The sequence below is a fragment of the Symsagittifera roscoffensis genome, unplaced genomic scaffold, assembly GCF_963678635.1.
Source record: "Symsagittifera roscoffensis unplaced genomic scaffold, txSymRosc1.1 SCAFFOLD_67, whole genome shotgun sequence".
Lineage (NCBI taxonomy): Eukaryota > Metazoa > Xenacoelomorpha > Acoela > Convolutidae > Symsagittifera > Symsagittifera roscoffensis.
Window position 1 is genome coordinate 79,969 of NW_026971550.1, and position 72,089 is coordinate 152,057.

A 72,089-nucleotide genomic window follows, 5' to 3' on the forward strand; every position below is an offset into this window, starting at 1 on the left:
ATTTGGGACCTTTTTTCTTGATGTATGTTTTATTGATGTTGAATCCCCTGTCCACATTTTATTTCAGTGAGCGACGATTGCTTAAAGATGAACGCGAACAATATTTTGGATTCAGTTTTATCAGATTTGCAAATATCAGATCGAATAATTCAGTCACAAATTTTCAGAGTTTAACGCTTCAGAAACCCTGATTTCTCCTCCCTATTTATTGAAAAAAGCGATAATGAGTTTTTAAAATATTACAATAATAACTATGATATATATTTAGAATTAAGCTCACATGTCATAATTGACTAACAAAAAATGACAGACGCAAAAAAAAACATTTAATTTGACATTGAAAAATCTACTCACACCAGCTTTAAAGTTTTTTCTCCAATGCATTAGTATCATTCACTTTGATTACTCAATTTTAGTCTTCTACAGTGTTGTCAATGTTCCGAAAGTTCTCTAGAAAAAAGTTGATTTGGGTTGTGAACAGAAACAAACCTCGGCATTAGAAAATAAGAAAATTATCACCAGCAGGAAAAAAACCGCAGTGGAACCAAATTGTTGAATTTACTTAATTGCACGCTAACCAAAGGGAAACAAAAAAACTTTCGGTAACGACACCCAGCTAGTGACATGAAAACTGAAAATAAATGAGAGAACATCTCAGATCAATTTGAAAAACCATAGTTCAACAGTTTTTCTTCATATACCAGTTTTCCTTCTTTCTTAACAAAAAGAATTTAACAAGAAATCGACTTTTTGTGAAACGAAGCTACTAGAAACAATTCGAAATGTCAGCGAAGTAATTTTTCTTGGCAATGAAATCATAGTTTAAATCACTAAACGCAAAAGAGAACTAATCAGCGCACAGATGTGATTTTCAAGTTTAAAAGAGGAAAATTAGAAGATAACAAAACGTTGAACATGGTGCTAAAATGTTGTTGGGTTTCCTCATAACGACATTTTTGTAACAGATTTCGAAGAAAACGGAATATTTATATTCTGTGTGGTTTTTTACTCAGTCAATTTTTGCTGATCGAAATAATAGTTTTTAACAACAATTTTTTATACCCCATTGAAGATATCGACTTTCTTCAAAATGTTCAAATTCAAAATGATATTTCACCACCAATTTTTTTTGTAAACTTTTGGGTATTTGAAAATTGCCAAATTGGCCATGTTTTGAACTAAATTATGTGCGCTTTAAGTGTTAATGCATAACGCTCAGGGCTTAACGCGAATTATTTATGCGTGAGGAATTATCCCGTAAAATAAATCGTCACAATTTGAAATGAGGCTAGCTAATCAGCCGTAATAATTTTGTACGACTCACAACTTCAAATTTTGATATTGTCCAAAATATATAGGTTTTCAATATTTTTTCCCAAAAAACTATTCGATATGAATGAAGGGATAGTCGGGACATTCAGGGCTTTGCCCTGATATACGAGCAGTCTTGTTATTGTTTTAGTTTGTTTTAGATAGATTTGAGTCTGCATTTAAAGCAAAAAAACTAACAAGATATCTCGTATCAGGTCGAGGCCTTGAATGATCCGACTGTCCATAAACTGGTCTCGAATAGTTTTTGGTTAATGAAATATTGACAAACTCGTGTATGGTATTAATAAGACCAGTTAGCCTGCCTCAATATATATTGGAATGGTTTTTCGGATAATTCGCTACGCGCAAATAATGCGCGTTCAGCTTTTGGCGTAGTTTAATCACAGCGCTTGTCACGTTAGTATGTCCACAGCAACAATTAAGTCTGGGTAGTCTAGTGGTTGGCGCGCTCTCTCTGAGAAGATCCATGGTTCGATCCCATAGAGCATAAAAGTATAAGAAGACTGCTCGTATCAGGGCGAGGCTCTGAATGTTCCGACTGCCATTTAAGGTCTAAGGAGCAGAAAAAAAATGAAAAGTTAAGTCAAAAAATAAAATAATTTTTTTTTCGATATTGATAGTTTTGCGAAAATCATCCCCTCACACGCCATATAAAGTACAAAAAGATTGTTTTCGCTCGTACCAACAAATCAATTATGACAATAAAGCTTTCTTCAACCAATATGGAACAATTTCTCAGAAGAATTAAATTCCTTACGCGTTGATAGCGCGATATATTTGGCGCATTAATTGTCCAAAATTGGCCAAAATGGCAATCTTTAAACCCCCATAACTTTTCAAAAAAAATCATAGAATAAATATCTTTTCAAATTTAAGCTCAGGACAACAATACCTTTCGAATGATATTTTAAAAATTCAGCCAAAATGGCTAGTTAAAAAGTCGAATACTGTCAGAAGAAAAAAAAAAACCCACCCCAAGCACAAATATTCCGTTACTTACGTTACAAAAGTCAGAAGAACAATGCTAAAATGGAGAACTACAAATCCTAATATGTCTGTGACCATGCCGGATTACTTGTTTTTTTGTCAAACAAATCAGTCATCTGAGTTAGGACCGAGTTGGTTAACTCATAGAGTAATTTCGGATAGGGTACACCGTCTGCTCGTCACGCTATCTTATTTTCGGCCGGATAGATTCGTGCAACTTCTTAGTCTAATACCGATCCTAATCTTACTCTTATACTATCTAGTCTCAGGTTGTTTAACTAGTCTCTGCTAGGCTCAATAGATCTAGGGTATACTGGTTTATTGCGGCTGCTGAAGTGCTCGGGAGAGTCCAACTAATTTCTAAGTTAAATTCAAATCTCTCTGGTGCTGAAATTACAAGTAACTTCAGCACTTACAAATAAGTGGGTTGTTAGTTAGATGGATCATGATTGGTTAATATTAAATACTTTACATTGGTAAAATATCTAAATTATCCAATCATAAAATGTAGTTTAGATCAGGTTCCACCCATCCGGGTTTTACAGAGTTTTTTAGAATAGTTCTTCTGCAATTCGAAGGATGGATGATGGAAGTTGGTGTTTGGCGAACATCTTATTTCTTCTGTTTCCTTTTTGTTAAAGAAGTTCCAAGAAGCTGGAGTTAGAGACATAAGACGTTGTGTCTTCTAGTGACAACGACTAAGTCTTTGCAACAAACTCAAATCTGATTTCAGAATGGTTTGCTATGTCAGGTTTTTCTGTTCTGCGTGGAGATTGTGCGTGGAGGGGATGCCTGGTTACTCGGATCTGTACGTATACTTGAACATCGAGTTGGTCATTGGTCTAGTTCAATGAAGTCCTTTTCTGCGAAGTCAAGTCGTACTCTAAATCCTTTGAGTTGTGATTGTGAGTGGCATATCGATTGTGGTTGGTCATTCCCTCTCGAGTGTAGTGGGGTCGTTTTGTCTTTAGATGTTCGTCCTTGGTGTTGTATTCTGATCTATGTATTGCATAATGTAATTTACATTTTATAAAACATTTATTAGTTTAATATTTTTTAATTATGATTTTAGTTAGTTGTTTTCACAAAAGCTTTTTGTTTTAGTTCGGTTATTTTGAAGAGTTACTCACACTTGAGTAGCTCTTATTAAAAATAGAGGTGTGGTCACAAAGCGTGGATGTAGCGCGGTGGGTTAGGCCGGCTATAGAGCATGCTCAGGACGTCCTTCCTGGTGGGTTAGGCCAGGAGTGGGAGTATGATTTCATGCGGTTTTTGTGAGGGGTCCTGTTATGTGACAACGTTTTATGTTGGGTTTATTGTGGTTTTTCTTATGTCTTGTTGGTTATGTCCTTTTTCCAAAAATCAAATTGTTCGTGGTATGGGTTTGTCTTTCGACTTTTTTGTGTTTTATTATTTCTTTCTTAGACTTTATAATAGTCTTCAAAAGAATAAATTATCCAGTTTTAAACTGGGTTAATCCGGTTTGGGTACCGTTGGTTTCCTTTTCTTAGTCATGCTGTTATTCTATGATTTGTGGTATTTAGTAAGCTGCGTTGGTTAGTTTTGTTTAGTATATGATTCCTTTCCAACCGGGTTAAAGGAAGGTTTGAAACATGTTATTATATGTTAGAGTTGTTGAGTGTGAAAACTTGAAACTGAAATTCATTATTTTAAACAATTCTTCGTGGGCGAGCTGTGCGAGTGTGGATAGAATTTCTGTGCGAATGATTGAAAATATCAAAAGGTTAGTACTGCAATTGCATTTTATTAATTTACTGCATAGAATTTGGAAATTTACTGCTAGTTATGGGGGAATTTTAAGTTACAAATTTTCATTATAATTAGATTTACTGCTTGTGGGGAAAATTTTAGAAATGAATTTACTGCATTGGTATTAAATTTATAAGTTTATAAGTGTAAGAGATTAATAGAATTTTTGAAATTTGTTTGATGAAATTTGCGATTTTTATTTGTCTTTTGTGGTTTTTGTAGGTGATTGTCGGATGAAGGCTAAAAATCTAAAAAAAACATGGATAAAGTATGGTGAGTTTTTTAATATTTCAATTAGTTAGTTATATTCATTTAATTCATACTTACCTGTTAGTCGTCGGGGAAAAAACCGTGGGGGAAGATGTCGTGAATTAGTTCTGAAGTTGTTAGTAGTTTAGCTAAGATGCGGATGATATTTTTAGTCTGAAGCAGTGGCCAAAGCAATTGGAGTGCCTTGATAGTGGTTAGTTCTTCAGTGCCAACTGCAAACTCATAAGGTGTGTTTTGGATTAGATTATATAATTTGTGATTGAATTTAGTGTTGTGGATGAATTCTAAAATTGGGATTTCTATAGGTTGTACAAACTCGTGCGGGATAAGGAAGGGTCGGGATTCTTCGGCGTTGAAGGTCTTGGTGATGGGACAGAAGATGTACATTTGGGTTATGGGGTCATAATTACGAAGAATACCATGAAGGTTAGTATCTTTAATGCAATATGTGAAATTTAGGAAAAATGGTGAAGTGTATTTGGAATTAATGAATTGAAAACGATGGTGTGGTTGTCTAGAGGGTGTGTGTAGGTCAAAGTGATTTTGGATGAAGCGATAATAACTATATGTGTGGGTTTGTTTAGTGCGCAACATAATATCGTGTGAGCAGTGTAAATCTCTTTCGTGTGGTGCAAGGAAATTAAAGGTTAGTGAAAATATTTGGAAGCGTTCTTTAAAACTTTCGTATGCTTGTGTGTCTGTTAGTGCTTCTGAAATAATGTGATCAAACTTTCGGTCGAAGATGTTTAGTGTAAATATATATGGTGTCTTGATGAAAAATTTCTCGGTAATTTGTGGATTAGCGAAGCGATCGTCGTCTAAGAATTGATCTTGGTTAGCTCTGATGATGTTGTGATCATAGTATTCGAGTGTATATTCGTTAGCTCTAGGTGCAGTGTGTGTTTTTAGTGATTTTTTATATCCAACGTAAGTAAATTGTCTAGGTGTTAGTGGTGTAGTGAGTCGATATAGCATGTCCGTATTTCGCTCTATATCGATGTGAGTGTTAGATAAAGGTAAGCAAAGAGGATTAGTAAAATGATAATATGAGGTCCAAGAGAGAGTGGGCATTAAAACGTATTCATCTACAAAGTTGCGTGTTTCGTTAGTGTCGTGGGGGGTGTTTAAGGTGTATTGTGGGAATGAGGGTAAGCTGATGGCTAAAAATTCTTTTGTGTTAGTATGCTTGGGGTGGTTGATGTATTCACGGGCTGTTCCTGGTTTTGCTGGGAAAGGATGGTTGGGGAACTTTCTTTTAAAAGTGCGGTAAGCTCTATTAGTGTTGAGTGAAGATTCAGTTGATGTGGATGATGGTGCTAATGATTCAGTATAATTTGAAGAGGGTGTAGGGGTAGGGGGGTTGGATGAATTTATTGTGGAGGAGATTTGGTTTATGGTTGGGGTATTAAGGTGGTAGGGTTGTTGTTGAAGGGTAATAAAATTATCTAGCTCTGGGGAGATTCGGGGGGTGTCTGGAGAATGAGATGATTGGTCAGAATGGTATGAGGAGTAGGTTGGGGTAACTTGGGAAGCATAAGAGGGTGTGGGAGTGATTGGGTCAGGGTTATTGGATAATATGGGTTGAAAAGGGGGTTGAGAAAAATTAGAAGAGTTATGAAAATTATTGGATGGGGATGGTTCTGAGTCGGCAAATTCATCGGGGGTTTCAATATTCGGGTTATTGAGTTGTGAGATGGAATATAAAACTGAGATGTGTGAATTAGTGTCGGAATTCATGCCTGATGTTACATTACTAGATGGAAAATCGGGTGGCGGAAAAGCAAAAAGTGGTATTATTGGGATTGGAGAGGTAAGATTGGTTGGGTGGGAATTTGATCGGTGTAGTGATCCAAGTTGGCGGCTCATCGTGGGCTAAAAAAATGATTATTTTGAGACTGAAAAGCGGTGGTATGGGGTTGTTCAATAATTTGTTCATAAGTATTATCATCTTGTGACTGGTGTGTCATTATATGTTGAATGGGACTTTGTGATGTGGTGAGTCGAAAATTTGGATTATGTGTGATGGCTAAATTTCGAAAATTTCGTGGGACTAGGGATAGTGGATGGTTATTTGGTAGGGGTGGTAATTGTGGTGCCGTTGGCGTTATGTCTACATTGTTATGTTCTTCGTCGTATGTATTTTGTCGTGTTGCTATTTTTGTGTTATATTCCTTTATTTGTGCGTCTAAAAGAATTTTGTTTATAGATGTAGAAAAGATTCCAAAAAATCCTGCAAAGAGTATGCGTGCTACACTTGCTTGTCGATTGACTTGTGTGTGTATAGCACATGTGTTGTAGATTCCTTTTAAAAGTGAGAAAAGAAATCCAATAAAGTTAAACATTGCGTATAAAATAGTCAATTTTTCTAAGATGTAGTAGGGCCATCCTAGAAAATCGAGGATCTCATTTTTGAGTGTAACAAAGCTAAAAATGTTAATTGGTGATATATCTTGGGGACGGTATTTTTCACCGTTTAGATATATATAATCTTTAATGTCTTTAAAATATCCGCTATAGTCTTGCGTGTAGATATCGGCAAATCCTGCGGTTTCTGCAAGTTTGCGTAAATTTTGGTCTATTGATTGTCTTTGTATAGTGTCCATTTGTGTTAATAATTCTTGGAATTGTTGTGTTCTAATGTGATGTTGAATATCTGATTTTGAATAGATTCCTTTTGATTGTAAGTCTATATTTGGGTTTCGAGCAATAGCGCGAATGCTTTCTGGTGAAAATTTTTTGAGTGATTGCATTAATGTGGGATATGGAGTGAGAAGATAATATTTATTTTCATCAGGGTTTAGTTGTACTACATTGTGGCTGTTTTCTGATCCACATGGGACTGCGGTATCCCAGAAATAGGTTCTTCGTGAAAGTGTATCCACGAAATGTACTTTATTCTTATAAAAGATAGGGATTCTTTTATAACATCTTTTATCTTCAAAAACGTATAGTGGTGATATTTTTTTAGTACAAGTATAAAACCATAAGATGTTTCCTTCATAGTCTAAAAAATTTGATCTATTTCCAGATAATAAGTATCCTGCATAGGGTATTTTTAATACTGCTAGTGCAAGTGATTGTAATATTTGTGTTCGTTCTAATTCGCATAGTTGGTGTAGTGTTTCTAATTCGGAGAGTGACATTTCTTGAAAAATTCGGCTAATTGTATAATCTAGTTTCATATCTAAATGAATATCATAGTGGATATTACCGAAATATGTAGTATTCATTAGTGATAATTCTTGTAAGCGTGTGCTTCTGGTGTCATGGGGTTTTAGATGTCCACCAGGTTGTCCGTTGCTTTTTTCAAAATTAACTGGTATATAGGATGTTCCTTCGTTTAGAGGATGACCTGTGGCATATGGGTCGATTTTTACTTTTCCAGTGGTCATGTCGAATCCTTTTTCGTATTCAACTAATATCTCGGAGTATTGTGTTTTGTGAAGTGGGTTTCTATATTTACATGCAAGTTCTGTTTCTTGATATATTTGAAAACGTGTCAATTTATTTTCTATATTGTCTATGTTTCTAAAATTAGAACTTAGTTTTCGTGATGGATGGACTTGTTCATATGGAATTGATTGTATAAAATATTTTTCGTGAAATTTTATCATACGAGCGTGTATTTTTGCTACTTGAAATGTTGTACATGTATCTTCGAGGAACCAAACAATGGTTGCTTGTGTTCTCGTTGTAGGGTCGCAATAACCTTGATCATTTTTACAAGGTAATCGGATTCCTTGATAGATCATTGTATTATCTGATAAATCTCGTGTTAGTTGTATTTTTTCGAGTTGTATTTTCCAATCGAAAAACATTATTTCTTGGTATCCTTTATTTTTTGTGTCTGCTTTGCAGTTTGATGGGTCATTTATACCAATGTGTGGTATCCAATGTTTATCGTGTAGGTCATAGGTTAATCGTCCGTGTGCGCCGTTATACGGGTATTTTTCGTCTAGTTTTATATGTCCTTGGTGTCTTTCAAGTTGTGATTGATGTACAGAGTCTGGAAAAACTTGAAAATTAACTAACTTTCTTTGGGAGTTTTTATTTCGTGTGATGTTTAGTCTAAGTAATTCATTTTTACAATCGTCGGGATTGAGATGTAAAAGACGTTCTATATTACTTTGATAGAATGATTCATGGTCAAGTCGGTTTTTGTTTCCGTTCGAGACTTGTGAACAATGTACTTTCTTTTCGGAAAATGTTGCTGTGAATTTATAACCTGTAACTGTTGTTGCTCGGGCTTTTGAATAGAGTGTTGCTATTACATCTGTGGTTTCTATAGCTTGTGGTTCTGTTTCACATTGTGATACTTGATTTATTGCATATTTATGTAGTGTTAATGTTCATTTTCTTCACAATCGTAATGTGTTACTAATAAATCTTGTGGTCCTGTACGAGGGGAAGGGTTTATGTTTTGATTTGAGATTACTAGAAAAAGGAGTTGGAGAAAAATTAATAATTTTAGAATATACATGTGTATGATAATCCTGAGTATGGATTATAAAATGTAATGTAGCCAATTGTGTTTTTGGTATATCTGTCGTATTTGTATATTACTTCAGTAGTTATAAACGGTGGTGGTAGTGATTGAGCTGTTATGTTAGGTGGATTTAATGGGTAGGGATGTTGGGTAATATTATTTAACTTAACTGTGATTTCAAACTTTAATTGTAAACTGTTTTGTTGGAGTATTTGAATATTGTGATCACGGATATCGTTGTGAATATCTTGGCGATATTGTAATCTATTAAGTGCCCAGTTATGAAGGCGGTTACTTTCTTGATGTTGTCCAAATAATGGTGGAGGTGCTGTAAATGTATTCCAATCTAGTCTTAAAGGAATATTTATTGATGATTGTTCTCGATATCTGGCGTCGAGATTATTTGGAAAATTTAAGTTAAAAGGTGGTGGTGAAATCTTGCTTATTGATGGTGTTGATGGTAGTGATAATGTTTCTGGTAGTGATGAGGATGTTGTTGTATCCGTAGAAATATCTATGGGGTCATTGACTAAATTTGGTTCACCTTGTGTAAATGAATGTGTAGTCCAATATGGAAATCGTGATGTTTGGTTTGTAGGGTTGAAAGGATTTTCACGTATTTGCTCAGATGTTGGTGTTGAACCTAAGTAATCTGATGGTAGGCTTGAGGTGCTACGTTGTGAAAGAAGCGTAGGGGTTTCTGGTAATATACCAATGGGGTTTTCTGGAGTGTTTTGTGATGGGGATTGAGGTATATCAAAATGAACTCGGGGAGTTTGAAAATTTCTGTTTCGTCGAGGATGTATAATTTGTCTATTTATTTCGACTGTATTTTGGTTTTGACTAGAATTTCTTATTCTATTTAGTTCTTGTGGTAGTGTTGGGTATAGGTTATATGTTGGTTCGCTTAAAGGTGCTTGTCGTTGAACTGGTTCTAGTGGTTCTGATAAACGAGCATGTCGTTCTTCAAAAGTGTATGGATTGTCTTGAAAAGAAATTCGTGTAGATGTTTGAGGATTTTGAGTAATTGAAGGTGGTGTTTGGTTATCTTGGGATGATGTCGGTGAAGACTGACTTTGTGACTGTTGGGTAGCAATTTTTGATAGTTTTTTGAAATATTACTTTAGTGAGAAATTTTGTGTTTATTATAATATTCTTCCAAAAAAAGAATTAGAAGGATTGTTGCTAGGGCAAATGTGAGGATTGCTTTCTTTATACATTTACATATTGTCAAAATGAGGGATGATAAGAATGCTATGAAAATTACAAACAATAAAAAAATATCGGTTCTACTGAAAATTGTTCGTATCATTTAGACAAGTTATATGACTCGTACCTGTGGATGTAATCAAGGGTTTTGGAAAGTTGGAGGAATAGTTCGAGTATAGTGTAGAAAATTAAAAAAATGTTACAAAAAATGATTAGGGTTATTAGAAAAGATTCAAGTATATCAAAAAGAAATATTATAAAGGTTTCAAGTATTGTAAAAAAATGTTTAAGATTTATGAGTATTTGAGTAACTGACTGAGAGAAGAGCATTTAAGAAATGATCTCTTGGTCGAATATTTTTTGCTGTTTGAGGCGATTTTCTAGTGTGGTCGGATTATTTATTAGTTTTTTGACAAGTGGGTTGAGTTTTGTAAAAAATTGTTGGGGGCAATTTTCATGGTGACTGGGAGGTCGTCTTTTTCTTTATTTTTGTTTGTCAAATGATCCGGGGTATGGTGAGATTTTTATACTTTAGGCTAATTAAAATGTTCATTTTGTTACTTTAGGCTAAGTTAACAAATTTGCTTTGGGGGTATTCGTGGTCTGAGTTGGGGAAATATTGTTGATCTTTGGGTTATTAGATAAGGGAGGGGTACGGTATTATGGTGATATTTATTTTAGTTGTCAAGTTGGAGTGGTTTGCTTATTTTTGACCTGGAGGTCGTAAAGTTATAGTTATAGATGTGCCTGGAGTTCTATATGATTCGTCTAATTGGTCTTAGTTTGAGTTAGAGAAAGTGACGGATTGGATGAATCCTATTGGTCTATTTTGAACTAGAATTATTACGTACTTGTCAGCATGTTATTTTGAAAAATGTAAATGAAAAATGTTTCGGAGGTTTCAAGATTGTGAAGCAAATGTTAAAACTACTTTTGAAATTCCACTTTCTTTAAAATTTTAGATTGGGGGATGAATATTTTATAGTTTTTTCGTGGTTGATTTCGGAGTCTTGTTGTTTTTCTATTTTCTGATTTGTCGATTTGTTCTTGGGGTATTATTTGTTCGGTCATTTTTCTATTTTTTCTTTGTTTTGGAGATTCTTTATGGTTTTGTGTATTGTTTTTGGTGGCGGTTGGTTTTGTGTTTTGATTTTTGGTGGGGTTATCATTTTGTTCTGTGTTTTTCAGATGTGGTTCATTTTGAATGATTTTTAATCCTGTGAAAGAATATAATTGAGTTAATTCGCGGAGTGCGTATTCTTTTGGGTAATAAGGTAGTAGGTTGTTTCGATGTTGAACGATTTCTTTTTTGTTTGAGTCGGTAATTTTATATGTGACATCAGTGGGTTTTGCAATTATTTGGTATGGTCCTTTTCGAAGGGGTTGTAATTTTTTAGAAATTCCCTTTTGAGTATTAAAATTAGGTATTAAAACAAATGTTCCAATTTTTAATTCGGAGGCTGGTGTAAAACGTGAATTGATTTGTTCATTAATATTTTGTCTTTGTAATAACTTTTTGGTTATTTTTTGATAAATTTCATTGTGTTTTTTATCTCTATTTAGAATCCATTCGGTGTGTGTATCGGAGGCTAGTTTAAGAATTTGTGGGTGATGAAAATGATCTTCATCGTGTGTATGTAAAGGTAGGTTATAACAAAATGAGTCTTTATTTGGTTGACAATAACCTTGTGCGTTTTTATGAGAATTTGCTGTAAACATTATTGGTTTGCGTGGCTTTTGGTTAAAAACCATTTCGTATGGTGACATTCCTAAAGTTGTCGTTATTTGTGAATTATATGCTAAGGGAAATAATTTTACATCTGCTGACCATTCGGTATATTTTGTATCATTTCCGTTGATGATACATCTAAGATATTCTTGTAATGAACGGTTCATACCTTCGACTAAGCCGTTTGTCCAAGGTGCATGAGATGTACGTGGTTTGTGTTTAATGTTATATAAATGACATAGTGTGATAATTTCATTATTTATGAATTCTGTACCGTTGTCTGTAACTAAAATTTCTGGTAGTCCGAATTTTGCTATCCAGTGTTCATAGAGTGTTGTGTAAGCGTAATAAGCGTTACAATGTGGTACTGGGTTAAGTGCTACATAATGTGTAAATGCGTTAACAATTACCATAATGTAGGAGTTTCCTTCTGATGAGGGTGAAATTGGTCCTTTAGTATCAAATGAGATACGATGATTAAAGTACAAACTTTGTCCTTTAAAATCTTGTTTTTGTGCTATTTGTTTTTGATTTGGGTAAGGTTTATTTAGTTGACATACTATACAGTCATTGCATAGTACTTTTATCCAAATTGGTGCATTTGGGAAATAAAAGTTTTGTATAAAATTTGAATATGTTTTTTCTGATCCAGAGTGTCCTTTAATATTTTGTGTATGTGAAATATTAAAAGCTATAAGAATCATACTTAAAGGGAGACATGGAACTGTAGATTCATTCAGGTTATACTCTAAAAGGTCTGTATTTTCGTTAATTGTTGTGTTGTTAAATTTGCGAAAGTATCGGAGGAGTGTTTTGTTTCCTAGAATGGTTGAATCTGCTTTGATAGGTTTAGTTTTATATTTGTGCCATGATTTCAGTTGTCGAATTACTGGGTCAAGGTTTTGATATTGTTTCAGTGTTGAAATTGTAATTATTTCTGTTGGGGGGAGAAAAATGTTTTCGATTTCTAATTTAGATAAGGGTATTGTATCAAGTGGGTCGTGGAGGTCAAAAACTTGATTTATTGTGTATTTTGAATCATTTGTTTGTGGTCCTGATAAATTTATTTTATCAGTTAAATCTTCTTTTTCAATTAGTGGAAAATGGTCTTTCTTAGGCGGGTGTTGTTTTGTTCGTTTTTGTTGGGTGTTATTTTTTATCCATTGAGAATATGGGATTGGTTTGAAAGTTGATGTTCCAAGTAGATCAACTTCATAATGATTATTTTGACAATCTAAATAAAGTGGGAAATGTTGTAAATTATTTATTTGTGATTGTTCAATATCAGTTTTTACTGCATATTTGCATTCCAATCGGGGTGATGTTTCGTTTTCTGCAAGGTAGAATTTTATGTTTTTGGGTATTTCAACTGTTGTTTTTCGTGTAAGTAATTCAGGTGGTGTATTTCGACTTAAGGTGTCTGGTAATGCAAGATTTTTTCCTGCAGTCCAAACTATATGTAAGTTTGGAAATTTCATTAGAATTAGTTGAAATCTGTAAACTCGGTGGTTTGGGTTAGATTTTTGTGTAAAGAGAAAGATGATTGGTTTATGGTCTGTGAATAGAACTGTTGGATGTTTTGATCCAAGTATCAGAAATTCATATTCTGTCAGTGTATATATTATGGCTGTACATTCTCTCATTAGAGTTGAGAGTCGTAGCTCTGCTTGAGTGAATAATCGAGAATTTGCTGATATGAGGTTCATTTTATTTGTACCATTATGTGATTGTAATAGTGCTGCACCGATGCCAAAGTTCGAAGCATCGCACATTGCATAAAATGGTTGATTTGAATCTGGAATTGTGTTTGGAATTTGTTCAGTTAAAAGTTTCTTTACTTCTTCAAATCGTGTTTGATGTTCTGTGTTCCATTCAAAATTATTTTGTTGTCTAAGGATGTTATAAAATGGTCGTAGATATAATTGCATTTTATAAACATATTTACTTAAAAAGTTTAACATTCCAAGAAATTCTTGGATTTTCTTTTTATTTGTTGGTGGTTGAAGTTTTTGAATAGCGTCAATGCGTGATTTCAATGGAGTGATTGTTTTTCTTTCTATATTATGTCCTAAGAATTTAACTCTTGTCAAAAAGAAGTGTGATTTATCGGGGGCGGCCTTCAGATTTTCGTTCTGAAGTATTTGGTGATATTTTTCTAAAACATTGAACATCTCGTCTTTTGTTTGTGATTGCATAAAAACATCGTCTAAATAGGTGATTGCGTTTTTCTTGAGTATCAGTGGTCTAAAAATTTTGCTCATAAAAGCTGAAAATGCTGCTGGTCCTATGGATATTCCATAGAATAAGCGGTTGAATTCATATTGTTGGTTTCCGATAACAAATTGTGTTAAACGTCGTGATTGTTCATCTAGTGGCATTTGATTGTATGCACTATTCATATCGGCGGTTGTAAAGTATTTGCCGTTTATTTTTGTTAAAATAACTTGTATTGGTTCAATGGGCCAATTACATTTTGATTCATCTATGAGTGAATTGAGGTATCTAGCGTCGAGAACGATTTTTAATGATTCTCCTTTAGCTAGAATGATAACGGGGTTGATAAATGTGTTGCCTTTTGGTTGTTCTTCTTTATTAACTGGTGATATAATGTTGTATTGTTCTAAAATATCGAGTAATCTGTTCACTTTATCATGTAAGTGAATTGGTACTTTACTTGCTCTCTGTTTTTTGAAAACTGCGTCTGGTTTTAACGGGAGATGTAGTGATGAACTGATTTTTCCAACATCGAATTTTGATGTTGCATAGACTGATGAATATTCAATTAGCTGTTTGGCTAACTTTTCGAATTCGTCTTGTGTTATTTGTGAATGTTGGAAATTAAACATTGTTAAAAATTTCTGTTGGTCCTCTGTGTAGTTACTTATGTTGAATGTAGGTTTGAAATATGGAGTTTTTGTGAAATAATCCGTATTTCTGTTTTCGTTACTTATTATATTATTTATAGATAATTCTTCATTAAGAATTGTAGATTGGCAAATATCTAGTAATTGGAGTATATTATTTACGCGATAGGCTTTTTCGTGTATTGGTGATATTGTAGCGTTGGTTTCACAATATCCTAAAAGTCCTAAAGGTAATGTTACTTGGTAAGGTGTGTTGTTATAGACATGTAAGGAAATGATATCGGAATTCGAATTTTTCAAATATTTTATGGATGAGATTGTGATTTTGAAAAATTTGTGAATAGGTTTGAATTCAAATTCTGACATATAAAATTTTTGTTTGTTTTGTTCTTTATCATATTGGTGAACTTGTTTGATTGAAAAATTATAGATATTTCCTGATAGTGGTTTTAGGTGTTTTCTTTGTTGGTTAAATATCGGGTAGAATTTTGAAAAGAATGGTGGTTGTTTATTTAATCTTTGAAAAAATGTTAAGGATGTTTCTTTTGTTTTTGTATATTTATCTTTGATTAATATTTTACTATTTAGTATGTTAATTGTTGGTATATACTTCGAAATAAATGGTATTCCAATGATATTATATTTAATGTCAGTGATATGGAATATTTGTTTAAATGGCTTATTTAAAATTTTGCTTTGTTCCATTGTTCTGGTGGGGAGGAGAAATAATTGGATTTTTCCGTAGTTTATCAATGTTGATCCTTGTGCTGTTGCTAGTTTGCTGGAGGTTTCAAGAGGTGTTAGCTTTGGGTGTAAGGTTTTTATTTCATTCCATGTGGGGATGTTTATTATGTTTGATTCTGCTCCTGAATCAATTAAAAAATCTATTTCAAGGTCTGGTGGTTGAAATTCTTTATTTCTTGGGCTTTCTAAGAGAAATGGAATTGTCCAAATTTTTTCTTTGGGTTGTTCTTTTTGTATATTTTGATAAATGTGGTTTGTATTCAAGCATTTTGTTTTGGTATTTTTATTGGTTTGATTTGTAGTGTTAATCTCATTTGTTTCTTGTGTCGTTGGTGTGGAATTTATGGGTGTAGTGTAATAATTTTGAAGAAATTCTGATTGATTTTCATATATGTGTGATGGAAAAGGTTGTTCATATATGACAGATTCATAGTCATTTTCGACTTTTATCATATTGATAGAAAGAGTGTTTTCAGTATCACTTTCTGAATCTGATGATGTACAGTTTATTTGATTGAGTTGTAACGTATCAGTTACTGTGTCATCAATACCTGGAGGGTCTGATGTTGTTTCTGGATTTGACTGTACTTGATTGATTTGTCTTTGATGTTTAGGTGTACTACTTCTGTGGCGATTATTAGAATTATTATAGTTATTATTATTCCGGTGTGGTGATTGGGAATAATTTCTATAACGATTATTATAACTTGAGTGTCGATTTTGTGAATTATTTCGTGATCTGTTTTGGTAATTATTGTTTGGTCTGTTATAGTTCGATCTATTATATGAGTTATTCCTTGATTGATTGTTCGGGTAATTCTGGTTTCGGTTGTTTGAATAACTTCTATTTCGATTATAGGAGTAGTTTCTATTCCTATTGTATGATGAATTTCGTGATTGGTTGTTTGGATAGTAGTTATTTCTTGATTGGGAATTAGATCTAGAAACAAATCGTTGTGTATTTGAATTTGATCTGGAGTAGTTACTTCTACTATTTGGTCTATTGTAGTGATTTTGTGATGAATTTTGTGTATTTCTTCGTTCTGGCGATCTTCCTCTATAACTTGAGTTATATGGTGATTGATTTCTTGTATAATTTGTATTGTTCGGGAGTGGTTTTCCTGAACTGTTGTTGCTGTGGACTGTTTTGTTCGGTAGATTTTGATCTTTTTTCATGTATTGATAGAATGATTTATTTGGTTCTTTATATTTTTGAGGTTTATTTTGATTGTCTTGCTGTTTTTGTCTACATTCAGAAATACTATGTCCGTATCGTCGGCAATAATTACACCATTTTTTGAAAGATGGTTTGCCTTTAAAGTTCGGGTTCTTTTCGTAAATATTGAGTATTTCAGTGATTTTTTCAACGAGGTCTGTCTCTGATTCCTGTATATTATTAATATTAGTGGGAGTCGTTTCAATTCTGTTAACGTATTGTAATTTCAGATTTTCCGTTTCTTCTAGTTTCATCGTGATTTCTGCTTGTTCTAATTTGTCTACTAGTTTTCGAAAATCTAAATCGGGTTCTCGAATTGAAGAAGGATGGGATGCTCTCTTTTTTATTGCTATTTTCCTTAATTGTGGTGTTAAGGTCATCATTAAGATTTCTGTCATCTTTGTGTTTTTATAGTCATGTGTATTTAATGAATATGCTTTTCGAACTAGTGTTTCGATTCGTACTGCTATTTGCTTGATGGTTTCGTTTGGTAATCTGCGAATTTCATTACATAAAACTCTTTGTTGTTGTTTGTTTCTTTCGGAGTCAAACATTTTTGAAAATTCTTGTGTAAACCTTTTCCAGTTTGATTTTATTTCTAGAGGTAGTACTGAAAACCATTTTTGGGCTGCGCCATCTAAGGTTGTTTGTATTAACGCTGTGCGTCGATGTATCCAATTTTGATGTAGTGGCGTATTAATTGGTTCAGGTCCAATATTTAAAATCAGGTTTGCTGTTACTGCATTTAAATAATCTTCTACAGAATATTCAGGGTCTGTTCCTGTGAAAACCATTAAAGGTTTGTTTGATGTTATTGATGATCCACCCATAAGGTATGGATTCATTGTCATTTGTAATGATTCTGCTGCATTTGGCATTTGAGAAAAATTTGAAAGTTGGTTTCTTGTTATTTCATGTTGTTGGAGATAATATGGGAGTGGTATTTCATTTTGCATTTGTGATGCTTGATACGAGTGTGCAGTCATTGGATTTTGTTGTTGAATTGGTTGAAAAGATTGTGTATTAATTAGATTTTGTTGTTGAATTGGTTGTTGATGTTGTGCATCTATTGGTTGTGGAGAAAAATTTCTATGATTTGTACGTGTTCTCTGTATTCCTTGTCTACGATATTCTTGAGTATTTTGTGCAAATATATCTGGTTGTAAGAAATCATCATCTGAGGATAAATAATCCATTTGATAAGATGTTTGTTTTTTATTTTTATTTTGCTGAAAAAATGGGTAATTTTCACTGTGATCCTGTGGAGGATTTGTTTGGAAATTTATTGAATTTGGTTGGGTCATTGGGTTATCCCAATTTCGAGATCTTGTATATTGGTTAAAATTTCTTTGTGGTTGGTTATATGTTTTTGAGGGATGTGTATAATTATAATTATGGTCTGTAAAGTTGTTTCTAGTGAATGTTTTGCGTGTTTTTGATGGTATTGTCATGGGTCTGTATGTTTGGTAATCCATATGTGAATATTTAGGGGCAACCGAAGGTTTAACGGTTGATTGTAAGGTTACCTGTGTTTGTGAAGGATTTGTATTTCTTGGTGTTGTTAAATTTGGGCGTATTGGTGAAATACTTTGTTGTGTAGTTGTTGTGTGTACAATTTCTTCATTTATGAAGTGTGATGGTGTCTGGATATCTTGTTGAGTAAGATTCCTAGTTCCATTGAGGTTTTCATTGTGTATAACTGTAGAGTTTAAACTATTATTTTGTGTATCGGGCAAAAATGTATTATAGTTTAATGGTGTTGCATCAATGGTTAATGGTATTACTTTTACATAATCTCTTATGTAAGATATCGTACTTATTGCTTGACTTGAGATTGATTGTGGGAAGCTTATAAATGCGGGATGAGACCATTCGGGGTCCCAAACATAATCTGATTGTTCTGTGATAGCGGTATCATCGTTCGAGTTTTGGGGTCTAAAATTTTTTCTTGCTTGTGCAATTAAATCAATATTGTGTGTGAAATAATCTATTATGAACCATGCCAAAGTTTTTTGTAGATCGTGTTTTGTATGTTGTGAAACGTCGTCTTTCGTGAAATTTTCTTTAATGATGTTTAAATAACTAGAGAGTAGTGTGATTTCATGTCGTACTCTTAAATGTTTAGATGTTTCTGTCGGTGAGACATTTGTTATTGGGATTTCGTTTTCTAATATCGAAATATAACTATATATTTTTGCGAAAACTTCATTGGTGAATATGGAGTTTGCTCTTTGTGAGTTATGATATTGGATGCTTTTTATATATTCTGAAAAAACTTTTGAAAATTCTAAATCAAGATCGTCTGTTTGAATTGTATATTTTCTATTATTATGGTTTGGTGAGGTGAATTCTATGGAGTAGATTCCATACTGTTGTGTTATGTTGTATATATCTTTTAAGTAGTGGTCTATGATTTGTCTTTTGATTTTTACATCTGGGAACTCTGTTTTACATGGACTAATTCCGGGTTCAAATAAATTTAATAGTAAATTTTTGCAAAATATGTGCTGTCCTCTATCAGTGGTTGCATCTACTATAAAAGGAAAGATTTCATCATCATCTGGACTTTCTTCACCTGGGGTGTGCGTTGAGCTCATTTTTTCGTTCGATGACTGTTAATATGTAATTATTAATGTGTCGAATTGGTTGATTCCAATTGTATAAATGTACTGGTTTGTGTTTATACTGCTTTTTTATTCTTCTTTTTCCTCTTTTTGATGAATTTGAAGTTGTTTCTGAGTCAGAAAAATATAATTGATCGTGAAGTGGGTAATTTTTATCTATTGATTCTTTTAGTTTGTAAAGTTCGTCTAAACTGTTGGTTTCTGATTCTGAAAATGCGTTTCGATTTTTTGAAAATCTTTTTCGTGTTATTTGTCTTTGTTTCGTTATTATTTTTCTTTTTAGTGTTTGTCGTTTTGTTCGAATGTATCCAACTGTTTGTGTATGAGGTGTGATTACAAGGTCGTATTTTTTGTTATCTATTTCACAATTGTGTAAAACGATTGTTTGTTTATTTCCTAGGTTTTTAAATGACATAAGGTTTAGGATGACGGATGCAAAAGGTTGTTAAATGGTTTCTATTTTCTTAAACTGTTAGTTCTTACGATTTTTTGGTTAGCTTAACCTGGGTCTATTTGTTCAGGGTTGGAGAGAAAAGTATATCGATTCCGAAGAATGATTTTTTACTTTCTCGTGGCTAGTATAAGTTAAGGTGTTAACTTACTTAATCTTACTTAGGGGTAGTGATTGTGTTCAAGGGTTGGAGAATAGTAAATCGATCCACAAGGTTCAGGTATAATTAGAATGCGAGTAGCGAGTAGCGGAGGCTGGTGTAAAACGTGAATTGATTTGTTCATTAATATTTTGTCTTTGTAATAACTTTTTTGTTATTTTTTGATAAATTTCATTGTGTTTTTTATCTCTATTTAGAATCCATTCGGTGTGTGTACCGGAGGCTAGTTTAAGAATTTGTGGGTGATGAAAATGATCTTCATCGTGTGTATGTAAAGGTAGGTTATAACAAAATGAGTCTTTATTTGGTTGACAATAACCTTGTGCGTTTTTATGAGAATTTGCTGTAAACATTATTGGTTTGCGTGGCTTTTGGTTAAAAACCATTTCGTATGGTGACATTCCTAAAGTTGTCGTTATTTGTGAATTATATGCTAAGGGAAATAATTTTACATCTGCTGACCATTCGGTATATTTTGTATCATTTCCGTTGATGATACATCTAAGATATTCTTGTAATGAACGGTTCATACCTTCGACTAAGCCGTTTGTCCAAGGTGCATGAGATGTACGTGGTTTGTGTTTAATGTTATATAAATGACATAGTGTGATAATTTCATTATTTATGAATTCTGTACCGTTGTCTGTAACTAAAATTTCTGGTAGTCCGAATTTTGCTATCCAGTGTTCATAGAGTGTTGTGTAAGCGTAATAAGCGTTACAATGTGGTACTGGGTTAAGTGCTACATAATGTGTAAATGCGTTAACAATTACCATAATGTAGGAGTTTCCTTCTGATGAGGGTGAAATTGGTCCTTTAGTATCAAATGAGATACGATGATTAAAGTACAAACTTTGTCCTTTAAAATCTTGTTTTTGTGCTATTTGTTTTTGATTTGGGTAAGGTTTATTTAGTTGACATACTATACAGTCATTGCATAGTACTTTTATCCAAATTGGTGCATTTGGGAAATAAAAGTTTTGTATAAAATTTGAATATGTTTTTTCTGATCCAGAGTGTCCTTTAATATTTTGTGTATGTGAAATATTAAAAGCTATAAGAATCATACTTAAAGGGAGACATGGAACTGTAGATTCATTCAGGTTATACTCTAAAAGGTCTGTATTTTCGTTAATTGTTGTGTTGTTAAATTTGCGAAAGTATCGGAGGAGTGTTTTGTTTCCTAGAATGGTTGAATCTGCTTTGATAGGTTTAGTTTTATATTTGTGCCATGATTTCAGTTGTCGAATTACTGGGTCAAGGTTTTGATATTGTTTCAGTGTTGAAATTGTAATTATTTCTGTTGGGGGGAGAAAAATGTTTTCGATTTCTAATTTAGATAAGGGTATTGTATCAAGTGGGTCGTGGAGGTCAAAAACTTGATTTATTGTGTATTTTGAATCATTTGTTTGTGGTCCTGATAAATTTATTTTATCAGTTAAATCTTCTTTTTCAATTAGTGGAAAATGGTCTTTCTTAGGCGGGTGTTGTTTTGTTCGTTTTTGTTGGGTGTTATTTTTTATCCATTGAGAATATGGGATTGGTTTGAAAGTTGATGTTCCAAGTAGATCAACTTCATAATGATTATTTTGACAATCTAAATAAAGTGGAAAATGTTGTAAATTATTTATTTGTGATTGTTCAATATCAGTTTTTACTGCATATTTGCATTCCAATCGGGGTGATGTTTCGTTTTCTGCAAGGTAGAATTTTATGTTTTTGGGTATTTCAACTGTTGTTTTTCGTGTAAGTAATTCAGGTGGTGTATTTCGACTTAAGGTGTCTGGTAATGCAAGATTTTTTCCTGCAGTCCAAACTATATGTAAGTTTGGAAATTTCATTAGAATTAGTTGAAATCTGTAAACTCGGTGGTTTGGGTTAGATTTTTGTGTAAAGAGAAAGATGATTGGTTTATGGTCTGTGAATAGAACTGTTGGATGTTTTGATCCAAGTATCAGAAATTCATATTCTGTCAGTGTATATATTATGGCTGTACATTCTCTCATTAGAGTTGAGAGTCGTAGCTCTGCTTGAGTGAATAATCGAGAATTTGCTGATATGAGGTTCATTTTATTTGTACCATTATGTGATTGTAATAGTGCTGCACCGATGCCAAAGTTCGAAGCATCGCACATTGCATAAAATGGTTGATTTGAATCTGGAATTGTGTTTGGAATTTGTTCAGTTAAAAGTTTCTTTACTTCTTCAAATCGTGTTTGATGTTCTGTGTTCCATTCAAAATTATTTTGTTGTCTAAGGATGTTATAAAATGGTCGTAGATATAATTGCATTTTATAAACATATTTACTTAAAAAGTTTAACATTCCAAGAAATTCTTGGATTTTCTTTTTATTTGTTGGTGGTTGAAGTTTTTGAATAGCGTCAATGCGTGATTTCAATGGAGTGATTGTTTTTCTTTCTATATTATGTCCTAAGAATTTAACTCTTGTCAAAAAGAAGTGTGATTTATCGGGGGCGGCCTTCAGATTTTCGTTCTGAAGTATTTGGTGATATTTTTCTAAAACATTGAACATCTCGTCTTTTGTTTGTGATTGCATAAAAACATCGTCTAAATAGGTGATTGCGTTTTTCTTGAGTATCAGTGGTCTAAAAATTTTGCTCATAAAAGCTGAAAATGCTGCTGGTCCTATGGATATTCCATAGAATAAGCGGTTGAATTCATATTGTTGGTTTCCGATAACAAATTGTGTTAAACGTCGTGATTGTTCATCTAGTGGCATTTGATTGTATGCACTATTCATATCGGCGGTTGTAAAGTATTTGCCGTTTATTTTTGTTAAAATAACTTGTATTGGTTCAATGGGCCAATTACATTTTGATTCATCTATGAGTGAATTGAGGTATCTAGCGTCGAGAACGATTTTTAATGATTCTCCTTTAGCTAGAATGATAACGGGGTTGATAAATGTGTTGCCTTTTGGTTGTTCTTCTTTATTAACTGGTGATATAATGTTGTATTGTTCTAAAATATCGAGTAATCTGTTCACTTTATCATGTAAGTGAATTGGTACTTTACTTGCTCTCTGTTTTTTGAAAACTGCGTCTGGTTTTAACGGGAGATGTAGTGATGAACTGATTTTTCCAACATCGAATTTTGATGTTGCATAGACTGATGAATATTCAATTAGCTGTTTGGCTAACTTTTCGAATTCGTCTTGTGTTATTTGTGAATGTTGGAAATTAAACATTGTTAAAAATTTCTGTTGGTCCTCTGTGTAGTTACTTATGTTGAATGTAGGTTTGAAATATGGAGTTTTTGTGAAATAATCCGTATTTATGTTTTCGTTACTTATTATATTATTTATAGATAATTCTTCATTAAGAATTGTAGATTGGCAAATATCTAGTAATTGGAGTATATTATTTACGCGATAGGCTTTTTCGTGTATTGGTGATATTGTAGCGTTGGTTTCACAATATCCTAAAAGTCCTAAAGGTAATGTTACTTGGTAAGGTGTGTTGTTATAGACATGTAAGGAAATGATATCGGAATTCGAATTTTTCAAATATTTTATGGATGAGATTGTGATTTTGAAAAATTTGTGAATAGGTTTGAATTCAAATTCTGACATATAAAATTTTTGTTTGTTTTGTTCTTTATCATATTGGTGAACTTGTTTGATTGAAAAATTATAGATATTTCCTGATAGTGGTTTTAGGTGTTTTCTTTGTTGGTTAAATATCGGGTAGAATTTTGAAAAGAATGGTGGTTGTTTATTTAATCTTTGAAAAAATGTTAAGGATGTTTCTTTTGTTTTTGTATATTTATCTTTGATTAATATTTTACTATTTAGTATGTTAATTGTTGGTATATACTTCGAAATAAATGGTATTCCAATGATATTATATTTAATGTCAGTGATATGGAATATTTGTTTAAATGGCTTATTTAAAATTTTGCTTTGTTCCATTGTTCTGGTGGGGAGGAGAAATAATTGGATTTTTCCGTAGTTTATCAATGTTGATCCTTGTGCTGTTGCTAGTTTGCTGGAGGTTTCAAGAGGTGTTAGCTTTGGGTGTAAGGTTTTTATTTCATTCCATGTGGGGATGTTTATTATGTTTGATTCTGCTCCTGAATCAATTAAAAAATCTATTTCAAGGTCTGGTGGTTGAAATTCTTTATTTCTTGGGCTTTCTAAGAGAAATGGAATTGTCCAAATTTTTTCTTTGGGTTGTTCTTTTTGTATATTTTGATAAATGTGGTTTGTATTCAAGCATTTTGTTTTGGTATTTTTATTGGTTTGATTTGTAGTGTTAATCTCATTTGTTTCTTGTGTCGTTGGTGTGGAATTTATGGGTGTAGTGTAATAATTTTGAAGAAATTCTGATTGATTTTCATATATGTGTGATGGAAAGGGTTGTTCATATATGACAGATTCATAGTCATTTTCGACTTTTATCATATTGATAGAAAGAGTGTTTTCAGTATCACTTTCTGAATCTGATGATGTACAGTTTATTTGATTGAGTTGTAACGTATCAGTTACTGTGTCATCAATACCTGGAGGGTCTGATGTTGTTTCTGGATTTGACTGTACTTGATTGATTTGTCTTTGATGTTTAGGTGTACTACTTCTGTGGCGATTATTAGAATTATTATAGTTATTATTATTCCGGTGTGGTGATTGGGAATAATTTCTATAACGATTATTATAACTTGAGTGTCGATTTTGTGAATTATTTCGTGATCTGTTTTGGTAATTATTGTTTGGTCTGTTATAGTTCGATCTATTATATGAGTTATTCCTTGATTGATTGTTCGGGTAATTCTGGTTTCGGTTGTTTGAATAACTTCTATTTCGATTATAGGAGTAGTTTCTATTCCTATTGTATGATGAATTTCGTGATTGGTTGTTTGGATAGTAGTTATTTCTTGATTGGGAATTAGATCTAGAAACAAATCGTTGTGTATTTGAATTTGATCTGGAGTAGTTACTTCTACTATTTGGTCTATTGTAGTGATTTTGTGATGAATTTTGTGTATTTCTTCGTTCTGGCGATCTTCCTCTATAACTTGAGTTATATGGTGATTGATTTCTTGTATAATTTGTATTGTTCGGGAGTGGTTTTCCTGAACTGTTGTTGCTGTGGACTGTTTTGTTCGGTAGATTTTGATCTTTTTTCATGTATTGATAGAATGATTTATTTGGTTCTTTATATTTTTGAGGTTTATTTTGATTGTCTTGCTGTTTTTGTCTACATTCAGAAATACTATGTCCGTATCGTCGGCAATAATTACACCATTTTTTGAAAGATGGTTTGCCTTTAAAGTTCGGGTTCTTTTCGTAAATATTGAGTATTTCAGTGATTTTTTCAACGAGGTCTGTCTCTGATTCCTGTATATTATTAATATTAGTGGGAGTCGTTTCAATTCTGTTAACGTATTGTAATTTCAGATTTTCCGTTTCTTCTAGTTTCATCGTGATTTCTGCTTGTTCTAATTTGTCTACTAGTTTTCGAAAATCTAAATCGGGTTCTCGAATTGAAGAAGGATGGGATGCTCTCTTTTTTATTGCTATTTTCCTTAATTGTGGTGTTAAGGTCATCATTAAGATTTCTGTCATCTTTGTGTTTTTATAGTCATGTGTATTTAATGAATATGCTTTTCGAACTAGTGTTTCGATTCGTACTGCTATTTGCTTGATGGTTTCGTTTGGTAATCTGCGAATTTCATTACATAAAACTCTTTGTTGTTGTTTGTTTCTTTCGGAGTCAAACATTTTTGAAAATTCTTGTGTAAACCTTTTCCAGTTTGATTTTATTTCTAGAGGTAGTACTGAAAACCATTTTTGGGCTGCGCCATCTAAGGTTGTTTGTATTAACGCTGTGCGTCGATGTATCCAATTTTGATGTAGTGGCGTATTAATTGGTTCAGGTCCAATATTTAAAATCAGGTTTGCTGTTACTGCATTTAAATAATCTTCTACAGAATATTCAGGGTCTGTTCCTGTGAAAACCATTAAAGGTTTGTTTGATGTTATTGATGATCCACCCATAAGGTATGGATTCATTGTCATTTGTAATGATTCTGCTGCATTTGGCATTTGAGAAAAATTTGAAAGTTGGTTTCTTGTTATTTCATGTTGTTGGAGATAATATGGGAGTGGTATTTCATTTTGCATTTGTGATGCTTGATACGAGTGTGCAGTCATTGGATTTTGTTGTTGAATTGGTTGAAAAGATTGTGTATTAATTAGATTTTGTTGTTGAATTGGTTGTTGATGTTGTGCATCTATTGGTTGTGGAGAAAAATTTCTATGATTTGTACGTGTTCTCTGTATTCCTTGTCTACGATATTCTTGAGTATTTTGTGCAAATATATCTGGTTGTAAGAAATCATCATCTGAGGATAAATAATCCATTTGATAAGATGTTTGTTTTTTATTTTTATTTTGCTGAAAAAATGGGTAATTTTCACTGTGATCCTGTGGAGGATTTGTTTGGAAATTTATTGAATTTGGTTGGGTCATTGGGTTATCCCAATTTCGAGATCTTGTATATTGGTTAAAATTTCTTTGTGGTTGGTTATATGTTTTTGAGGGATGTGTATAATTATAATTATGGTCTGTAAAGTTGTTTCTAGTGAATGTTTTGCGTGTTTTTGATGGTATTGTCATGGGTCTGTATGTTTGGTAATCCATATGTGAATATTTAGGGGCAACCGAAGGTTTAACGGTTGATTGTAAGGTTACCTGTGTTTGTGAAGGATTTGTATTTCTTGGTGTTGTTAAATTTGGGCGTATTGGTGAAATACTTTGTTGTGTAGTTGTTGTGTGTACAATTTCTTCATTTATGAAGTGTGATGGTGTCTGGATATCTTGTTGAGTAAGATTCCTAGTTCCATTGAGGTTTTCATTGTGTATAACTGTAGAGTTTAAATTATTATTTTGTGTATCGGGCAAAAATGTATTATAGTTTAATGGTGTTGCATCAATGGTTAATGGTATTACTTTTACATAATCTCTTATGTAAGATATCGTACTTATTGCTTGACTTGAGATTGATTGTGGGAAGCTTATAAATGCGGGATGAGACCATTCGGGGTCCCAAACATAATCTGATTGTTCTGTGATAGCGGTATCATCGTTCGAGTTTTGGGGTCTAAAATTTTTTCTTGCTTGTGCAATTAAATCAATATTGTGTGTGAAATAATCTATTATGAACCATGCCAAAATTTTTTGTAGATCGTGTTTTGTATGTTGTGAAACGTCGTCTTTCGTGAAATTTTCTTTAATGATGTTTAAATAACTAGAGAGTAGTGTGATTTCATGTCGTACTCTTAAATGTTTAGATGTTTCTGTCGGTGAGACATTTGTTATTGGGATTTCGTTTTCTAATATCGAAATATAACTATATATTTTTGCGAAAACTTCATTGGTGAATATGGAGTTTGCTCTTTGTGAGTTATGATATTGGATGCTTTTTATATATTCTGAAAAAACTTTTGAAAATTCTAAATCAAGATCGTCTGTTTGAATTGTATATTTTCTATTATTATGGTTTGGTGAGGTGAATTCTATGGAGTAGATTCCATACTGTTGTGTTATGTTGCATATATCTTTTAAGTAGTGGTCTATGATTTGTCTTTTGATTTTTACATCTGGGAACTCTGTTTTACATGGACTAATTCCGGGTTCAAATAAATTTAATAGTAAATTTCTGCAAAATATGTGCTGTCCTCTATCAGTGGTTGCATCTACTATAAAAGGAAAGATTTCATCATCATCTGGACTTTCTTCACCTGGGGTGTGCGTTGAGCTCATTTTTTCGTTCGATGACTGTTAATATGTAATTATTAATGTGTCGAATTGGTTGATTCCAATTGTATAAATGTACTGGTTTGTGTTTATACTGCTTTTTTATTCTTCTTTTTCCTCTTTTTGATGAATTTGAAGTTGTTTCTGAGTCAGAAAAATATAATTGATCGTGAAGTGGGTAATTTTTATCTATTGATTCTTTTAGTTTGTAAAGTTCGTCTAAACTGTTGGTTTCTGATTCTGAAAATGCGTTTCGATTTTTTGAAAATCTTTTTCGTGATATTTGTCTTTGTTTCGTTATTATTTTTCTTTTTAGTGTTTGTCGTTTTGTTCGAATGTATCCAACTGTTTGTGTATGAGGTGTGATTACAAGGTCGTATTTTTTGTTATCTATTTCACAATTGTGTAAAACGATTGTTTGTTTATTTCCTAGGTTTTTAAATGACATAAGGTTTAGGATGACGGATGCAAAAGGTTGTTAAATGGTTTCTATTTTCTTAAACTGTTAGTTCTTACGATTTTTTGGTTAGCTTAACCTGGGTCTATTTGTTCAGGGTTGGAGAGAAAAGTATATCGATTCCGAAGAATGATTTTTTACTTTCTCGTGGCTAGTATAAGTTAAGGTGTTAACTTACTTAATCTTACTTAGGGGTAGTGATTGTGTTCAAGGGTTGGAGAATAGTAAATCGATCCACAAGGTTCAGGTATAATTAGAACGCGAGTAGTTCGTTAGATACTATTTTAAACTTACTAAGTCTAAGATTTATCCTGGGTCTAGTAAGAGGGGGGATCAAGTGAAGGATGAATAACCGAAGTTCTTCACTGTTTATCCTAATTTGAATGATTAGTTTTGTTTAAAAATTTCTATTAGTTTTGGGTCTTTAGAAAGGGTTGGGTAGTGAATCGACGTTTGAGGTCGTTAGACACTAATTAAGTGGGTGGGGGAGAACAAAGTTGTTCTGTTTGATCCAAGGATAAGCCTTGATGATCAAATTTGAAATTTAATTAAGTAGAAAATGATTTAAGATCCAAGGATAAGCCTTGATGATCTGGTTTTAAAATTAAGTGAATTTAAGTTTTAATAAAATTTTTAATGTGTGTAAAGGAAAGATTTAGTGTTTTGATGATATTAGTGGGTTTATGATTGCTGTTATGTTTTAGGTGATGGAGCTGGAACAACAGGATGATTTATGATTACTAACCATTTATTGTCATGCTACTAATTTTTATTTTTTATTTTTCAATAAATATTTTTCAAACATGTTTTGTATATTACTGCAGAGTTTTAGGAAAACGATCTTAGATCTTTTTATCAATCGTTATTGTATATTAATAATTTTGTTTAGCGCCTGAAATGATTTTGAAGATTAACTTCAAGGTTTTATGTTTGCAAATGAAAATCTAAATTCATTGCCAGTAGTATTCTAAATATAAAAGTTTGTTCTGGTTTTTGCCTAACTATCATATAGCTATATGGCAAATTTCTACTTTGTCGTATGTCGTCTCTGGTTCGAGGTCTTCTTCCAATTCCGGGTAGTTCTGTTATGGTTCGGAATATTGGCTCTGATCTATTGAGTCGTAGAGACATTTCGATTAAATTATTGTCGTATAACATTTTGTAAATGTTTTTGTCTAATTTCTAATCTATTTTGGTTAATTCTAAGCTATTAAGGTCTTGTTCGAGACTTATGGTCGCACCAGATGAGTTAGGACCGAGTTGGTTAACTCATAGAGTAATTTCGGATAGGGTACACCGTCTGCTCGTCACGCTATCTTATTTTCGGCCGGATAGATTCGTGCAACTTCTTAGTCTAATACCGATCCTAATCTTACTCTTATACTATCTAGTCTCAGGTTGTTTAACTAGTCTCTGCTAGGCTCAATAGATCTAGGGTATACTGGTTTATTGCGGCTGCTGAAGTGCTCGGGAGAGTCCAACTAATTTCTAAGTTAAATTCAAATCTCTCTGGTGCTGAAATTACAAGTAACTTCAGCACTTACAAATAAGTGGGTTGTTAGTTAGATGGATCATGATTGGTTAATATTAAATACTTTACATTGGTAAAATATCTAATTTATCCAATCATAAAATGTAGTTTAGATCAGGTTCCACATCAGAAACAATCATTGGATTCAGTTGCGTGATATAACATGTTGAAGCCATTTTAGCCTGTAATTGAACGATATTTACTAATTCAAAAAAGTTTTCGCACTGTCAAGAAAAACTGGTTTAAATTTTTTGTGTTTCAAATCAATTCCGAGCTTCGAACCAATTCAAAGCAATTTTTTTGTAGTAGGGTAATCTGCAAAACTTTTAGTTCCTTTCAGTACAAATTTTTTCGACGTTTACTTAGCGCTGTGCTAGGAATAAAACAATTAATTAACAAACAGTTGATTTTCTTGAAAATTCATTATGATTTTTTGACAAAAAATTTTCCCTCAATTTGCCTACGTTATTGAACAGTCAAGTTTGTCAGATTCTGGTCTTATGTTGAGTTTTTTTATTGTATTCATTATGATTTTTACAGACAATTTTTTATCTCAATTCGCATACGTTACCGTGACTGTCAACTTTGTTTCAATTCTAGGTTTTGTTTGATCCTTTGATTAGACAACACTCTAGAATATGTCACTTATTTGAAAAAAAACTTTATATTTATTTTTTTAAACAATATGGTAGGAGCATTCTGTGCCACTTGCTTGGCAACCGGCCATCCTTGTTTCATTAGGTAATTGTCGTGGTTGCTGTTCATTGAAAAGTTGTATTGCCAAGATGGATAAACTCAAGCGACCATTTTTTGGGTAGAAACTTTTCAATTTTTTGGAAATTGGTAATTTTTTTTATTGTAGTACCAAACAGTAAAAGTCCATCGTTCTCTATTATTTTTTGTCTATTTTTTGCTGACTAGTTTTTCATCATTTCATCGAATCAAAACATCTTTTGAGAAATGTAAAAAGAGTCGAGATGGTTGTGTATCAAATCAACTAGATTGAGAAAACTAGAACCTGCATAGAATTAACAAAAGTACGCCCCATTATGTTGGAACTAATGTGCTCTTTATGTTGAAAACAGTTTGTTCAGATTCTGGTAGAATCAATCTGTGAATAATTTAAATTTTACAGAAGTTACTCGTGTCCTCTATCCAGTACTTCCATCTTAAAATTGTTGGAGAGAAAGCACAATTACAGAAGTAAATTTCTTCTTTTATAGAGGTAAAGTTTTTTCACTAGTAATTCATCATTTTGCTTAGTCAAAAACCAAAGAATTAGCAGTAAAGTTTAATTTGAATAGAAACAAAAAGGAGAATCAGATGGTTTAGAATCATGCCAACCTGATGAGAAAACTAACTGCTGCACAGAATAAATTAGAGTTTGAAGCAACTCAAAATAATTGACCTGATTTAAATCTACGGTCCTATCAGATTCAGATTCTTAAAGAACTGTGTTTTTGATCTTTTAGCTTTACAAATAACAAACTTCTTCGAAAAAAAATTGTCAATAACTCTCCGAGTTCACAATCCACTTTCGCAACTTCTTTTGGGAGATTATCTGCTTAAGAAAAAGACCTGCACTGGGTTCCTCGGTAGACAAGCTCAGTTTTTTCTAGCTCTTCGTCAAAAAACCTCAGTGCAAAGACCAGCGGCACACTGAAGTTCGAAACTTTTTGGCTGAAAAGTATGTCCATCATTATTTAAATCTCGAAGTTTTTCAGTATTAAGATCTTCAGCTTCAGCCGACGCCTTTCTGGAGTTACAAACATATCCTGATCCCAGGCGACAAACGTTAGACGATCTGATTGCTTCTGATCTGTGGCACTGTCTTGGAAATGAAATAGAATAAGAGTGACTAGATTCAAATCATTGATTTATAATAGAATTCAAACTTGAGCGTCTAGAGAATACAAAATAGACCGTGCCATCCATCAATTTTTCCGCAAGCGCATTACTGTTTTTCACCAACTTTTGATCCTAGGCGGAGTCCAATAGCGATTCCAAGCTTAGTTTCTAAGTTTAACCTTAGGTTTTTACACGGAAGGTCATCCAACCATTGCGATCCAAATTTATCCTTTTATCCACAGTGAACATTGAACTTTTTTAGAACACTAGGCTCAGTTTTCAAAATCAAATGCAGTTTTTGCTATCAAAAATGAGCTCGTTTCAAGTGTTTTGAGTTTTTTCCGAAGCTACTTCATGTTTTACTGAGTCGAGCCAAAGTTTTGAAGCATCATTAAATGTTCAATTCTCAATCTCCAAACCATCAAATTCGCTCAAGGTAACTCTTTTCTACCTACTGTTGAGACTAAATAGGCTTGTAAAATTGGTAGAATAGCAGCAAAACACCGAAGCAATCTAATGCTGCCAGGAGAGCTAATGCTGCGAGGAGAATGGTTATCATTCTTTTTCATAATTCTTACCTTGCAAAATGAGTTTTTTAGAGTTCGACAGTTTTGTTCGAAAAAATTACGTTGAAAAAAGAAGGCTTAGACACACAAAAAGTTTTGACATACTAAGGCCTTTCAGGAAAAAAAACATAATGTGCATCCAGCTTGTAAACAAAATGTTTTTTAGCCATGTTAAGCAATTTCATCTTCAGTTTTGGACAATTTTCTTGAAAGTTATCAATGATTTTATGGTAATGCGTACTTGTGGTCGGTCCTAGAAAGTACAGCTCCCATTTTTTCTATTATCTTTGAAGAAGTGGTTTAGAAGTGAACTAAAATTGGCTCTTGTTATTTTGTAATTAATACATGCTTGTTTACGAGCACTTTTATATAGGTTATCTAGAAAAAAAGTAAGAAATACGTCAAAAAGTAGCCTATAACTAATTTTTTCTAGTTTACAGAGAAAAAATATCATTTTATCCAAACGTTTTTCTGCGTTTTTTACGGTACTCTCTTGAGTATTCGAACAAATGACTTGGCTGTTATCACAACAAAAACCAGATTTTTTTCTGAGCTTTGTGCTCTATTTGAGAATCTTTGTGAGTCTGTTTCAGTTTTGAATTCGTTGCGTTGTGGTTTGATAAGAACGCTAAAAACTCGCGTTGTTTTTTGATCTTCTTGATCTTCAAACATTTTAGGTGCGTTTTTGATTGAATCAAGTGTCTGGGCGATGTTTCAAGTTAAATTAGATATGTAATGTTTATAATTAGTAAGCGCTTATAACTTTTATAGTAAGCGGTTTTTAAAAACAATTGATGGCATAAAACAGCTGAGTCCCAAGTTCTTTCAGACTTTTGAATGTTTCAGCTGAGGTTGATTTTCATGATGTTTTTCACAATGTTTCAGATGATGTTTTTCATTCCACACAATCTGGTTCCAACTAAATTTTTTTGATGAAATTTGAAAATATATGACACTTAAACTATTGTGATTAACCATTGTGTCAAATAAAAATAGGGATTGCAGATTCAAAATCTTCCGAATAGTCATAAGGACTTTGTAAAAACAGTTTTCTCCGATGTGTGAAGTTTCTCAGTTTTTTACAACAAAAAAACAAATAAATCAGAATTTGATAGTAACAATTAGATTGATAGTAACAAACAAATAGAAAGTTTTTTACGTTCAATATAAACGTTTTTGTATAAAAACTTGTTTGACTGGTCTTAAGATCTCCGGATAGTAAATAGGTTTTTAGCAGCCTGAAGATGCACACACAAAGAACAAAGTTGTTTCTTGTGTTTAAAGTCTTAATGCATAACCAATAAGTTTAGTCAATCAGTTCAAATGAATGTTTCTGTCGCGCTAATTAGTCGTTTTGTTCGTAATTCATTTATAAATTAGCCTTTATTTGATTCTTTTTTGTGGAAAACTTCGGAAATTAACTACTGACTTCGATAGTAGGAAAGCTCTGATTTTTCAGTGTTTAAGCTCAAGTCAACATTTTTCTCCGATTTCCGTATATTTGCAACTTTTCGAAAAACTATCTTGCAGTTGTCTGCTAGACCTCCATCATCTATATACCAAACGCTTATTCTGGAATCAAGCTTTTTTAATTAGCATTTGTAATGTCTCGTCAAAAAGGGATGGAGCCTCGAGGTCTCATTGTTGGGTTCCTTCCTCTGACATAATGATAGAACTTCCTTAAAAAAGGTAAAACCATTTACTCCAGATGCAGTGAGTGTTTTTTTAAACTCGGGATGGTTCAAAAGAATGTGATTCATAGTATCTCTCTGGAGCAAAATGAAAGAATTACTAACATCTTATTTTAATTACCCCTAACACTTTGCGTTGCCATTATGCTCAATCAAGTATATGAAGAAGTGTGCATAAATGTCAGCTCCATGTTTAGTATCAAATTTTACCTGAGAGCTCAAAAAAACAAAAGCATACTACTTTCAGTTTATGGACGCTTTATGAACAAAAAAGTAGCTTTTCCGCTGGAGAAGTTTTCTGCAGTTGTATTTTCAGCGCGCATTGTTGGAAACGAATAACTCATGCGGAATTATTTTTCTAGAAATTCATGCTTTGGGAGGAAAATATACGGTAGGTCTCTCAGGCGCCGGTAGATTGTACGATTGCTCCAAAATGTTGTTTTTTTGCGTGCTGTGTGCGATCATCTTTTGTCAACGTTTTTGTATTTGATATTTTCATCTTTGAAAATATTTTCATCTTGCAGATTTGAAAATTTCTTCTGTGAATAGGGATGATATTAATTACTTGGATCTGTTTTGTTTCTTTTTTCGAATTGTCTGCAATTCGTAGCGCATTTCGAATTTTGTCTCTGCTTCTGTCTGGAGTTCATAGCTCATAGTTAATTGGTAGCTGATATTCCGTCAAAACTACAGTTTGGCTCGTCGGGTCAAAAAAGCCTACAACCGCAAAAATTTAAACTATTTTTTTTGTTTCAAATTGCAGAAATCAAAAGGAAAAAACGTCAATTGTTTTGCACGTGCATTTTGTTCATCTTTTCTTAAAGAAAATTGAAGTTTATTTTGAACATAATTTTGCAAATTCTATAAATTACAGAAGCATGTTTGACTTTTTCTTATGATTTCTCAGAAATACTTCAAAAATGAATAAAAAACAAAATCGTACATTTCTGAGACATAAATTACCGAAAAGCGTTCATGTTTTTTGTATTATAAAACCAAATATACAGAGTCAGCCTGAAGAAAATAATTGCTCCTAAGCTTCGTAAAACTTAATTCTTCTGCCATTTTACCGTTCCTCCTCTGTTCCGTGTTTCTAAGCTATATCCACGTAAAATAAATGCTATGATTGCTAGCATGTGGCTGGATTAAGCAAAACAAACACTTTTTATGCTCGTGTATCAATTCTTGAAACCGATCTATTTGAAATGTGCAAAATCTATTCAAAAGGTGTTTATGTGCAAAAATGGCATAAACACTAGAAGTGCCTCACAATCCTCTGTTTTTATGATGTATTAGCCTAATAGTAGTTTTTGTATTCCACACGATTGGGTTCCGACTAAGTTTTCAAAATAAAGTTTGAACATAAATGCTCTTGAACTAAAAATGTCCTCTTGATTGTGAATACCCACTGAGATTCATAGTATCTCTATGAAGCAGAACGAAAGCGTTATTCTCAATTTTTTTAGCCTTCTCCATTTGGGTTTTCATTATGCTTAATCAATTTTTGAAAGGAGTGTGCAGCAATTTCAGCTCCTAGTTTAGCATCACATCCCATTGAGCGCTCCCAAAAAAACTTTGGCATTCAATGAGAGCAGAAAAGTTTTTATAAAACAGTATAGCCATTCGAAAAAAAAACTTCTCTAGCAGTATATTCATTGTTTAAATTGAATAAGTCATGCGCAAATAAATTTCAAAATTAATACATGCTTGGTGAGGTCAATTTATGGTGAGTCATTTAGGGATGGGGGAGAGGTTGTCAGGTTGATCCGACATTGCTCTGCTTTTTTGAGCAAATTGTTAACATCTTTGTCTCAGTTTTTGTCTTTGAAATTGAGACCCGCATTGCCGTTTTTTTACTAATAAGGTCATCCAAAACTTGGGGAACAGTCTCGTCCAGAACTGCTCTCGAACTATTGATTTGGAGCTTAATATCAGCTCTTTTGAATGCTTATATACCAACTTCTCGTGGTTAGGAGTCCAAAAAGGTGCGATCTTGTAATGTGAACCGGCCAGTTGTTTTTCTCGTTTTTTATTTCCCTATTCCAAATTGCTGCGAACTATCCTAATCGTCTGCTCGAGATATGTCTGAGGCGGGCTTTACTCCGGGGTAAGTTCCTTAGGCAGTGAAACAAGGTTGGCTTTTTGTTTTTGTTTATTAAAGAACTCAAAGCTGTCGCGTGTTTGCGACGACTTTTTGGGGAGCTATAGAAGAAACAAGAAGAACGCCAGAAAACCAGCTCAGAAGTGCCGTTTTCTACTCCACAGTGAATTTTCATCAACTGCAGCAAAAGTCATTTTATCCAAAAGATATTCTACCAAAGGAACACGCGAGTCCTTAGGTTCTGTTTTGAGTATTCGAAAATTAAAAATTGTTGTAATTACAAAATTAACTTGTACTAAATCATAACCAATTAAAGCATTGTTGACAGATTTCGCAATGATTGTTTTGTAATGTGTACTTGTGGTCGGTCTTTGCTCTCAATATTCTGTAGTTAGGCTCAAGCCAACACTTTTTACGACTTCAATTTTTTTTCAAAAACTTGGAAAAATATCTTCCACTTGTTGGCTAGAACTCCATTGTCTATATACCAAGTGTTTATTCTATATCAGGCTTTTTACTAGCTTTTAAAACGTCGCGGTAAAAAAAAGTGAAGCGTCGGGGTCTCATTGTTGAGTTCCCTCCCCTGACACAATGATAGAATTCCTAAAAGGTAAGTCCGTTTTTTCTAGATGAAGTGAGTATGTTTTTACAACTCGAGTTGGTTCGGGATGATCTATGAAGCAAAATGAAAGCATTACCCACAACTTTTCTTACGCTTTTTCTCTTTGGATTGTCATTATATCCATTCAAGTTTCGAACGGAGTGTGCAGCAATTTGGGCTACACGTTTAGTACCACAGGCAACCAGAGCGTTCCCGAAAACTTTTTGTCATTCAGAGAGTGCCGAAAAAGTTCTGTAAAAAATAAAATAGTCATTCGGAAGAAAAAACTTTCTCTAGTAGTATGTTCAGCGCGCATTGAATAATTCATGCGGAAATAATTTTTTAAAATAACACATGCTAGTTATTTTTTTTTCGTAGCAATCAGAAGATCAAAAAAATCATAGTAACCAAGGTTACTGTCAGGAGTCCTTTCATCACGTATTCGAGAATAAATCCTTGGAATTTTCTAGATATGGAAGTGATAATGATAAAAGAAGATGACAAGTGTTGATGTCCTTACAATTAAAATCAATACGGGTTACGTTTCTTCAATAAGAACAGCAATTCGACACAAGAAATTATAATATACAAATATAATTATGTTATGAAAAAATATTTCGTCGAAAGTTATTTTTTTTCAATTATTGTTCGCAATCTGCGTTCGCAATCTGTTTTGACAGGGAATTTTTCTGTTTTTTAAAAAGCTGGCGGCTTTTGGGTTCCTCAGTGCATATGCTTTGGTTCTTACATAATTTGCTCTAAAATGTTTCTGTGCTGGGGTCGGCCGCGCCTTGAATCTCAAAAGCCTGCCGTTGAAAAAGATACCCATCACTAAATCATTATACTTGTCATTTTTTGCTCTTCCGCTTCAGCGGTAGCCGTACGAGAGTTACAAACAGACCCGGCACTAATTTTTCTAGGAGCTAAGGAGTCTACTACCGTTACATCCCACAAAAGATTCTTACCAACAGCTCATGGAACGAGCGTCAAACCGTCTGGTCGCTTCTGATCGGTCCTTTGCGGTTTCGTGGTTCTAAAACAGACGGAATGTGAGTAGAAGATAAACTCTGCTTTATAGGGGCATTCAGGTTTGAATGCCTAGAGAATCTCCTTGCACTTTTGAGGCAAGGAAGACCATGCCAACCATCTTCGGTAACGTTTTTTCTGCACACGCATTTATCCCTTTCACATTTTTTTGAGACTTTTTTAATCCTGAGTTGTTGGTTCGACAGTTTTGACCTTAAATTTTTGCACGGGATGATTTTCAACCACTGGGAGCCAAATCTATCTTGGAATGCGTTGAATCATTTTACGTCCGTTGGTTCGGGTCGTAAAATCAAGTCTGCAATTTCGCTGTCAGAAAATGGCTGTGTCCAATTTTTTTGGATTTTGTTTTCTGGAGCCATTTCAGATTTTCCAAATTCAAACCACCGTTTAGGCTCATCATCATAGGTTCAATCCACATGTTCCAAACCAAAAATCCGCCTCAGGTTTTTTTGAATCCTACTGCTGAGGCTAAGAAAGCGGGTAAATCTGGAACACGAGCGGAAGAAACGCACAAGCCACCTTTGTCTGCCGGGAGAACTGCTCGTAAAAATTGTTTATCATCCATTTTCAAATTAGTGACCTTGCATAACGAATTTTTTAGTAGTTTGTCGTAGCGTTCCAAAAAACTTTTTTGCAAAAAACAATGTTTCGTACGCAAAAAATTAAGGAATTTTGGCATACTAAAGCAATTTTTCAGCAGGCAAAACTATAATGGGCGTCTAGTTTGTCAATGACATCCGAGATTTTTTCAAGTTCCTTAATTTTTTCGTCGAACGATTCTTTTTTGTAATGTTTGACGACTGGAGTTCCTAAATCGAGGAGTTCTTCTTTTCTTTTATTTTTTTTTGGATATATTTTTCGAAATTATGTTAAAATTGAATTATAATGTGTACTCGTAGTCCGTCCGAAAGAACAAACTTCGGACTTTTCAGTGTTCAAGCTCAGGACTTAAAGTTGTTCCGATTTCAGAATAATTTTAAGGTCACGGAGTACTATCTTATAGTCATCGATTAAATTTTCATCATCTAAATACCAGATGTTAATTTTCGACCCCAACTGTTTGACCAACATTTGAATTTTTTGCGCAAAAAGGGGTGCGGCTTCAGGATCACCTTGCTGAAATCGGTCTTCTGATATTATGATAGAGCTTCCGTATAAAAATTAAGTAGGTTTACTGTACGCTTAATACTGTATACAATTCGGGGTGATTTGAAAAAACATGAATTAGCATTGTTTCTCTATTTAGAGAGTTAAAAGTCTTCTTAAATCTAGCTTTAAGAGAATAGTGAATTTTGATTGTCGTCGCGTTCAATTACGTTTCCGAAAAAACTTTGAGGCTCGACGAGAGCCATGCTTCAGCGCATTTATACGCGATAAGTCTCAGTCTGTTGCCTATGGCAATCAGTCTCAACACTCTGTCCATCTTTATGAGGGTGATAAGCTTTGCGCCAAAGAAGAAAGGTCTTAGAGGTTCAGGTATTTTGCCATCTCCAATGTGGTTTATCAGCTTAGTAAGCGATTCCAGTAAAATAAGTCCTGCTCTGCCATTCGACTTACTAACAAAATCTTTAAAAACTTGAGAAACTATTTTATCCGGACCTGCTGCTGATCCGTTCGGAAAGCACATTATCGTTTTGTATAGATCAATTTCGGTTTTGGAAAAACTATCTAAATTTTCTGGATTTCCCCAATCATCTGACTCTCTTTACCCCTATCAACATTATACTTTACTCCTCTATGTCTAGAAACTTCTTAGGACCTTGACCGGATAATGTGATGAAGGGACTTTTGACTGTAACCTCAGTTATTATGATATTTTCGACCTTCTGGTTACCCCTCTTAAAAAATAAATGAGTAAATCGGAAGCACAACTCCGATACGCTGGCTTTGATTTTTGGGCAGATTTGACCAGTACTTTTGTGAAAGGGGAGGATTTTGATTATTTGGATATACGTCTGGTTTCTTGTGCGACTTGTTTGCAGTTAGCGCATTTTGGAATTTTTATTCTGTTTCTATCAGGACTCCAAGGTTAGTTGGTTGCGAGCTGAGATTCCGTCAATTGTTGTTGACTCAGGACTCGTGCGCGCGGGGGGGAAAAGGCTGCACCCGGATATATATGAGAATGAGTCACATATGAGGTGAAAGAAAAATAGGCCCGATAACTATTGGCTCAAGAGTCAGGGACACTATCTCTTGTGTTTTTCTACCTCGAACGGTCGGAGCCAACTCGGTTCACTTGCGACATGAGACTAAAAACCCGTTACAGCTTGAAGGCCACTACCAAAATACCCCCACTCTAGAAAATAAGAACGTCCACATACTCAGGTCTCAAAATACCCAAAAGACACGAACGCCGTTAAAAATAGGGTCGGAACCTTATATATACAGTTACTTTTTATTATACAGTGGACCTTTGATCCATATCAGATGGATCAACCTAAAATTCTCCCTAACTCAACATAATAATGTAAAACACACTTAGAAATTTAAATTGGGTACTCACATACCGACATGACGAATTGAGTAACTAAATTTTAAAGTCTAGAATTATTCCGGTAATCAAGTTTAGCCCAAAAGTTTGAAATTAAAAAGTTTTAACTCACCACACAAGTTTTCTATTTGGACCATTGGGCAACTTCAGCTGTCCACTTTTCGATTGAGGGTTCATTCTGGTCCACTCGATCTTCTCTATTTGTTCCCGGTCACTCTTGATCCATAACCAAGAATAAGAGAGCTCTACTCTCGTTCGATTTATATGGCAAAATTGCGAATAGCAATTTCACGCTCCTAGTTTCGGACTACTTTCCCGCAATTTTAGTTCGATTTAATTCGAAGCTTGAGTATGACAGGCTCAATTCGAATTTTTGAAAAATTGCATTTCACCCCAAAATCAAGACTAAACGTTGGTCAAGGTCAAACTTTTAAATATTACCGACTGGCAAATACTCCACGGACTCAAAATCGATGTCCTCATCGCGTGTCGTCGTCTGTCAGTTAGCCCCCAGGATGTTGAGTGCGTTTCAAGATACAGTTCCAGTGGTCATTTACAGACGTTTACAGCATATTTAAGTTTATCTACACCCCAAAATTCTCAGCCATGCAAAATCGTCACATTATCGCTAAACAGCAACCAAAATCTGTATTCAACTGCACCCTGAATTTCAGATTAATTGTACAATAACGACTAATAAAAACAACACTTGTCGTTTTCTTTAAATCAGCTGTAAATTAAATAACATCTTGAAAAATTAGTTAGTATAAATCTAAATTGTTAAAATATAAAATTCATCTCATCATTCCAACTTCATCACCTAAAAAATAACAGCAAATTTCAAAACTAACAATCATCAAAACCAAAACTCTCTAATTTAAACTATCAAGGCTTATCCTTGCTTTCACTTAAATTAATCTCATTTAAATAACAGATCATCAAGGCTTCCCTTGGATCTTTAAATTGATCTATATCTAAACTTTTAAATTTCGAAATATCTAAACCTCTGATCATCAAGACCTATCCTTGGATCAATTACAACAATTTTGTTCTCCCCCCTCCCAATTTAATCAGTGTCTAACGACCTCAAACTTCGATTCCCTACCCAACCCTTATCAAATCCAGAATTAATAGAAATTTTTGAAAAACTAACCATTCTAAATAAGATAAACAGTGAAGAACTTCGGTTACTCATCCTTCACATGATCCCCCTCCTCTTACATGACCCATGCTAAAACACTTAAACTTAGTAGGTCATAAAATGGTATCTAACGAACTACTCGCGTTCTAATTTAACCTGAACATAGTGGATCAAATTTCTTTTCTCCAACCCTTGATCACAAATCCCAACCCCTAAGTAAGATTAAGTAGGTCAATCTTAGCTTAGAATTAGTCACGAGAAAGTACAAATCATTCTTCGAAATCATTATAGGCTTTTCTCTCTAACCCAAATATACGACCCAAGTTAAGCTAACCACAAAAAATTGTAAGAACTAACAGTTTAAGGCATTAAAATTACTAATCCAGATTTTGCATCCATCATCCTAAACTTTATGTCAAGAGACAATTTAGGAAACAAACAAACAATCTTAATACACAATTGTTTAATTAACGAAGAAAGATTCGACCTCGTAATCACACCACACAGACAAGCAGTAGGATATATAAGAACAAAAAGACAAACACTAAGAAAGAAAATAACTAACAAGCAAAAACCAATTATTAGGAAAAGATTTTCAAAACGAAAAAACGCAGTCTCAGAATCAGAAACAACCGCAATACAAGAACTTCACAATTTAAAAGACTCGATAAATAAAAATCATCAAGTTGACGACCAACTATATTTCACTAACTCAGAAACCACGTCACCAGCATCAGTAAAAGGTAAACGAAAAATAAAAAAATGTTACACAAACAAACCAATACGTTTGTACAATTGGACTCAACCACCAATAAGACACATTGAAATTTTTACACTAACAGAAGTACAACACAAAAATGATTCAAAATGAAGATAACCCAGAAAATTTAGTACTTCCATTTTTAATATTCCCATTAACTGAACCTCGAGGACAGATAGAATTTTGTTAAAATTTAATTGCAAACTTATTCGAAAAAGGAGAAAGTCCATGCACAAAAGAATTTCCTGATGTAAAAATTAAAAGACAACTTCTTGACCACTATCTCAAAGGTATATGTAGTCTCACATCACAATATGGAATCTACACAATAGAAATTAGATCCTCAAATGCATTTCATGACAGATATCTCATTCAAGCTGATGATGTCGATATTGAATTTTCAAAAGTCTTTACACAATACATCAAAAGCATACAACATCAAAACTCACAAAGAGCAAATTCGATATTTACAAATGATGTATTCTCACTTATCTATAGCAATTTATCTATAAAAGAACTAATTGAACCTCAAGGCGATTCACCTGCTCAAACATCTCGTCATTCAATTGTACGACATTAATACACATATTTTCAAAATTTTTAAATGCAATCCGAGAAGATCCAACAAAAAAATGAAATAACACAAGTAAAACACGATTTTAAAAAAATTCTTAGCATGGTTCATAATCGATTATTTTAGTCACAATCTTGATCTTATTGAACAAGCAAGAAAAAATGTTCGACCACAAAATACAGATGACTAAACTGTACTAGCAGAACAGTCAGATTATGTTTGGGACCCTGCATGGTCTCATGAATCATTTAAAAATAACCCAACACTCATTTATTAATATCAAATCAAGCAATTAACACAATCTCTATTCACAAAGATTATGTCAGAGTATATCCACTTACAGTTGACGCAACACCTTTAAATTATAATTCATTCTTCCCTGAAAGAACAGGAAATAATAGTTTAAATTCTGCATTTATAAATAATGAAAACTTGAATGGAACAAGAAACCTTACAGAACAAGATATACAAACCCCATCACATTTTGTAGGCGAAGAAATTGTTAAAACAATTAGAACAACAGAAGCACAACGAAGCAATTTACCTATTCAACCCAATTTTACAACTCCAAAATTAACAAATCCAACGTTACAGCAAACAATCATACAATCAACAGTAAAATCTTCTGTTGCACAAAAATATTCACAAACGGATTACCAAACGTTTTGATCAGTAACAAAGCCATCATACAAACAACAAACAACGCATAGAAATAATTTTGCAAAACATAATTACAATTATGTAAATGGACCAAAAACGACAAAACCTAAAACAAATACTCAAATATTTGCACAAAGTCAGAATATACCACAACCAACTTTAAACACGCAAAGTTTCATGATCAACCACGATCCTCAGAAGAACAAAGTGGAAATTATCCATTTTTTCAACAAAATAAAAATAATAGAGATAAATACAATACCAAAAATCAACCTCATTATTATGCTCAAAAGTTTTCTCCATCAGATGATGAAGAATATTGTAACCAAAATCATCAACGATTTTACTCGAACCAAAGACCTCGTTCTTACAGTATTGACTAACCAGATATTTTTGAACCATTTAAACGAAATGAACAAATAAGACAACCTAGAAATAATCCAACATTTCACAACAATAATTTTCAACAACAAAATCCAGTCAATACAGAATCATACCAACCATTTCAAATGCATAACGAAATCCCACTGCCATATTATTTACAACAACATGAAATAACAAAAAGCCAACTTACAAATTTTTCTCGAATGCCACATGCCGCAGAATCAATACAAATGACTAAGAATCCATCCCTAATGGGTGGATCATCAATAATATCATATAATGGTATTCACAGGCACAGAAAATAATTAACAGGCAAAAACAAATTATTAGGAAAAGATTTTCAAAACGAAAAAACGCAGTCTCAGAATCAGAAACAACCGCAATACAAGAACTTCACAATTTAAAAGACTCGATAATTAAAAATCATCTAGTTGACGACCAACTATATTTCACTAACTCAGAAACCACGTCACCAGCATCAGTAAAAGGTAAACGAAAAATATAAAAATGTTACACAAACAAACCAATACAATTGTACAATTGGACTCAACCACCAAAAAGACACATTGAAATTTACACACTAACAGTAGTACAACACAAAAATGATTCGAAATGAAGATAACCCAGAAAATTTAATACTTCTATTTTTAATATTCCCATTAACTGAACCTCGAGGACAGATAGAATTTTGTTAAAATTTAATTGCAAACTTATTCGAAAAAGGAGAAAGCCCATGCACAAAAGAATTTCCTGATGTAAAAATTAAAAGACAACTTCTTGACCACTATCTCAAAGGTAGTCTCAATGTAGTCTTAATGTAGTCTCACATCACAATATGTAATCTACACAATAGAAATTAGATCCTCAAATGCATTTCATGACAGATATCTCATTCAAGCTGATGATGTCGATATTGAATTTTCAAAAGTCTTTACACAATACATCAAAAGCATACATCATCAAAACTCACAAAGAGCAAATTCGATATTTACAAATGATGTATTCTCACTTATCTATAGCAATTTATCTATAATAGAACTAATTGAACCTCAAGGCGATTCACCTGCTCAAACATCTCGCCATACAATTGTACGACAGGAAATACACATATTTTCAAAATTTTTAAATGCAACCCGAAAAGATCTAACAAAAAATGAAGTAACACATGTAAACACGATTTAAAAAAAATTCTTAGCATGATTCATAATCGATTATTTTAGTCACAATCTTGATCTTATTGAACAAGCAAGAAAAAATTTTCGACCACAAAATACAGATGACTAAATTGTACTAGCAGAACAGTCAGATTATGTTTGGGACCCTGAATGGTCTCATGAATCATTTAATAATATCCCAACACTCATTTATTAATATCAAGTCAAGCAATTAACACAATCTCTATTCACAGAGATTATGTCAGAGTATATCCACTTACAGTTGACGCAACACCTTTAAATTATAATTCATTCTTCCCTGAAAGAACAGGAAATAATAGTTTAAATTCTACATTTTTAAATAATGAAAACTTGAATGAAACAAGAAACCTTACAGAACAAGATATACAAACCCCATCACATTTTGTAGGCGAAGAAATTGTTAAAACAATTAGAACAACAGGAGCACAACGAAGCAATTTACCTATTCAACCCAATTTTACAACTCCAAAATTAACAAACCCAACATTACAACAAACGATCTTACAATCAACAGTAAAATCCTCTGTTGCACAAAAATATTCACAAACGGATTACCAAACGTTTCGACCAATAACAAAGCCATCATACAAACAACAAACAACGCATAGAAATGATTTTGCAGAACATAATTACAATTATGTAAATGGACCAAAAACGACAAAACCTAAAACAAATACTCAAATATTTGCACAAAATCAGAATATACCACAATCAACTTTAAACACGTAAACTTTCATGATCAACCACGATCCTCACAAGAACAAAGGAGAAATTATCCATTTTTTCAACAAAATTAAAAAAATAGAGATAAATACAATACCAAAAATCAACCTCATCATTATGTTCAAAAGTTTTCTCCATCAGATGATGAAGAATATTATAACCAAAATCATCAACGATTTTACTCGAACCAAAGACCTCGTTCTTACAGTATTGACCAACCAGATATTTTTGAACCATTTACACGAAATGAACAAATACGACAAACTAGAAATAATCCAACATTTCACAACAATATTTTTCAACAACAAAATCCAGTCAACACAGAGTCATACCAACCATTTCAAATGCATAACGAAATCCCACTGCCATATTATTTACAATAACACGAAATAACAAAAAGCCAACTAACAAATTTTTCTCAAAAGCCACATGCCGCAGAATCACTACAAATGACTATGAATCCATCCCTAATGGGTGGATCATCAATAATATCATATAAACCACTAATGGTATTCACAGGCACAGAAAATAATTAACAGGCAAAAACAAATTATTAGGAAAAGATTTTCAAAACGAAAAAACGCAGTCTCAGAATCAGAAACAACCGCAATACAAGAACTTCACAATTTAAAAGACTCGATAAATTAAAATCATCAAGTTGACGACCAACTATATTTCACTAACTCAGAAACCACGTGACCAGCATCAGTAAAAGGTAAACGAAAAACCAAAAAATGTTACACAAACAAACCAATACGTTTGTACAATTGGACTCAACCACCAATAAGACACAATGAAATTTACACACTAACAGTAGTACAACACAAAAATGATTCGAAATGAAGATAACCCAGAAAATTTAGTACTTCCATTTTTAATATTCCCATTAACTGAACCTCGAGGACAGATAGAATTTTGTTAAAATTTAATTGCAAACTTATTCGAAAAAGGAGAAAGTCCATGCACAAAAGAATTTCCTGATGTAAAAATTAAAAGACAACTTCTTGACCACTATCTCAAAGGTATATGTAGTCTCACATCACAATATGGAATCTACACAATAGAAATTAGATCCTCAAATGCATTTCATGACAGATATCTCATTCAAGCTGATGATGTCGAAATTGAATTTTCAAAAGTCTTTACACAATACATCAAAAGCATACAACATCAAAACTCACAAAGAGCAAATTCGATATTTACAAATGATGTATTCTCACTTATCTATAGCAATTTATCTATAATAGAACTAATTGAACCTCAAGGCGATTCACCTGCTCAAACATCTCGCCATACAATTGTACGACAGGAAATACACATAATTTCAAAATTTTTAAATGCAATCCGAGAAGATCTAACAAAAAAATGAAATAACACATGTAAAACACAGTTTAAAAAATTTTTTTAGCATGGATCATTATCGATTATTTTAGTCACAATCTTGATCTTATTGAACAAGCAAGAAAAAATTTTCGACCACAAAATACAGATGACTAAACTGTACTAGCAGAACAGTCAGATTATGTTTGGGACCCTGAATGGTCTCATGAATCATTTAATATTATCCCAACACTCATTTATTAATATCAAGTCAAACAATTAACACAATCTCTATTCACAAAGATTATGTCAGAGTATATCCACTTACAGTTGAGGCAACACCTTTAAATTATAATTCATTCTTCCCTGAAAGAACATGAAATATTAGTTTAAATTCTACATTTATAAATAATGAAAACTTGAATGGAACAAGAAACCTTACAGAACAAGATATACAAACCCCATCACATTTTGTAGACGAAGAAATTGTTAAAACAATTCGAAAAACAGAAGCAAAACGAAGCAATTTACCTATTCAACCCAATTTTACAACTCCAAAATTAACAAATCCAACGTTACAGCAAACAATCATACAATCAACAGTAAAATCCTCTGTTGCACAAAAATATTCACAAACGGATTACCAAACGTTTCGACCAGTAACAAAGCCATCATACAAACAACAAACAACGCATAGAAATAGTTTTGCAGAACATAATTACAATTATGTAAATGGACCAAAAACGACAAAACCTAAATCAAATACTCAAATAGTTGCACAAAGTCAGAATATACCACAACCAACTTTAAACACGTAAACTTTCATGATCAACCACGATCCTCACAAGAACAAAGTGGAAATTATCCATTTTTTGAACAAACTAAAAATAATAGAGATAAATACAATACCAAAACTCAACCTCATTATTATGCTCAAAAGTTGTCTCCATCAGATGATGAAGAATATTATAACCAAAATCATCAACGATACTACTCAAACCAAAGACCTCGTTCTTACAGTATTGATCAACCAGATATTTTTGAACCATTTACACGAAATGAACAAATACGACAACCTAGAAATACTCCAACATTTCACAACAATAATTTTCAACAACAAAATCCAGTCAACACCGAATCATACCAACCATTTCAAATGCATAACGAAATCCCACTGCCATATTATTTACAACAACATGAAATAACAAAAAGCCAACTAACAAATTTTTCTCAAATGCCACATGCCGCAGAATCACTACAAATGACTATGAATCCATCCCTAATGGGTGGATCATCAATAATATCATATAAACCACTAATGGTATTCACAGGCACAGAAAATAATTAACAGGCAAAAACAAACTATTAGGAAAAGATTTTCAAAACAAAAAAACGCAGTCTCAGAATCAGAAACAACCGCAATACAAGAACTTCATAATTTAAAAGACTCGATAAATAAAAATCATCAAGTTGACGACCAACTATATTTCATTAACTCAGAAACCACGTCACCAGCATCAGTAAAAGGTAAACGAAAAATAAAAAAATGTTACAGAAACAAACCAATACGTTTGTACAATTGGACTCAATCACCAATAAGACACATTGAAATTTACACACTAACAGTAGTACAACACAAAAATGATTCGAAATGAAGATAACCCAGAAAATTTAGTACTTCCATTTTTAATATTCCCATTAACTAAACCTCGAGGACAGATAGAATTTTGTTAAAATTTAATTGCAAACTTATTCGAAAAAGGAGAAAGTCCATGCACAAAAGAATTTCCTAATGTAAAAATTAAAAGACAACTTCTTGACCACTATCTCAAAAGTATATGTAGTCTCACATCACAATATGGAATCTACACAATAGAAATTAGATCCTCAAATGCATTTCATGACAGATATCTCATTCAAGCTGATGATGTCGAAATTGAATTTTCAAAAGTCTTTACACAATACATCAAAAGCATACAACATCAAAACTCACAAAGAGCAAATTCGATATTTACAAATGATGTATTCTCACTTATCTATAGCAATTTATCTATAATAGAACTAATTGAACCTCAAGGCGATTCACCTACTCAAACATCTCGCCATACAATTGTACGACATAAAATACACATATTTTCAAAATTTTTAAATGCAATCCGAGAAGATCTAACAACAAAAGAAATAACACATGTAAAACACGATTTACAAAATTCTTAGCATGGTTCATAATCGACTATTTTAGTCACAATCTTGATCTTATTGAACAAGCAAGAAAAAATTTTCGACCACAAAATACAGATGACTAAACTGTACTAGCAGAACAGTCAGATTATGTTTGGGACCCTGAATGGTCTCATGAATCATTTATTAATATCCCAACACTCATTTATTAATATCAAGTCAAGCAATTAACACAATCTCTATTCACAAAGATTATGTCAGAGTATATCCACTTACAGTTGACACAACAACTTTAAATTATAATTCACTCTTCCCTGAAAGAACAGGAAATAATAGTTTAAATTCTAAATTTATAAATAATGAAAACTTGAATGGAACAAGAAACCTTACAGAACAAGATATACAAACCCCATCACATTTTGTAGGCGAAGAAATTGTTAAAACAATTCGAACAACAGAAGCACAACGAAGCAATTTACCTATTCAACCCAATTTTACAACTCCAAAATTAAAAAATCCAACGTTACAGCAAACAATCATACAATCAACAGTAAAATTCTCTGTTGCACAAAAATATTCACAAACGGATTAGCAAACGTTTTGATCAGTAACAAAAACATCATACAAACAACAAACAACGCATAGAAATAATTTTGCAGAACATAATTACAATTATGTAAATGGACCAAAAACGACAAAACCTAAAACAAATACTGAAATATTTGCACAAAGTCAGAATATACCACAAACAACTTTAAACACGTAAACTTTCATGATCAACCACGATCCTCACAAGAACAAAGTGGAAATTATCCATTTTTTCACTAAAATAAACATAATAGAGATAAATACAATACCAAAAATCAACCTCACTATTATGCTCAAAAGTTTTCTCCATCAGATGATGAAGAAAATTATAACCAAAATCATCAACGATTTTACTCAAACCAAAGACCTCGTTCTTATAGTATTGACCAAACAGATATTTTTGAACCATTTACACGAAATGAACAAATACGATAACCTAGAAATAATCCAACATTTCACAACAATAATTTTCAACAACAAAATCCAGTCAACACAGAATCATACCAACCATTTCAAATGCATAACGAAAACCCACTGCCATATTATTTACAACAACACGAAAAAACAAAAAGCCAACTAACAAATTTTTCTCAAATGCCACATGCCGCAGAATCACTACAAATGACTATGAATCCATCCCTAATGGGTGGATCATCAATAATATCATATAAACCACTAATGGTATTCACAGGCACAGAAAATAATTAACAGGCAAAAACAAATTATCAGGAAAAGATTTTCAAAACGAAAAAACGCAGTCTCAGAATCAGAAACAACCGCAATACAAGAACTTCACAATTTAAAAGAATCAATAAATAAAAATCACCAAGTTGACGACCAACTATTTTTCACTGACTCAGAAACCACGTCACCAGCATCAGTAAATGGTAAATGAAAAATAAAAAAATTTTACACAAACAAACCAATAGGTTTGTACAATTGGACTAAACCAATAAGACACATTGAAAATTACACACTAATTGTAATACAACACAAAAATTATTCAAAATGAAGATAACCCAGAAAATTTACTACTTCCATTTTTAATATTCCCATTAACTAAACCTCGAGGACAGATAGAATTTTGTCAAAATTTAATTGCAAATTTATTCCAAAAATGAGAAAGTCCATGCACAAAAAAATTTTCTGATGTAAAAATTGAAAGACTACTTCTTGACCACTATCTTAAAGGTATATGTAGTCTCATATCACAATATGGAATCTACACAATAGAAATTAGATCACCAAATGCATTTCATGACAGATATCTCATTCAAGCTGATGATGTAGATATTGAATTTTCAAAAGTTTTTACACAATACATCAAAAGCATACAACATCAAAACTCACAAAGAGCAAACTCGATATTTACAAATGATGTATTCTCACTTATCTATAGCAATTTATGTATATTAGAACTAATTGAACCTCAAGGCGATTCACCTACTCAAACATCTCGACATACAATTGTACGACAGGAAATACACATATTTTCAAAATTTTTAAATGCAATCCGAGAAGATCTAACAACAAAAGAAATAACACATGTAAAACACGATTTACAAAAAATTTTAGCATGGTTCATAATCGGATGTTTTAGTCACAATCTTGATCTTATTGAACAAGCAAGACACTCATTTATTAATATCAAGTCAAGCAATTAACACAATCTCTATTCACAAAGATTATGTCAGAGTATATCCACTTACAGTTGAGGCAACACCTTTAAATTATAATTCATTCTTCCCTGAAAGAACATGAAATATTAGTTTAAATTCTACATTTATAAATAATGAAAACTTGAATGGAACAAGAAACCTTACAGAACAAGATATACAAACCCCATCACATTTTGTAGGCAAAGAAATTGTTATAACAATAAGAACAACAGAAGCACAACAAAGCAATTTACCTATTCAACCCAATTTTACAACTCCAAAATTAACAAATCCAACGTTACAGCAAACAATCATACAATCAACAGTAAAACCCACTGTTGCACAAAAATATTCACAAACGGATTACCAAATGTTGTGAACAGTAACAAAGCCATCATACAAACAACAAACAACGCATAGAAATAATTTTGCAGAACATAATTACAATTATGTAAATGGACCAAAAACGACAAAACCTAAAACAAATACTAAAATATTTGCACAAAGTCAGAATTTACCACAACCGACTTTAAACACGTAAATTTTCATTATCAACCAAGATCCTCACAAGAACAAAGTGGAAATTATCCATGTTTTCAACAAAATAAAAATAATACAAATAAAAACAATACCAAAAATCAACCTCAATACTATGCACAAAAGTTTTCTCCATCAGATGATGAAGAAAGTTATTACCAAAAACATCAACGATTTTACTCGAACCAAAGACCTCGTTCTTACAGTGTTGACCAACCAGATTTTTTTGAACCATTTACACGAAATGAACAAATACGACAACCTAGAAATAATCCAACATTTCACAACAATAATTTTTAACAACAAAACCCATTCAACACACAATCATACCAACCAACTCAGATGCATAACGAAATCCCACTGCCATATTTTTTACAACAACACGAAATAACAAAAAGCCAACTAACAAATTTTTCTCAAATGCCACATGCCGCAGAATCACTACAAATGACTATGAATCCGTCCCTAATGGGTGGATCACGAATAACATCATTTAAAACGCCTAATGGTATTCACAGGCACAGATCCTGAATACTCTGTAGAAGATTATCTAAACGCAGTCACAGCAAACCTAAATTTAAATATAGGACTTGAACCAATAAACACGCCACTTCATCAAAATTGAACACATAGACGCACAGCTTTAATCCAAAATACACTTGATGGCGCAGCCCAAAAATGGTTTTCAGTTTTACCTATAGAAATAAAATTTGAATGGAAAAGATTCACACAAGAATTCTCAAAAATGTTTGATTTAGAAAGAAACAAACAACATCAAAGCGTTTAATGCAATGAAATTCGTAGACTACCAAATGAAACAATAAAACTACCTGCAGTAAGAATAGAAACACTAGCCCAAAAAGTGTACTCACTCAATACTCATGATTATAAAAATACAAAGATGACAGAAATCCTAATGATGACTCTAACACCTCAATCACGAAAAATAGCAATAAAAAAGAGAGCATCACATGCTTCCTCAATCCGAGAACGATATTTAGACTCTAGAAAAGTAGCAGATAAACTAGAGCAAGCAGAAATCAGTATGAAACTAGAAGAAACAGAAAACCTAAAGTTCCAATATGTTAACAATATCCAAACTATTACTTCACAGATAAACAATATCAACGACTCTGATACAGATTTATCCGAAAAAATTACTGAAATTTTGAACATTTAAGAGAAAAACCCAAATTTTAAAGGGAAACCATCATTCAAAAAATGGTGTAATTATTGTCGACGATACGGACACAGCATTGCTGAATGCAGACAACAACAACAAAATAACCAAAATAAACCACAAAACTATAGAGAACCTAATAAATCATTTCATCAATACACGAATAAAGATCAAAATTTACCCAACAGAAACATTCATAGTAATAAAAGTTCAGGAAAACCACTTCCAAGTAAATCCAATTACTCTAGACAGCAACCACCTTATAATACAAATTATAGAGGACGATCACCATACCAAAGAAATTTACGAAATTTCTCACAAAAACAGATATAGTCGATCACATAGTCGAAAGAGTCAATATCGAAATAACTACTCAAGATCAAATTGAAACCAACCTGAGTTTTCGTTTATTACCAGTTCCCATTCAAATTCTAGGAATATAAATTATTCAAATGAACGATCAAGAAACTCTTCATACAATCAAAATAGAATTTATTCCAACTATAGGAATAGAAACTATTCAAACAATCGAAACACTAGATATCAAAATCATCGATCCCGCGATTATTCTAACAACAGATCAAAATATAAAAGTTATCAGAATAGATCACGCGACAATTCACAGAACAGAAATTCAAGCTATAACAATAGACAAAAGAACTTCTCTGAATCACCACATAAGAATAACACACGTTATCAAAGTTCACAACAAAATTATAGGAGTAGTACAAATAAACATCAAAGACAAATAAATCAAGTACAATCAACTGAAGAAACTCAACTATACCCCCTGGTAATCAAAACAACGAACGTACAGAATTGAAATTAAATCACATAAATTGTGAATCCTTAGACAGCGAAAGTGACATAGAAAACACAATTTCAATTAATATGATAAACGTTGGAAATGACTATGAACCTATTATATATGAACAACCGATATATTCTCACATATATCAAAACTATGATCAATTTCTTTTGAGTTATTATACAAGACCGGTATCAAAAAACACAACAAAAGAAAAATAGAAAAAATACTAGAAGAAATAACAGAAGATAAACCCACAGAATGCTCAAACACAAATAACATTTATCAAAACATACCTGAGGAACCGCAGGTACAAAAGGAAAAAATCTGGACCATTCCACTTCTTTCAGAAAGTCGAAAATCCAAACAATTGCAAACAAGACACCTTGAAATAGATTTTTAATAGATTCTGGAGCAGAATCAAATATTATAAACATTCCCACTTGGAATGAAATAAAAAATATACATTCAAAATTAATACCCTTCAAAACAACAAGCAGACTAGCAACCGAACAAGGATCAACCTTAAAAAATTATGGAAAAATCCAACTTCCACTCGAACAATGGAACAAAACAAACTCATGAGCAAACCATTTAAGCAAACCTTCCACATCACTGATATAAAACATAATATCATTGGAATCCCATTTATTTCTAGATATATACCAACAATAAATATCTTAAATAGTAGAATCCATATAAAAGATTTAAAAAAAACGAGAATGAAAAACACAGCTTTGACATTTTTTCAAAGAATAAACAAACAACCACCATTTTTCTCTAAATTTTACCCCATATACAATCAGGAACGGAAACACCTGAAACCACTATCATGAAATGTGTATAATTTTTCAATCAAACAAGTTCGCCAATATGATAAAGAACAGAATAAGCAACATCTCTTTATGTCTGACCTTGAATTCAGACCAATTCATAAGTTTTTCCGAGTAACAATTTCATCTATCAAATACATGAAAAACTCATACTCCGATATGATTACATCTATACACATCTATAACAATTCTCCATATAAAAAACCTTACCTCTAGGACTCTTAGGTTATTGTGAAAAGAACGCAACAATTTCTCCCACAAAAGAAACAGCGTATAGAGTAAATAATATCTTACATCTATTAGATATATGCCAATCAACAATTCTTGACGAATATTCTTTTTCATCCATAAAATACATTAAAAACTCCAACTCTGATATTATTTCTCTACATGTATACAACAATTCACCCTATAAAATAACCTTACCTCTAGGACTCCTAGGATATTGTGAAACCAATGCAACAACTTCCTCTACAAAAGAAGTAGCATACAGAGTAAATATTATATTACAACTATTAGATATATGTCAATCAACCATTCTTGCTGATGAATTATCAATTGATAATATTTTAAGCAATGAAAAACTCATACTCCGATATGATTACATCTATACACATCTATAACAATTCTCCATATAAAAAACCTTACCTCTAGGACTCTTAGGTTATTGTGAAAAGAACGCAACAATTTCTCCCACAAAAGAAACAGCGTATAGAGTAAATAATATTTTACATCTATTAGATATATGCCAATCAACAATTCTTGACGAATATTCTTTTTCATCCATAAAATACATTAAAAACTCCAACTCTGATATTATTTCTCTACATGTATACAACAATTCACCCTATAAAATAACCTTACCTCTAGGACTCCTAGGATATTGTGAAACCAATGCAACAACTTCCTCTACAAAAGAAGTAGCATACAGAGTAAATATTATATTACAACTATTAGATATATGTCAATCAACCATTCTTGCTGATGAATTATCAATTAATAAAATTTTAAGCAATGAAAAACTCATACTCCGATATGATTACATCTATACACATCTATAACAATTCTCCATATAAAAAACCTTACCTCTAGGACTCTTAGGTTATTGTGAAAAGAACGCAACAATTTCTCCCACAAAAGAAACAGCGTATAGAGTAAATAATATTTTACATCTATTAGATATATGCCAATCAACAATTCTTGACGAATATTCTTTTTCATCCATAAAATACATTAAAAACTCCAACTCTGATATTATTTCTCTACATGTATACAACGATTCACCCTATAAAATAACCTTACCTCTAGGACTCCTAGGATATTGTGAAACCAATGCAACAACTTCCTCTACAAAAGAAGGAGCATACAGAGTAAATATTATATTACAACTATTAGATATATGTCAATCAACCATTCTTGCTGATGAATTATCAATTAATAATATTTTAAGCAATGAAAAACGAAATACAGATTATTTCACAAAAACAACAAACAACCTATTTTAAACCGACATTTCAACTATCAAAATACACGGAAGAGCAACGAAAATTTCTAACAATTTTTAATTTTCAACATTCTCAGATAACACAAAAAGAATTCGAACAATTAGCTGACTTTTTTTAAAAAATACCCAAAAGTTTACGCAACATCAAAATTTGATGTTGGAAAAGTACATTCATCATTACATTTACCCCTAAAACCTGACGCAGTTTTCAAAAAACAACGAGCAAGTAAAGTCCCAATTCACTTGCAAGATAAAGTTAACCGATGACTTGAAATACTAGAATAACATGAAATCATCTCTCCAGTAAATAAAGAGGAACAGTCAAAAGGTAACACGTTGATAAACCCCGTTATCATTTTAGCAAAAGAATAATCATTAAAAATCGTTCTAGATGCAAGATATCTCAATTCACTAATTGATGAATCTAAATGTAATTGGCCTATTGAACCAATTCAAGTAACTCTCACAAAAATAAACGGTAAATACTTCACAACAGCAGATATGAATAGTGCATATTATCAAATGCAGCTAGATGAACAATCACGACGATAACACAATTCGTTATTTGAAATCAACAATACGAATTCAACAGATTATTCTAAAGAATTTCAATAGGACCAGCAGCATTTTCAGCATTTATGAGTAAAGTTTTAAGACCACTAATACTCAAAAAAAGGCAATCACGTGTTTAGACGATCTTTTTATGAAATCACAACCAAAAGACGAAAAGTTCATTGTCTTAGAAAAAAGTCATCAAAAATTACTACCAGAAAATATGAAAGCAGCCTCGGATAAATTATATATTTTTTCTAACACGAGTAAAATTCCTTGAACATATTATAGAAAAAAACACTATAACTCCATTAAAATCTCGCATAGATGCAATCCAAAAATGGCATCCGATCAACCATTTTATGCCATGTGCGACGCCTCAAATTTTGGCATCGGCGCAGCTTTATTAAAATCTCACAATGGAACAAATAAAATAAATCTCATTTCAGCAAACTCTAGGCTATTCAAACAAGCTGAACTTAGACTCTCTACACTTATGAGAGAATGCAAAGTTATAATATATACACTCACAGAAGATGAATTCTTGATACTTGGATCTAAACATCCAACAGTTCTTTTTACAGATCATAAACCAATAACCTTTCGTTTTACACGAAAATCACCCAAACCATAGAGTTTACAGATTTCAACTAATTTTAATGAAACTTCCAAACTTACATATACTTTGGACAGCAGGAAAAAACCTCGCTTTACCCGATACTCTCAGTAGAAATACACCATCTAAATTTTTAACACGAAAAACAACAGTTGTAAAACCATGAATTATAAAATCTTTCCTTGCAAAAGATGAATTATCACCACGATTACAATGCAAATATGCAATTAAAATTGATGTAGACCAATCACAAATAAATAATCTACAACATTTTCTACTATATCCCGATTGACAAAACAATTATTACGAAATAAATTTATTAGGAAAATCTACATTCAAACCGATACCGTACTCCTACACACAGCAAAATCTAGTCAAACAAGAAGGATATAAAAATAATCTATTCCCTTTAATAGAAAAAGAAAAATCTCACTGATAATATCAATTTATCAGGCCCACCAAACAATGATTCAAAATATACAATCAACCATGTTTTTAACCTTCATGACCAACTAGATGATACAATACCTCTATCTCAAGTAAAAACTGAAAACATTTTTCTACCAATAACAGAAAAAGTTCCACTCGAATTGTTACAAAAATATCAAAACTTTGACCCAGTCATTAGACAATTAAAAATTTGGCACAATTATAGAACCAAGCCACTTAAAGCCGATACTACCATACTAGGAAACAAAACCCTTCTTAGATATTTCAGAAAATTTAACAACACCACTATCAATGAAAACACAGATATCCTAGAATACCAAACAACTGATATCAAAGTACCCTGCTTACCTTAAAGTAAGATGCTTACAGCTTTTCATACCTCCCACTCTTTACACACTAAAGGACAATCAGGAGCAGAAAAAACATACTCAAATTTTATATAAAAATTTTATTTCCCAAATGCACCAATTTAGAAAAAAAGTATTATGCGACGATTGCATAATCTGTCAAATAAACAAACTATACCCAAACCAAAAACATTGCAGAACATCGCAAAAAAACAAGATTTCAAAGCACAAAGTTCATATTTCAATCACAGAAGTTCTTTCGATACAAAAGGACCAATATCACCATATTCAGAAGGAAACTCATATGTAATGGTAATAGTAGATGCATTCACACACTACGTAGCACTTAACACAGTACCTCATTGTAACGCTTTTCATGCATTTTCACCACTTTATGAACACTAGATATCAAAATTCGGTTTACCCGAAATCCTTGTTACAGACAATGGCACTGAATTTTTAAACAACGAAACCATTACACTATGCCCCTTATACAATATTAAACACAAACCACGTACATGTCACGCACCTTGGACTAATGGATTAGTCGAAGGCATGAAACGTTCACTACAAGAATATCTTAGATGTATCATTAACGGAAATGACACACGATACACTGAATGGTCAACAGATGAAAAACTATTCCCACTATTTCATAGTTCACAAATAACAACAACCTTAAGACTATCACCCTATGAAATTTTTTTCAACCAAAAACCACGGAAACCGATAATGTTCACAACAAACTCTTCAAAAATGCACAAGGCTAATGCCAACCCACTAAAGAATCAATATGATACAATCTACCACTACATACCCACGATGAAGATCAATTTCATCATCCACAAATTTTTAAATTCGCTTCCGGTACACACACCGAATGGATTTTAAACAGAGACAAAAAACGCAACGAAATTTACCAGAAAGTAAATACAAAGACAAAATAATAATTCTCAAATAAATTCTCGATTCACGCCAGCTACAAATTTAAAAATAGGAGCATACATTTTAAGTCCAAAATTTCCAACACAAAAAAAAATTTCTAAAAAATTACAACCACTCCGAAAAGAACTGTATCAAATAATTGATAAACCCACTGATGTAACAAAAAACTTACAGACTTAAACAAAAAAGAAATCGTTCAACATCGGAACAATCTTTTACCTTATTACCCGAAAGAGTACGCACTTCGAGAACTTACTCAATTATACTCTTTTACAGGAATTAAAATTATTCAAAATAGCTCAGAACAAAATCAAAACCAAAACACTGATAGGCACCCCATCCAAAAAGGACAAACAAATATCAAAAAACCTAGACAACAAAAGATACCTCACACAGAAAGAAAAAATTTAAAATTAGAAGTAAAAATTATACCACAAGATCAAAAAGAAAAACCTCCACATAGACAATCATCGCGACTTCGTAATCAGCCACGAAAATATTACAAAACATTCATACCACAATCTAAAGTTTTTTAAAAAGGTGAACTTCAAAAACCACCTTAATTTAGTTAACAGTTTCACCTCTTAAAGATATTTTCGTGGACCGAACATTTTCTCAGATTTCATGCTGAAAAGCACTTGAACAAAATAAATCAAATTCAGCCAATCAGAAGCTTTTCCGAATCATCAACTCATTTTTAACACGACTTCTCTAGCCGACAAATAACCACCCTCAAGCCAATCTCTTACTATAACTAAAAGACCTCCAGGTCAAAAATAAGCAAACCGCTAAACATTGACACCTGAAATAAACAAAGTTTCAATATTACAACCCTCCCCAATCAAGTAGTACAAAGATCAACAATATTGTCCCAACTTAGATCTCAAAAACCTCTCAGGCAAAAATAACAAATTAGCCTAAAGAAAAAAAAAGAACATGATCATTTAGCCTAGAGTACGAATATCTCTCAGATACCCCCAATCATCCAAAAATTAAAAACAAAACCAGGAAGACACTTAAGAGCCCTACAAACTTCCCCTTCTCAAAAATTGCCGAAATCCCACCCACTTGTCAAAAAATCAATAAATAATCCGACCACACTTGAATTTTGCCTCAAAAAATAAAAAGCAATTCGACGAAAAAATCACTTCTTCAAGTGCTATTTTCTCAAACAATTCACAAATTTCATAATCTATTTTCAATTCTTTCCAATTTTTTCAAATCTTGTATAATTTTCATATCCGACATTTTAGAAATATTCATCCTCACCCTGATAATTTTTTGCAATTTTTTCATCATTTTTCTTCCCTAGCCCAAACCTACGTAAGCTTCTCCAAAATCATTGACCATCTTCAGGTATGATATTTCAAATAAATATCTAAATGTTCCAACATCTATTCAGTAGAACAGATGTTTTTCTTCTTTTTATAAAATTTTTTACATTTTTGACATCCCTGATAATGACAGTATGCAAATGCAAAAGAATGCTATTGTAAACTTCGCATCAGCAACGATACTTTTAATCCTTTTTATTGAAGAATTTACAATAAACATGAAATTTCTTCTTAATTAATAATTTTCAAACATTTTTTCCAAAACTGCTAGTCAACAACCCCCACATCAGTCCCAACCAACAACGTCCCAAGAACCTCCAACAACACCAACAAATACACGAATAAATAACCCTCATTCATCAACACGCATCTCTTTTCAAGACAATCCATATACATTTGAAGACAGACACTCGAGATTGTCCGAACCACTAGAGCCAGTAATTCGCCAAGCATCGCTGAGCGAACCACAATACGAACCAGTATATAATATAAACACCCTCTCCAACAAGATCTTAATAGAGCAAGACATCAAAGTCAAAACCAAAACACACAAGAAATAAATCGACAAATTATTCATCCAAGACGAAACTGAAATTTGCAAAACCCGAGAGTTCAATTCAACATACCTCTTTCACCAACAACAAATCATGTAAATATTTCTAGCAGTACAATTCAAAGTACCCCAAAGACTCCATCTCAACAAAACACATCAAACATCCCATCAGATTATTTAGGTTCATTTCCTACATCTGAACGAATCAGAGAAAACCCTTTTAATCCCCCAACCACTACAGAACAACTCCCCTATTGGGTGACACATGTTTTTCCTCGAGGCGAACCAATTTTAGTGAGCGATCCAATTGACCTTTCATCTGACACATCTTTGTCACTATCTGAAACTCTTTCACTTCCTTCAACCCCTTCTTTAACTCGACGCCAGATATAGAGAAAATTCAACAAATAACATACAACTACGATTAGGTTGGAATTTATTCGTAGCAACCCCTCCATTATTTGGACAACATCACGAAAGTCACTGATTGCACAAATGGGCACTGAACAGGTTACAATACCGACAAGACATTCACAAAGATATTCGAGACCATAACATACAAATACTTACACAAGACAACTTGACGCTTAAGTTTGAAATCACAGTAAAACTAAATAATATAATTCAACAACCCTTACCCCTAGCCCCTCCAAATATAACAGCTCAATTTTTACCTCCTCCGTTTATAACCACAAAAATAATCTAGAAATACGATAGATACACAAAAAAGACAATTGGACATATCACCTTTTATAATCCATATTCAGGATTATCGTACACATGTATCTTTCAAAGATACTAAATTTTCAGACTCTTTTCTTTTTCAATTTTTCAAAACCAGATCATAACAATTCTTCCCCTCGGACAGGACCCCAGGACTTATTAGTCACACACTATGACTGTGAAGAAAATGAACAAAAAACGTTACACAAATATGCAATAAACCAAGTCACTCAATGTGAATCCGAACCACAATCAATCAAAACAACAAATGTAAGAGCAACACTTTACTCTAAAGCGCGAGCTACAGCACTAACAGGTTATAAATTCTCAGCAACATTTTCCGAAAAGAAAGTATATTGTTCCCAAGTTTCAAACGGAAACAAAAACAGATTAGACCATGAATCTTTCTACCAAAGTAACATCGAAAGACTATTGCACCTCAGCCCTTGCCAAAACGAACTTGGAAGATTGAAAATCACATCAAATAAAGGCAAAAACAGAAAACTAGTAAACTTCCAAGTTTTTCCAGACTCCGCACATCAAGCTGAACTTGAAAAATACCACGGTCATATAAGACTAAATAAAAATTTCCATTTCACGGAGGACATGGAAGATTACCTTACGATCTCCATGATAAAAATTGGATACCACACTTTGGAATAAACCATCCCTCAATTTGTAAAGCAGAAACAAAAAATTAAAGATACCAAGAAAAAATGTTTTTTGATTCGAGACACAACTTGAAACAGTACAACTAACACGTGATTTAGAATATGACATTATAATTCATCAAGGAATCAGACTCTCTTGCAAAAACGACCAAGGATATTGCGATCCTACTACACGCTCACAAGCAACAATCGTTTGGTTCCCCGAAGATAGCTGTACCACATTTCAAGTACCAAAAATACATGCTAGAATGATAAAATTTCACCAAAAATTTTTTATTGAAGTAATCCCGTTTGAAGATGTAAACCCTGATCGACTTAGACATTGTAATTATAAATTTAGAAACATCCATAATAAAGAAAATAAAATGACACGTTTCCAAATATACCCAGAAACGGAACTTGCAGGTAAATACAACAAATCACTTTACAAAACACAATATTCAGAAGTTCTTGTCGAATACGACGACGGTTTCGACATGAATACAGGAAAATTAAAAACACATGAAATGGCTACATCTCGTTCAACAACTGATGAAAAATCATATGTCCCAGTAAATTTCCAAAAGAACGCAGGAAGAATTGGTGGAAAATTAAAACACCAAGACACAGACAGTACACGTTTACAAGAACTATCACTCATGAACAACACTCATTTTGGCGCAATCCACTATGACATACACTTAGACATGAAATTAGACTACGCAATAAGTAGAATTTTTGAGAAATATCTTTCACAGAACTTGAATCACATCATCAATTATGCGAACTTGAACGCACGCAGATTTTACAATCACTTGCACTAGCAGTACTTAAAATCCCTTATGCAGGATATTTATTTCAAATTTTTTTGTCTACGAAGGAAAAACATTATGGTATTAAACTTGTTCCAAAAAAAGTATCACCTTTGAATGTTTTTGAAGATAAAAGATGCTATAAACGAATCCCAATATTCTACAAAAATTAATTACATTTTGTTGATACACTCTCCCGCAGAGCTTATTTTTTAAAATAATAAGTCTCCTTCACCCATTTCAAATGTTACACCCATATATTCCCCTCTAACCAGTGAGCCATCCAATAACAACGACCAAGATCACACCTAAATATCACTTGAACTTGAATACGTCATAATACTACTACAACAATTACAACACCCTCAAACACTAACTATTCACCACCTCTCACGATCTATAACATCATCCAACCCATCAAGCCCAAACTCCTCTTCAAATTATTCACCTTCCCAAAACCCGACTTCCTCATCAACTTTATCCTCTGGTACCAACCGCGCTTACCGAACCTTTGAAAGAAAATTCCCAATTACATGCAAGCGTAGCACGCATACTTTTTGCAGGAACTTATTTTTGGGATACAGCAGTCCCAGGTGGATCAAAAAATAGCCACAATGTAGTACAATTAAATCCTGACGAAGATAAATACTATCTTCTCACACCATATCCTACACTAATGCAACCACTCAAAAAAACTTCACCAGAAAGCGTTAGAGCTATTGCCCGCAACCCCAATATTGATTTATACTCTAAATCCGACATCCAACATCAAACTCGAACACAACAATTTCAGGAATCACTCACAAAAATGGACACAATACAACGATAATCCATAGATCAAAACCTACGCAAACTTGCAAAAACAGCAGGCTTTTCAGACATATACGCACAAGACTATATCGGATATTTTAATGATATAAAAGATTACATTTACTTAAATTGCGAAAAATACAGACCACAAAGTATATCACCAATAAATTTTTTTAGTTTTGTAAATCTCAAAAACGAACTTCTTGCCTTTCTAGGATGGCCCTATTACATCTTAGAAAGATTGACTATATTATACGCAATGTTTATTTTTCTTGGATTTCTTTTCTCTCTCCTAAAAGGAATCTACAATACATGCGATATCCACACACACAAGTAAACAGACAAGCAAGCGTAGCACGCATACTTTTTGCAAGATTTTTTGGAATATTCTCAACATCAATCAATAAAATTCTTTTAGATGCTCAAATAAAAGAATACAAAACGAAGTTATCAACAACACAAACACGTATTACGAATCTTGAAACAATACAAATACAACAACTACAGCACCACAATTGCAAAACCTTAACCATAACCACCCCCTATCGTAAGTACCACGCAATTTCAGAAAAATCGCCCTAACAGACCTCATATCTTCGAGATAAAATTATCCACAAAGCACAATTCAACAAATTATAACCCAACAACCCAACATGGACGACACATTGGGAACAAATTATAGAACAACCAATACCATTAATTTTCGTTCTCATAACAACCATCTTTTTAGTGTACGATGAGCCGCCAATTTGGATCCCTCCATCGATCAATTTCCCACCCAGCCAACCTCCAGGACAACCTCCCCATCATCCCACTTTTTGCTTTCCCCCATCTCAGTCATCTCATCATAACACTTCATCCACCATGGAATCAGATACTAATTCCAACACCACAGTATATAACACTATCTCCCAATTCAACAACTCCGATATCGAAACACCCGAAAAATTTGCCAACTCTGAACCCAGTCCATTCAAATTTTCCCAACCTCCCTTTCATCCCATCCATTCCCAAGTCAAAATTGAACCCCCTTCCCCTCCTTCTCCCATTTCATATGTTACACCCATATATTCCCCTCTAACCAGTGAGCCATCCGATAACAACGACCAAGATCACACACAAATATCACTTGGATTTGAATACTTCATAACACTACAACAACAATTACAACACCCTCAAACACTAACGATTCACCAACTCTCACGATCTATAACATCATCCAACCCATCAAACCCAACCTCCTCTTCAAATTATTTACCTTCCCAAAACCCGAATTCCTCATCAACCCTATCCTCTAGTACCAACCGCGCTTACCGAACCTTTAAAAGAAAATTCCCAAATACAAGCAAGCGTTGCACGCATACTTTTTGCAGGAACTTATTTTTGGGAGTCAGCAGTCCCATGTGGATCAAAAAATAGCCACAAAGTAGTACAATTAAACCCTGACGAAGATAAACACTATCTTCTCACACCATATCCTACTCTCATGCAACCACTCAAAAAAACTTCACCAGAAAGCGTTAGAGCTATTGCACGCAACCCCAATATTGATTTACAATCAATCGGTATATACTCTAAATCCGACATCCAACATCACATTCCAACACAACAATTTCAAGAAGTACTCACGAAAATGGACACGATACAACGAAAAATTGAAGCAAAAAAATTATCCCATACAAAGCAGTAAATAAATATATATTCTTTTCGCCAAAGCAATAAATATTATTACAATTGAAAATAAATTAATAATTTCAAATCCCAAACCAAGCAGTAAACTTCATAATTTTCAAGCAGTAAATTAATACAAACTGTTCATAAATTGCAGATAGCAGTAATAACCTTTTTACAGACGCTTCTTTATATTCTCGAGCCCATAAACTCTATCCAAATTCGCATTTCTCGCCCAAAAAGAATTGTTTAAAATAATGAATTTAAGTTTCAACTTTCACTGATAACAACTCTAACAAGCTTTAACACGTTTCAAACTTTACTTTAACCCAGTTGGAAAGGAATTATATAATAATCCAAACTAACCAACGCAGCTTACTAAACATCACAAACGACAACCTAACAGCATGACTCGAAAAAGAAAACCCACGGTACCCAAACTGGATTAACAGCAGCTTAGAGCTGGATAAATTATTCTTTTGAAGACTATTTTTAAGTCTAAACACAAAAGAACAAAACACCAAAAGTCGAAAGACAAACCCAAAACAAACAATTTGATTTTTGAGAAAAAGACGTAACTAAAACAACAAAAAAAAACAAGAAAGAAAACACCATTAATAAAAAAAAACTCACTTTTGGGCTAACCAACCAGAAGAGTACGTCCTGAGCATGCTCTATAGCCGGCTTCACCCACCGTGCTACATCCACGCTTTGAGACACCCACGACTCTGTTTTTGACGAGAGTTTCTCGAGTGTGAGTAGCTCTCAAAAATAACCGAAATAAACAATAACGCTTTTGCGATAAAAAAAATCATAAAATATCATGACTAAAAAACAAGAGTATCAAAGATTTATATATGTAAATAATACAATGCAATATATGGATAAAATACAGCCCAAAGACGAGCAGCAAGGAACTTGACAACCCAATCACACTCCGACTACGGAATGGCAAAACCCACCCGACATGCTGCCTACAATCACTACACTCAATGAATTTGAAGTACGACTTGGCATCGCAGCAAAGGAAACCCATTGCAATAGAACAATGGCCATCTCGATGTTGAAGCATACGTACAGATCCAAGTCACCAGGCACTGCATCCAAAGCCGATCTACATGCCGTTTCCAGACAAGATTGAAAATAGCAATGTTCCTATCTACCAGATCAACACTCATCACTCATCAGAAATCATTATACCATCTCCCAAAACGATCGTGATGACAGCTCTTCTTCCAAACCAGAAAAAAGAATATGCTCGCAACCTCTAAAGAAAAACACCACCATCCATCCTCCACTACAAAAAGAACATTGAAAAACTAAAAATCTCTAGTCCCCGGTTTGGTGGAACCAGATCTAAACTAGTATTTATCATTGGTTATTATTCTGATATTTTATCTCTATAAAATATCAAATACTAACCAATCATACTCCATCAAACTAACAACCTTTTTATTTGTAAAGTGTTGAAACTACTTGTAGTTTCAACACCAGAACAATTTGATTTTAAGTTAGAATACAGCTGTTCTCATTCTGGAATTAACTTGCGTAAACCTATGAACACTAGATGTATTGACACTAGGAGATATAAGAGTAAGATTAGGATCGGTAATAGACTAAGAAGTTGCACGAATCTATCCGGCCAAAAATAAGATAGCGTGACGAGCAGACGGTGTACTTTATCTGAAATTACTAAATGAGTACAGTACAACATACATAACTCACTAGGCTCGGTCTTTCCCTTTCCGTCGGGTCAACTATTTTCTCTGTCCAGAACCAATCCTAGTCCCAATCCTAGATTTGATATATAACACTCGCTATAATCACAAACTATATATTCTTATTCAAAACACTCCGTATAAACAATCCACTCACACTGAAGAGCACAACATCATTAAAGCACTCGAATTGCTTAGGCCACTTCTGCAAACTAAACACATCATTCGTTTGCTAGCTAAACTTTTAACCTCATCTTATATCATCCACGATGTTTGTCCCCATGGTTTTTGTCACCGACGATTAGGTAATTTGAATGCAATGTTTCACTGATGAATTCAAACAACACTAACCATTCTTATTCAATTTTTTCCTTTTTTCTTCATAAGCACAATCATCAATCATCTACAAAACAAAAAAAAATAAAAAACAGAAACTTTTTTATCAATTCATAAATTTCTATTAACAAACTCAAAAATTGAAGCAAAAAAATTATCCCATACAAAGCAGTAAATAAATATATATTATTTTCGCCAAAGCAATAAATATTATTACAATTGAAAATAAATTAATAATTTCAAATCCCAAACCAAGCAGTAAACTTCATAATTTTCAAGCAGTAAATTAATACAAACTGTTCATAAATTGCAGATAGCAGTAATAACCTTTTTACAGACGCTTCTTTATATTCTCGAGCCCATAAACTCTATCCAAATTCGCATTTCTCGCCCACAAAGAATTGTTTAAAATAATGAATTTAAGTTTCAACTTTCACTGATAACAACTCTAACAAGCTTTAACACGTTTCAAACTTTCCTTTAACCCAGTTGGAAAGGAATTATATAATAATCCAAACTAACCAACGCAGCTTACTAAACATCACAAACGACAACCTAACAGCATGACTCGAAAAAGAAAACCCACGGTACCCAAACTGGATTAACAGCAGCTTAGAGCTGGATAAATTATTCTTTTGAAGACTATTTTTAAGTCTGCACACAAAAGAACAAAACACCAAAAAGTCGGAAGACAAACCCAAAACAAACAGTTTGATTTTTGAGAAAAAGACGTAACTAAAACAACAAAAAAAACAAGAAAGAAAACACCAGTAATAAAAAAAAACTCGATTTTGGGCTAACCCACCAGAAGAGTACGTCCTGAGCATGCTCTATAGCCGGCTTCACCCACCGTGCTACATCCACGCTTTGAGACACCCACGACTCTGTTTTGACGAGAGTTTCTCGAGTGTGAGTAGCTCTCAAAAATAACCGAAATAAACAATAACGCTTTTGCGATAAAAAAAATCATAAAATATCATGACTAAAAAACAAGAGTATCAAAGATTTATGTATGTAAATAATACAATGCAATATATGGATAAAATACAGCCCAAAGACGAGCAGCAAGGAACTTGACAACCCAATCACACTCCGACTACGGAATGGCAAAACCCACCCGACATGCTGCCTACAATCACTACACTCAATGAATTTGAAGTACGACTTGGCATCGCAGCAAAGGAAACCCATTGCAATAGAACAATGGCCATCTCGATGTTGAAGCATACGTACAGATCCAAGTCACCAGGCACTGCATCCAAAGCCGATCTACATGCCGTTTCCAGACAAGATTGAAAATAGCAATGTTCCTATCTACCAGATCAACACTCATCACTCATCAGAAATCATGATACCATCTCCCAAAACGATCGTGATGACAGCTCTTCTTCCAAACCAGAAAAAAGAATATGCTCGCAACCTCTAAAGAAAAACACCACCATCCATCCTCCACTACAAAAAGAACATTGAAAAACTAAAAATCTCTAGTCCCCGGTTTGGTGGAACCAGATCTAAACTAGTATTTATCATTGGTTATTATTCTGATATAGTATCTCTATAAAATATCAAATACTAACCAATCATACTCCATCAAACTAACAACCTTTTTATTTGTAAAGTGTTGAAACTACTTGTAGTTTCAACACCAGAACAATTTGATTTTAAGTTAGAATACAGTTGTTCTCATTCTGGAACTAACTTGCGTAAACCTATGAAAACTAGATGTATTAAGACTAGGAGATATAAGAGTAAGATTAGGATCGGTAATAGACTAAGAAGTTGCACGAATCTATCCGGCCAAAAATAAGATAGCTTGACGAGCAGACGGTGTACCTTATCTGAAATTACTAAATGAGTACAGTACAACATACATAACTCACTAGGCTCGGTCTTTCCCTTTCCGTCGGGTCAACTATTTTCTCTGTCCAGAACTTTGACAATTCAAAATTCATGCAAGCGTTTCCAGCCTCCGAGTCCAAGAAAGGGTTGTAAGCTATCCCCTTCACTCCAGACACATGATGATATTCTCTTCTTTTCCTGGTCCTTGAGCAGTCTTCTGCCAGAGCCAGGTTGCGATGCACACCATGATCCTCGCCGAATTTCTTGTTGGAGAACCTCCGTGTTTCATCAAGCTTTCCATGGCATCTCTAGAGACTGCTTTGAGCCATCCCCCTTGGCAATCCCAGTACTCTGGTACACATTCAGGATGACGGTGGAGACTCTTCTTTCCATTGTTTTGCTTCCTATAGCTCTCTGGTGGCATGTCTGGACGGTGGTGTCAGGCATCACTGACATGATTCATCTCAAGACACAGGTGGCATCTTTCCTCCTCGCTAGACTCAACCCCGAGTTGTCTCGAGCAATGTGCTGCACCAACATTTGGTAAACGCGCAAACCGTTATCGCCCAGTTTGAGTTTGTCATACGAAGTCAGCGCCTCTAACGCCACTCCCGCCAAGCTCCATGAAAACAACAACTGTCGTGCTGTGCTGACTAAAGAATTCGCCATCAATGATGGTGCCGACGACGGTGCTCTCATCGCATCGTCAAAAAACTCCAGCAACAAGTTTTCCCAAATTCGCCCCAGCTGGCTCACCAACTCTAGCTTGTTAACTTCGGCCCTCTATTGGGTAGCCCAATTCCGGCGCTTCCGAGATGCCCCGCGATTAAGTCCTTTCAGGCAATTTTCCAGTTCATTTGTGGTTTTTAAGGCAATCCACCAAGGACAAGCAGTGTTCTTTGTCGCACCTCTCTCAAGAGGGTCACTTGTCACTTGCTTCCCAGTATCCTGGTGTTGCGTCGAAAACCATTCTTTACGGACATCCACTTCGCACATTCGTCCACTGGTGGAGCCCCTATTCGCATTCGCCATCTGAGGTTTGAAGTCTTCTTCTTTCCCTGGAGTTGTTGAGTCAACTTCGACCAACACCTCAGCCAACCTCCTGGTTGCCGAGCTGCCCTAGTAGGCCGCTGTCTTCCATCGCGCTAGAACCATGGGAGCCATCTCTTTCAAGTTCTGCTCTGAAACCGCATCCGCCGAAGGACTTGCCTCTTCTGCCTCCCGTTTGCTCTTCCTAGACCTTACTCGGGGGCGTCGTCACTACCATCGCTGAGTTGACTTCTTTGTCCAGGTCCCGTTTCTCCGACTTTGCATCCTAATTCTCTAGCCTTAAGAATATTAGTATCTTTAGTTATATTACTAGTTCTACTTTTATCATCCAATTCGACCCTAACTTTTTTATCATCAGTTTTTTTTATTCAAAGTAGAGCTATCTTTACATGGGTTGGCCCCGGTATTCTGCTTCTGCTTCCTAGGCTAACCATCTTCTCATGCAGCTCTTTTCTCATTTTCTCGTCCAATCCAGTACCAATCAGGACAGGTTCTCCAAATTTCACCACTGTGTCCCATAGCTCTTCCTTGAATTCGTCCAGCTTAGCCTTGCTCTCCACTCTCTGGTTGACTTCGCTCAAGAAACCTTGCGACGACTTCACGTCTAGCGTGTTCGGGCACATCCCCTTGTTGCCTTCAAAGATGTTTTTCTCCCGAACTTCATTGGTCAAGAGCACCATTCCCATGTGGGAGAGTTCACTCGCTAGAGGCAGCTCAAGATTCTTTCAGGGAGACCCCAGAGATGGAGTGGCCGTGTTTGCCCAGTCATTCCAGTCAAATCTTGCAATAGCTCACATGTAGTGCCGAGACTGAAATCCCTGTTCGCTGCCCCTTCGTCGGGCGTAGTCCCCACCTCCGTTTCTTCTCCAGCCTCCCTGAGGGTTTCGTCCTAGCTTTCTCCCTCTCCTGACTCGTCTTGTTCCCTCTTTAGTGCGTCTGTGAATCTATTCTCCACAGGAAGGTTTCTCTTGTCTCCTGGGGTTCCCACTGACAGGGGTGAAGTTGTCGTTGGATCCGCTATCTTATATTCAGTGAGGGGTACATAAAAAATTCCTGCCGCATCCAACTTTCGTCCCTGTTGTTGCAACTCCACTTCTTGCAATCCATAAAGTGCCAATGCTTTCTTGTGCTGAACTTCATGTCATCCTTCAGGGCTAAGTGACCTTCCTCCACGATCATCCTTCCGTCGTCATAGATGGGCCACTTGCTCTCGAGTCCTGCCTTCTCAAGTGTCTTCAGAACTTCCCGAACCTCGTATTTCGGAGGCATCGAACGCCGCATTTTCTTTGCTTGCGTAGTCCACGAATTGTTTTTATTTTCACAGGTATGAAAATAAAAAACTGCCAAATAGCCGATGAACAAAGGGTCCCAGCTATCCGTGAACACCCTTTGCTGCTGCTCCACCGCTGCTCTCGCATGTAAGGAGGGGACTACCATAGGGTTTTTCATCCCCAACGTCATCCGCCTCACCGTCGGGAACTCTGGAATCGCAGCGGGTAACACGTCCCGCTCGAGTATTATTTCTAAATCTTTCTTTGCGAACTCGAAAAACTTCGTCCACGACGGGATCCTTAAGATCTATCTCGTGTCTCATGCTACTAGATTCGAGTTCCAGAACTTCGGATAGACCTCGATGGGACCTTCTCGTTCCCCCCTCATCCTTCATTGCAACTGGCCCCTGAA